This window comes from Pangasianodon hypophthalmus, chromosome 8 (assembly GCF_027358585.1).
Source record: "Pangasianodon hypophthalmus isolate fPanHyp1 chromosome 8, fPanHyp1.pri, whole genome shotgun sequence".
In the NCBI taxonomy this organism is placed as follows: domain Eukaryota; kingdom Metazoa; phylum Chordata; class Actinopteri; order Siluriformes; family Pangasiidae; genus Pangasianodon; species Pangasianodon hypophthalmus.
Window position 1 is genome coordinate 9128407 of NC_069717.1, and position 72089 is coordinate 9200495.

The window sequence follows — 72089 nt, forward strand, 5'->3', positions numbered from 1 at the left end:
ATAGGTATTCAATTTTAGCCCTGCCATCTAATATTACAACCAGCCATCACTGACAACATTTTTTTATCATGTGGTGGATAGAAATGGGACAGTTTACATTTTGCTACATCTCCATTTACTCAAACAGCAAATTTTTGCTGTTACATTTGATAGGTCTTTGATGCTGCATTTGGTCTTTGGTGCAAGTATCTGCTTAAAAATCCACCAGAATCACACAAGTGTCAGTTTACATGTCACCATGTCATATAAATTGCATACTGAAAATGACCAGCAAATACAAATTACAAAGTAGTATTTTATATTTGACATGCATGTATGAGAAATACCATCGAGAGTCCTGCCCTCTGATGATCTTTTGCAGGTCTCAGCACGTTTGGGCTAAAACGTTATTGCTAACATGCAGTGAAGCAACCAGTGAAGCTTAACTGTATAGCTGGAATCACACACACACGCACACACACATACACACACACACACACACACACACACAGGAGCATCTGCCAGTTCTTGGCTGCCATAATCATGCTCCACAGCACACACCCTACAAATGACCTGTGCTCCATTTGTGCATACACACAAATTTGCAGCCTATAAACTGAAATCCTTCTGTTTGTGTTCACTTTGAGCAGACAGCAGCGGTAACACCCGTCACAGTAAGAAGTGAAGACAGAGGGCAAGAATAACCATATGTGAAAGAATATGAGTTAGACAGAGAGGAGAAATAAGGGAAAGAATGAGCGTCACTCCTCCCTAATCCCTCGTTCTCTAAAGTAGGCTCTAGAGATGCCATTTTGGGCCAGATGACAAATGGCTCCTGTCTACCTCACTGAGGAAGAAAGGCATTCTGGGAGATAGCTCATTTCCACATAATTACTCTCCACTACAGTCCTCTATTCTCTTTTTCCACTTCTCCTTACTTCTTCTCCCTTCTCTTGTCCTGCTCTGCCACTTACTTTACCTCTCTTGTTAAGATTTGTGTTTTTCTCTCATGAATTAGCCCTCATTAGTTACATTTCAGCCTTTCTCACACATTGCTGGCCTCATTACTGTGGTTTATGAGGCCTCAGTGGATATATCCCATACTGGTAATCAGAAGGCAGTGGGTTCAGAAGGTTCTTATTAAAACAGGTATGACAGAACCAAACCTGAAGAACTCTGCTTTGGGATTTTAATCATCAGGTGCAATATGAAGGGGTGCAATATAAAGAGAACTTTAGCTAATGCTGTAGTACCACCACTTTGGTTTACTTTACTGCAGATGTTTTTGTTAGTATTATTTTTGAGCATAAGCAAATTGTTGTTTCAGTGTCTGTGACAGAAGATTAGCCTGAAAGGTTAGTAAAATAACATTCGTGTAATATTCTGAAAACATGATGTTATGATAGTTTGTCATATATGCAATCCACTTAGATAATTTTTATATATAATGGCTATGTTTATTGTCTTTAATCAGGCAGAGTCTCTTCTTAGTAATTTACTAAAACATCTGAGGTAAATATTGATATTCCTGACAATTTTGACTTGCTTCTACTGTCAGTATGCCTTTACATTGTCTATAAAAGGCTTAATATGCTAGCTATGTACTGGGTAAAACATTCATTAGCCTCATCATTCGCTAGCTTTCATGCTCAGTGTTCATGTTTCCTAGTTGCCTAGCATGACTTGAATATAACTTGAACCACTTGGACAGCAAGCATATTGAGTTTGTGCCTTCTCATATCCCCTATAATATTATAGATATGTTGCAGCAATGTGTTTAATATTTCATAAAAATTGTTCTCAGAATTCCCCAGAAACCTTGACAGATGTTGTAGAAACCAAAAGTAGCAAATGTTTAGAAAATATGAAAATATTAGCCAGGATATAAGTGTTAGTTTTAAAAAGTGTTAATTCAAATGCATTTCACACTACACATAACGTAGTGCTCAGTTTTTTCCTTTTTTTTTGTTTTTTTTTTTTTTGGGGGGGGGGGGGGGGGGGGGGGGGTGTTGTGTGGATAAATCAGAATTTTTGGAGATTATAACAGTGAATCAGGTGTTTTCACATCTATCAGCTTTGTGTGTGTGTGTGTGTGTTTGCGTGTGCATTTGTGTGTGTGCATGCGTGTTGGGGTGACACCCCAGGCGTCTGCTTGCTGCTGATAGTGCTCCTGCGTCCTGCCTTATCCAGAGGGGGCATACAACTACATTATAATCCACTCATTTTCCACCCTGATAAGGAGATTCTCTCCATCTTTCTCGCTGTCTCATTCACCCACTCATCAATCAGGGGTGCCCTCTCCCTCATTCTGTCTTTGTGTGTGTATGGTGGGGGGTGTCTGGGGAACATGAGGCCCCATGTCACAGATGCTGGGAAAAATCCAAATGTGAGGGTCGCATAGAGACAGACAGCATCGCAGTTCATCAGTAGTAATCAAAGACAAATGTGAACTTGCATCTTCAGTCACATTCTTCTGGCCAACCGCAGAAGACCACATTATACACCAAGGTCCTATTCGCAGATCTGGACTTACACTGCACATTCTCATGACTAGATATTTTCCTATTAGTTTTACTACAGATACTACATAATTCATAGCAGTGACTTAATAATATCCTTTAAGACAAATAACTAAATAGAGAGTTTATAAATGGTTAGTTGAAAAACCATAGGTTGTGGATCATAAAAAGATAATGATCCACATTGATAATGAAAACATTTTTAAGCAGTCAGTTACTTTAACCACTCCCATAAGAGAGAAATTGCATCTGAACAGGAAATAAACATTAAAGGAATACTACAGGGGGTTTTTTAACTCATTTCCATCACCATCACCATGGACGAGAATTTCAAGACATTTCCCTGTAGTGAGACAAAAAAATATTTTATTTAAAATGGAGGTTTAAGGGTGCTTGTTACTTTAAGTGAGTAAGTGTTGCAACAATGAAAGTCTTAAGATGGAAGAGAAGAGAAAATCATATCAAAGCTGCCATCTTCAGTAACCACTTTATCCTGGTCAGGGTCATTGTGGAGTTGGAGCCTATCCCAGGCACAAAGCTTGAGAATTCACCTAGGATGGTGAATGATCTCAGGGCACATACACATTCACAGCCTCATTCACACCTAGGGGCAAGTTGGAGTAGCCATCTAGTGGCATGTTTGACAGTAAACCCACACAAACAGGACGAGAACATGCAAAACTCACAGGCAGTAACCAGAGCTCAGGATTGAAACTAGGACCCTGGAGCTGTGAGGTGACAATGATAACCGCTGCACCACTATGCCACCCTAAAGCTGTTTTTATGTATACTTATCTAACCATCGAACACTGGCGCAATGAAGAAAGGGAAAGATAGCTGTATGACAAGCTTATTTATGTATTTAAATCTGTGTCATACATCACTATGTGTCTTTGTTTGCATGCATGAGTACACACTCAAGGAGTTATCTAGGTTAGGAAGAGTAAAATAGAACAAGAAAGTATAAAAGTAGTGTCATCTCAAAAATGATGAATTATACTGTACATGTGTAGACATAAATTAACACCTTAACTAAATATGTAACTCATAAAAACATTTTACAAAAATATGCTTTGCTTTAACATTTAGTAACTTCTCCAGCAACTGCCCTAAGACTTCCCTCATAAGTGTGTTTTGAGTAAAAGGTTTTTTTTTCTCACTAAATAAAATGTGCCAAAATTCTTGGCTGTTGTAATCACACATAGGCTACAGATATGGTAATTAGAGATTAAGTTGAAAACCACAGGAGTATTCCTTTAAAATGTTTGCAAAAATCACAATCACAAGCCAAATATCATGCCACAAATATACACTACCAGTCAAGTTCGAACACACCTGCTCATAGAAGAGTCTTCTTTCATTTTTACTCATTTTCATTTGTACAATTTTCTACTATTTTAGGATAATAATCATAATAATAATAATAATAATAATGATCTGGAACTATGCATTTTCTAAACCAGCTTCTTGAGAGAGTCACCCATCTTTTCTTAAAGTTCCCAAATCGTCCAAGCTCCTCAGTTCCAAATGAAATCTACTTTTCTAATTCTAAGTTTAAAACTACTTTAATTCAGAAATAACTTTTAAAACAAATTTGAACCATAAGCCTTTATCAAATTGACTCTAAGACCTTGTGTGTCCAAACTTTGGACTGGTAGTGTATATGCAAGTATCACAGGTCAAAAAATAGAAATAGTGCTTAATGCACTTTGTCTACCCCCGTCTCTCGCTCTCTCTCACAAACACACACCCACCTGCTATAACGAGACCTCTTCACTGTGAGAACATAATGGCCTTGTGCTTGTAGCTGTGAAAGCTGTCTGAGTTCGGCTGTTGTTAGGAGAGACGGCGGATGTGAATACACTAATGACAGGAAACCTCCTGAATTCACGCCAAATAACACACACTCTTCTCTATTACTTCTTGTATTTCATGTAATAGAGTATGTGACAACAAAAGCCTGTTTTTTTTTTTTTTTATTGTAAGGCAAAGTCAGTTATTTATTGATTATATGTCTTTATTATAATCTATGCATTCCTATCAGCAACAAAAATCATTGTTGTAAAGTTGTTGTTGTATCATTGTGGTCGTAGAGTTCATCGGATTATCAGTGGTAAAAAAAAAAAATAACAACACTTTATTGATGCATTTAGCTTTCCAACACAAGTTTTATAGCTTCCATTTCTTCTTCTGTTGTTAGTACAAATGTTCAAGATGGCAATAAAATGGCATAAATGTTTCAGTATTGTGTTAAATAATTGATAGTACCAGTTTTATTCCAGCCAGTTCACTCACTTCTTGATTGAGTCTCTTGAAGCGTCTTTAGAGCTTGGAGAACCCTTCAGAGTGACCCGCTCTCGGGCCAATAGCACTTAAGTACGTGCTTAATATTTTAACAGGGTACTGAAGGAGGACTGATGGAGGGGGGTCAGTACGCAGGTGTCTTTGTGTTTGACTAGAGAGGTAGAACAGAGCTCTGGATAAAGCAGCTGATGGGCCACTTGGTTAATCACTGCTCTTTTAAAGACTGAATCGTCAACGACAAATTAAATTCCTTTCAGTCATGGTCAAGGTGAAGTGTGAAGCTTGGATATTTGTCAGAGGTGTCTGCTATTGTTTCATTTTTTTGTACAAGTAGTATTTTCTCTGTGAAGAATCTAATACATTGTACACCTTCATATAAAACAAATTTATAGGTGTTTGCAGGCCATCTGCTTGCTGTAAGTGATATAAACAGCTGCTAAGGGGTCCTACAAATATGTAGGGGTTGTTTTTTTGCAAAAAGAAAATTCAGTTCATGGCTCTGATATTCAAGGAGCCCTTGAGGCCTGCGTAGAACAAAGACTGTAACTTGAAAGGTACTAACTTTAAAGATGTACCATGGGAAGATCAAGATGAAACACAGATACCCCTCTGGAGATGAGAAACAAAAATGGAAAAGAGTCAAGGGAAGATAACTGGGCCCAAGAAATGAACACTAGTATTCTTGTATCTGAAATTAAAACGTTAACAATTTAGGATCTAGCATTTATCAACAAGAGGCAGTATGTTAACTTACATTATTATTTTTTTATTTTGTTTTTTTTTATTTTAATAAATGAATCATGTCCTGCACCTCAGACATTTCACAGCTGAATGTAGAGTCTTTGAATGTAAACAGTAGACATGGTGCTGTGTTTTTATGTTAGCTAGCTACTTTGGCTTGGTTAACCTTTTCATACAATAAGGATCAAAGGCCGGAATTCCCAAGAGAGCACAATGTCAATCAATAAGTCACCCCTGAACATCAAAGCCACATTCTCCCTCTCCTCGATTATCCACTGTTCTAGAACACATTAAACATTCTAGAACATCTGGGAGTGTGCACTATTAAACACAATGTATTTACCTTGAGGTCATGTGACACTCCTTTTTTGGAAAAGAGGAAAATGTCTAGCTTAAATGTATAGGCTACAGTGAAGCATACTGATATTTCAACTCCTAAACTCATACAATAAAAAGATCAGAATAATCAATAAACATTAAACATATAGATAGATCAATAAACATATAATTTATATAAGGAATACTTTATAGGATTTAGGAATTAAAAGATATATTTCACACACACACACACACACACACTAAAACTTAATACTGTATATTCACCAGGTTATCAACACATTGGGATTATAAGGGTTATGTATCTTTTTTTTTTTTTGGCAGAAATATATATCACTTAATATTTATGATAGGCTTTAAACCAAAAATATTGCTTAAATAAATAAATAAATTCTTTAATTATCCTACACATTAAAAGTATATTGTTGTATTTTCTACATTTTACATTGTGATTTTATTTCATTTTTCACATACAATCACATGTAATCTACATTTTTATTTTTTATTCAGCACATTCAACAGACTGAATATGACTGATAATATAGCCCTATGTGTTCTTATTATTAGGCATTATTATTAAAATGATTCTAATTTTGTATGGGATGAGCCCCTTTGTCCTGTGGGCTGGATTTTTTGGGGGGTGACAGGGGCGTATGGAGATCAGAGCTCGAGGGTGTTGATGTACAGCTTGTCGATGAGCAAATTAACTTCTGTCTTCTTCATTATATTACTGCTGACCTGCTAACCTGGAGAACTACACACCAGCTGCCCAACAGGCAGTGCACACACACACACACACACACACACATACACACACACAAACACACACACACCACCTTCCACACAGATAAACCAGAATGCTCTATGCACAACAGCTGTCAAACAGACAACACCCCTATTACTGCTTTCACACCCCCACAAGAGTGCAAACACTTGTTTAAAAAAGAAACAATTATGGTGCACAGAGAGAGAGAAAAAGGGTGAGAGAAAGAGAGGGAGAGAGAACCAAATGAGAAAGAGTGAGAGAAAGGGGGAGAAAGCGAGAGAGAATGATAGGGTTAGTGTGGGAGTGGGAAAAGGGTGATGATTTTATCTGGGTGATTGGCCAGCACTTATAAAGCCTGCAGAGAGTGTGATAAGGAATCTCTCTCTGTCTCTCTCTCTGTCTCTCTCTCTCTCTCTCTCTCTCTCACTCTGTCTCTCGTATATATACGTATGTATCAAGATGAGAATGAAAACTTTTGTTCTTTACTTGCCTCTCTTAATATGTAATTTGCACAACTATCACAAATATCATCTATCTATCTATCTATTTGTGTATGTGTTTGTGTGTGTGTGTAAGTAACAGAATGTAATGTGTGTCAGTCTGGCAGTAATACTGTGCATGTTGTAGGTGTGTGTGTGTGTGTGTGTGTGTGTGTGTGTATATGTGTGTGTGGAGGGCTGGGGGTGTTAAGGGGGGGCCCACACACCCCCTTTGTTTCCAAAAATCCATCTGCTGGGACGTGACAAAGAGGAGAGAGCAAACCGAGAGGGAGAAAGCACAGAAGATGTATATATGTGTGTGTGTGTGTGTGTGTGTGTGTGTGTGTGGGAGGGGGTGCTGCCTAGACAGTGAGAGAGAGAGAGAGAAACATGAAATAAGAAGCAGAATAAAAGGGACACTGACTGACACTCATTAACCATATTTGTGCTTTGTGTGGACTTTAATGTACACGTAAGTGCTTAAACAGCACAACAGCTGAGAAGGTCTGAGAGACAATATTAGAGTTTCAGAGAATGTGTGTGTGTGTGAAGAGTATTTCTCCTGATTTTTTGCAGCTGGTAATGGTCTGGCAGGAGCCCCCTTTCCTTTTGTCTTGCTCTCTATCTCTGTCTCTCACTTAGAATAATCAGTGTGTGCCACCACCCACACACTTGATGTAAAATAAACCACTTCAGACACACACATGCACCCTCACAGACGGTAATAAATATACCACTCCAGACTAACCTAACACTCAGTGCCTCTCAATGAACTGACCACCAGATTCAGTGGTAAGAAATGAGTGAGGGATTAACAGAGAGAGAGAGAGAGAGAGAGAGAGAGAGAGAGAAAGAGATGGAGACCAGAGATTTGACCACTTGTGGCATACCAGCCTGTAGGTTTAACTATTGAATACTGATTTAGCTGCTAAATGTCTTATCAAGATCCAGATAATATTATATGAACTTAATCAATAATCACTTTTAGTAGTGTCACTTGGAGGCCAGTTTTGTTCATACAATATTCAATTTTAAATTCTTTTTCTTTGCAGAATACTTATAGGTCAAAAAAGACAAAAATAAAAAGTACATATACAGTTGTATTAATATTAGGAATATCATTGTATTACTGTATGATGTATATAAATACATTTTAAAATGTCTTTCAGTGTAACACATCAAGGAAAAAATAGTGCCGTTCTACACACAGCTCCTACTTTGTGTTCTATTTATCTGTAAGTTTATTGAAAGTACTATACTTAGTTGGTTTTCCATTTTTTCATTCTTTTTATCACAATCCTTAAAAGTATATTGTTGGTGCCAGATGGGCACCAGCAGAAAAAAACATCTCAAAATGCAAAACGTATCAAACCTTGAGGCAGACCACATCTGGACAGGTGAAGAGTGGAAAACAGACTAGGTGATGTTTCTGCAATCTTCAACTGTCCAGCTTTGGCCTCAGACTCCTGTTCTGGATGACAGGAGTAGAACCTGATGTGGTTTTCTGCTGGTATTGCTCATCTGCCTTACATTTCAGCGTGTTATGCATTCTGAGATGCTTTTCTGCTCACCACAGTTGTAAAGAGCAGTTATTTGAGTTACTATATTCTCTTCCTGTGAGCTGGAACCAGACTGGCCATTCTTCTCTGACCTCTCTCATTCCTGCCTGCAGAACTGCTGCCCAATGGATGTATTTTGTTTTTCGCACCATTCTGTGTAAACTCTAGAGACTGTTTTGCATGAAATCGAAGAGGATTTTGCAGATTCTGAAATACGCAAACCAGCCACAGTCAGAGTGGTTTCAGATCACAGTTTTCCCCAGTATGATATTTGATGTGAATATTAACTGAAGCTCTTGACCTGTATCTGCATAATTTTATGCACTGGGGTGCTGCCAGGACAGTGGGTGAGAGAAACATGGAATAAGAAGCAGAATAAAAGTGTATAATTCCTTAAATACTGTAACAATCATTTTGTTGTTTATTTGTTGATTTTTATGTTTTTATCCACTGTCAGTGTCTATAATATTTGCTCAAAGTGTAAGAATTTGAAAGAAACTGAATAGGCTACCTTCAACTGAGGGTACGGACAGAAGATCTGGCAACCCATATTTTCATTTAGAGGAGTTTTTTGAATGCCATCCAGAGCAGATATGACTAAAAGGCCAGTTATTAAGGAGACTTGCCCAATTCTGCCCCATACAATTATCCTTTTTTTTTCTCTCAGGCTCTGTTTCTCTCACAGTTTTAGGACATTAAGGTCAGTCTCTGCCTCTGTTGTCTTCATTGTAACTAGCACACTTGCATGTGTGTGTGTGTGCGTGTGTGTGTGTGTGTGTGCGCGCGCGCGTGTGTGTAGCCTTAGGCCATTATACTGCTGCAATAAGAATAGCAGACCAATTACTCAAGCCCAGATGGGCTGCCTTGGTCCTTTGAGACTTGGGCTATCCTGGTATAACCCTGCTATACACACACACAAACATCTCCACACACACACACATATGTGAATATCCCAGGACACCCACCTGAGTGCATGCACAAACAGACCTAAATATCCTATGTTTACAAGGAATTATTTCTACAAAAAGCTCCAGGTAGCCTAATGATGGAGTGACATTTAATTCTGATATGGTAACTCATGCGACTGCTTCTCACACACTCAGCCACACACACAAAAGCAAGCGTATATGAGCATAACTCATTCTGATTTCCATAGTGACAGTACAGCAATCAAACCGGCTTCTGAATAATTACAGAACATGCAATAAAATGCCAGACAGATGCACTAAACACACAGACATCCAGTCACAAACACAAACACACCCATTTACCAGTTTTCACCTTGGAGAGTCACCATTTTTATAACACTTTGCCAAAGTATGAATTACTGTAATGATCTCTGAAAGTAGCTCGGGCTGCCAAATCATTAAAGACAGTAACTGCGAGCTAAGAATGGTTTGGAAAAAAGTAAGGAAAAATGAGAGGATGAAGGTGAGATTCATTAGAAGTCAGAGGAAGTGGTGTGTGTGATTAATCAATATGAGAACAAGCGGAGCGAGGTGTGTGTTAATCTTTAAATATTATATAAAATTACATACAAGTACAGTTTTAAGAGTGGCCTTTTTCTGAATGCCAGTTATTATGTATCCTTGTTTAATAAATCATGAAGCTAATTCCCAGTTGGATTATTTTCTGCAACAGTGAACTTGTAGCTGACAGCTGCTGAGCCTCTTATTATAAAGCCTAAAATAGTCCACAGTGACAAGCTCTCAGCAAACAACAATATTGCCAAAAATAGGCTTCCTGAGATAAGCTAAGTATTAATTTGTCTTACTTGACTGTGCAAATTGGCGCTAAATAATTTCTCTTTTTAATTCAATGGTTCATGTTTTCTAATTTGGAACTCAAACTATTTAAAAACTCGTTCTACTGACTTGTCAGAGTAACTGAATAACAGCCAAATGGGAGCGGTGAGTTTTTTCTACAGGCTTTTCAGCCACCAAATGCCTCAAGCGACAAATTTCTAGATGAATAACAATAAAATAAAATGCAAATATTAAGCATCAACCCATTAATAACATCACTGTGTAATGATGATACAATTAATGCAAATGGTTAAGAAAGTAATGGAGGATGCAGTCTTCAGGCATCGGACACAAAACCTTTCCATCAAAACCCTGCAGCTGATTTAATGACGGATGGAAGAAAAAGGTAAAAGAAAAGAAAATGAGTGAGAAAATTCCATTCAGAGATCCTTAAATGCAGATGCTGAAATGTCCAAGACAGCAAGGACAAACAGGAAACACTCCCAGACACACACCAACACACCAGACATATGGTACAGTTCTAATATTCTGCACAATTATTTGCATCCATCCATCCAATCTGTCCATGCCACCCCCCCTAACCCCTCCTTCTACCAGAACACCTGTTTGATTTCCCACTGACAGATTAGCACTTTCCCTGCCTGACACACTGACAGAGAAAAAGAGATGACATGCTTTTACAGAAATCCAGCCCCAATTAAGCCCATCTCTGCCATGGAGAAGCATTAATCAGGTGGAGTTAGTGGAAGTTATCCAAACTGTGCTGAAGGAAAGCAAGAAGGGGAAATACTTTTGAAAAAAGTGCTTTAAGATCCCCTGGGACATAATAATAATAATAATAATAATAATACATCTCTTATGAGTGAACTGAATGAGCAAACGTAATAAGAACACAATAAGATTACTTTAAATGTATTTGGATCAGCTGGATAATCATTTTAATTTTAGGTTAGCAAACAATGTCTGAACAGAACAGTTCAATCTGTAAAGTTTTCTGTGTGTTTTGAGAACTCTTTTTAGTGATGTTTAAAAACATTTTCAACATTGATGCAGCAAATTAACATTCGATAATGTTAGTTTGGATCTAACTGGGAATGTTTTCTCAGTAACAGGTTAAGAACATTGTGGAGCAACATGTGACAGCGCATGTTTTCAGAACATTGCAAAGAGTTTAGTTTTGTGACATTAAAAGCTTAACCTTCATAGAAACTATACAACACTAGATTTACTGATAACATTATTTGCTAGCTGGAACGATAATCTTCAAGTGGATTTTGAGCTGCACATACACAATATGGCCAAAAGTATGTGGACACCTGCTTTCCCATATGTGTGTCTTCCACAAACTGGAAGCACACAATTGTATTGAATGTCTTTGTATGCTGTAGCATTATGATTTCCCTTCACTGGAGCTAGGGGGCCAAACTTGTTCCAGCATGACAATGCTCCTGTGCACAAAGCAAGGTCCATGAAGACATGGTTTACCAAGCCTGATGTGGAAGAACCCCAGTGGGCTGCACAGAGCCCTGACCTCAACCCCACTGAACACCTTTGGAATGAACTGGAATGCTGACTGCACCACAGACCTTCTCGCATGACATCATGACCGACTCGCTAATGCTCTTGTGGCTACATGGGAAAATCCCTATAGCCACCCTCCAAAATCTAGTGGAAAGCCTTTCCAGAAGAGTGGAGGTTATTACAACAGCAAAGAGGGGAATAAATCTGGAATGGGATGTTCAAAAAGCACATATGGGTGTGAAGGTCAGGTGTCCACAATCTTTTGGCCATATAGTGTACATACAAACAAAACATTATGACTACTAAACCCACCCCATTTTTTCTTAAATATTCTTAAATATTAAATATTATTAATCTTATGTATTCATTCCATTTAAAATGAATCAGCACTCTTTATTGCCATTTTTGTTGCTTTTTTCAGTAACCCCATATGTCAAACTGGATGAAATGTCCATGCCTGATCGCTGCAGATTCCTGCCACCATGCCTACTTATAGCAGGTGACCATCTATGAAGGACTTCGGCACAGACTCTCGTGTTTGAGTTTGTAGCAGCCTCAGGGAAATTTACACAGCAACAATTACCCTCTTTCATCAGTTAAAGCATCCTGAGTTTTTTCTTCTCTCTGATATGACATTTTGTAAATTTTAATGAACATGCACACTGTGGCTGTGAGTAAAAATGTTTAGCATATTCAGTCATGTTTATTCAGTGGCTCATTTTCTAACTGACTTCCTCGTTAAATGATTTTTTCACAAAAGGAAATTAAAACATTATGAGTGCCATGTAGCAAAATGTAAACACATTAAAGAAATAGTTCAGGCAAAAAAGAAATTTACACAACTTTCCCCTTACTCCAAATGTAGTCAATTAACCGAGACATGTTTAAGATCTGAAGTTTGCTTCAGAACTGTGAGGCTAATGTTGCTAACAAGTAAGGGAAGCTTAGCATTGTGCAAGCTTACAACCTAAATCATCACAATTGTTGGCTCAGTAATACCTTTTACACCTAAAAACTGAAAAGGTTTACATTAAAATAATAAAATATATATAAAATGGATATATATTATCATCTAAATCAATAAATCAAACTTAGAAATCTCCCGAGTCTCAAAAACCAGCCTTAAAATGGCTGCTACTACTATTTTAACTATGAGATGTATTTTTTTGTCCATTTCATAAACAATGGTGTCCAACACAGTCTGAAAGCATGTAAGTAAGTAAGTCTGTTTGAGATAGTTAATAACTCACTACAGTTTGAAGTGAGTGTGTGTTCATTTATGCAGTTTTCACAGTGCTAAAATGGAGTTTAAAAGTTTGTCATAATTGTTTGCTACATTAGTCTCACTGCAAATCTTAAGAAGCAAACTTTGGACACCAGAAATGGTTTAGCTAAACAAGTACATTTGTGATAAGTGGAAAGTTGTGCAAATTTCATTTTCTAGGAATCTAGGAATCCTTAACAGTACAAAGTATAAAGGAGATGTGTTGAGGTGGTGAATGTGGAAACTCAAGAGGAGCAAATGGAAGAGGTGAGAATTTATAGGAAATTAAGTAGGAAGGTGGAGCAGCAGACATAGACTTTCTCCCACACGTGAGTTTTTTCTTAGCTTCATTTTGTCTGAACTGTTTCTTTAACCATATTATATGTCCATTCTCTCACTTCAAACTGCAGTGAGCTATTAAGTATCTCAAACAGACTTACTTACTTACATGCTTTCAGACTGTGTTGGACACCATTGCTTATAAAATGGACAAAAAATCTCATAGTTAAATAGTAGTAGCAGCTCTCACCGCTGCGGCCCGCATTCAATTCCCAGCCAGGGAACCAACCCCACCCATTGGGGTTCTCAGTGCACTCAGTGCTGGTCCCAAGCCCGGATAAAATTGCGTCAGGAAGGGCATCCAGCGTAAAACCTGTGCCAAATCAAATACGTGGACCAATGATCCTCTGTGGCGACCTCTAACGGGCGCAGCCAAAAGAGGAACAGCAAAAACACATGTCCATATGTCTAGTCCATATATTCCTGGTTCTGCCTTCAGTAACACTCTGTAGTGTGTAGTAGTGGCATTTAATCCAGTAAAAAATGTCAGCTGGATTTTGCTGAAAGCAAGTAGCCCATTCTGTGTTGTTTAGTACATGTAGTGGTGTAGAGAACAAAGATGCAAAATAGGTAGAGAGAGAGAGAGAGAGAGAGTGAAGCTGCTAAGCTGCTCTTTGATGGCTTAAGCATATTTGTGTGGCAACCTGGGAAAACCTATTCTGTAAACTACAGGCTTTTCTGAACTGAAATACACGATCAGCCATAACCTTAAAACCACTGACAGGTGAAATGAATAACATTGATTAGCTCATTACAGTGGCACCTGTCAAGGGGTGGAATATATTAGGCAGCAAGTGAACAGTCAGTTCTCAAAGTTGATTCAAGAAAAATGGGCAAGTGTAAGGATCTGAGCGACTTTGACAAGGGCCCAATTCTGATGGCTAGACAACTGGGTCAGAGCATCTCCAAAATGGCAGGTCTTGTGGGGTGTTTCCAGAATGTAGTGGTTAGTGGTGAACTGGTGACAGGGTCGTGGGCGCCCAAGGATCACTGAAGTGCGGGGGAGCGAAGGCTAGTCCATCTTGTCCGATCCCACAGAAGAGCTACTGTAGCACAAATTGCTGAAAAAGTTAATGCTGAGTATGATAGAAAAGTGTCAGTACACACAGTGCATCTCAGCTTGCTGCATATGGGGCTGTATGTATGTATGTTTCTAGTTTGCATGTATCTCAATCATAAGTAATGTTACAGCATTTCAAAACATGGTTACTCCCAAATGTGAAAACAGAGAAAATTGCATTTAAATTCCAACTGTGGTGCAGGAACAACATGACCATTTTGACAGTCGATAACTGATTACAAATGATTTCGGTTAAATGGCATGTAGCTATCCAACAACTTGATCAAAGCCTGACATTCACTGTGTGTTAAAATACTAAGATATTGTGAACCTCAAAAAACAGAAGCAGCTTCAAAAACTCAGCTCAGAATCATACACATTTGCAGTATATAATACAGCTACATTGACAGTTTGTCTCTCCTGCCTGGTCATATAGACTTTGTGGTTGCACAGCTTCACAGACAGGCTGTGTAACAGGTGTTTATTAATCTAGACCTCACAGGAAGTCGTGTCCATGCCAGCCTCGTCGGAGCACTCAAGCAGAAGGCCAGTATGGTGGAAAAACAGTGTCTGGCGCATCACTTCCCCCACCAGTCAGGATGTTCTTTTGTCACCAATAGCAACCATGAGCTACTTCTCTTAATGGGTTTCTGACCTTGATATATAAACACTCTGTATAACTAAGATACAAAATAAGTTCAAATATTTCTTTAAGAATTTCAGTTTTTGGGCTCCCAAATGGCAGAAAAAAAATAGCATTTGACCTATTGTCAGGAGATCAAGTTCAAATCCCAGCAATGCCACAGCCATCCATGGCCAGGGGTCAAGAGAGCAAAAATGGCTGTGCTCTCGGGGTGTGAGGGATGGCATTACTGGCAATCATGGGTATCTGTGAGCTCATGTATGCAGAAGAGGGCCGAAAGCACTTTCCAAGTGTGTTATGCTACCTTGTGACACAGCATGAGTAGCAGTTCATAAAACTGCAGAGGTTGACCTTCACCCTCCTCGGTTGGTACCAGTCATGTGATAGAGGAAAGCTTGCAAAGTGCAAATTGGTAGTTCACCAAATTAGAGAAAAATGGTGGGAAATCCAAAAACAAATTTTGTTCAATCATTGTTTGGAAGCTGAGAGTTTGATTACTGATAAGATTTTACCTAACGTTATAAACTCTGTGTGCGTCTGAACTGTGAAGCATGATTTGTTCCAACTGCTAATGTTTCATCTCTAGACTTGCAATCATCACACATAACAATATCTCTGCACAACAAACCAGCCTGAAAACTATTGTTGATATCCATATAGCCCTGCTATTGTGTGTTTGTGCATGTACGTGTGTAATGCAGTCTCTGAGAGGAAGCTTTTTGCTCCCAGCATTTTTCAATTTTTCAGCTGTGTGGCTGTTGTGCATCAGTTGGTTTCAATGGGGTACAGGCTACATTATTTATACAACCCAAAGGACCAAAGACTTCCAGGCTTCCAGACTTAACACGCAACCACTTTCTCTCACTCCAGCACTGCATGGCTTTAATCCAAACCCCAATGTGCTCTGAGAAACAATATTGTCCCATATGAATAAGTTTGCCCACAATAGCACCCAAAACTGCTCTCTTTCTTTCATTTGTAGAACAACTGTCACAAATTCCACTCACTAAAATATGATCACATAATTAATAACATTACAATAAATCCATTTTAAAACTAGTGATAAATTTTATTTGACCCTGAAGCAGGTAGAAGTAAAAGAGACAAGAGTGTTTGTAATGGGTCAAATATACAGTATATCAAATATACTCTATATATAGAAACATCAGACAGTAAAGGTGACTCTGAGCATGATCTAAAACCTGTAAGGTGAGGCTGCCTCTGAAAGTCATGCTGATCATAATGATGCACTGTGTTCATCTGGTTCTGGTCCAAATGGACCCTCCCATTTAATGATTATTAAAAATCACCCAGTGTCCTTTCCAGATGCCCGGCTCTGGGAATAAATCAGAAAACACAAGAGAAGGGACAAAGGGACGAAAAGTTTGACAGAGAAATGGAGGCCAGTCTTGGCTTCCTGTCACCTTTTTGAGCTGAGTGGATTGATTTCTGGAAAGGTCAGAAAGTATGTATGGTTCGCAATGGTCACTATGGAATGCAACAAATGAGCTCCACAAAGTTAGTTTATATATAACGGGCAGATTGGCAGCAGAATGAAAACATCTCAGTAGATCTGAAATGAATAGGAAGGAAAAGAAAGCATCTAACAAATGTGTTGTATTTACTGTTATAGCTAGACAAGAGTAGAATATATACCAGAGTTATCGAATACTAGCCAGAAGAAGATCATGTTCATGTGTATTGCTTACATTCATAAATTATAGAAAACCTAGATGCTACATTAGCCACTCTAACTAGAAGTGATGGGAATTTTGGTTCTTTATAACGAATCGGAGTAGTCGATACAGCTCACTTGTAGGAGTCGACTCTTTGACTCCCAAATGGCTCTTTGACTGCCAAGTTGATGGCAATTGCCTATCTATCACTTACATTTTTCAATTAAATCTTACTCTACCTTCTAATTAACAAAATAGCATCATACTTTGCATTGCATTTGTTATAAAATCTATGCAAATAAATTAAATCTAAAACCAGCAAGGTGCTACATAGTTACATTGACAAATACAGTGAGCATTCCTGCTTTAATATTATTGTGCTGATATGTCTGAACTTAACTTTAAAATTTGAATTTAACAAAAATTCCTGTCTGTTCATCGGTACACTACTCTGCATGAATCACTCACACAGATGAGAGTTTAAAAATACATCTTCATATTCTCACTCTAAAGTGTTATGTTGTGCTGAACAACTCAGATGTTCAGAAGATTCGCTTGGGGGATTTCAGTCACGGTTGCACTATACATGATTAAGAGCATTTGAGAGTCCTGAAATTGGATGTAACTTGTTTTATATTCAACAAATTTTTATTAAAAATAGCATCATTTATTTCTTTGCAGGTGACGTAAATTTATATAACCGAAATCGATAATAATGATTACATAAAATCACAATATACAAGCTTTGTGTAAAAATACCTTTACAACAACATATTCATCATAAAGTGGTCAAGTAACATAATGTTAGTTAAAGATAACATGACAGAAGGCTCAAGCTACCTTGTCAAGCTAGTCACATCATAATAAACATATCCAGTTGCAAAACTAATCTTACTGAACTTCACACATGTTGCCAAATATTAAGAACATTAGCTAAGAACTGAAATAAGGAATTAAGAGAAGCAAAATAGTATCAAAACAGTAAACTTAGCAGTAAACCTCATTAGTCCCTCATTAAATTATTGTTACTGTGATAAAGCAAATATGAGAAAAAAATATCTAAACATTCTTTCTGATTCTCTTTTCATTTTCAATTTTGATATTGGTCTGAAGTGGCAGATATTTTTGCTTATTCATGCACTTATTAGAAGAAGCAAAATATGTGCCAATAGAACAAGGCAATTTCAAACATAAAATTATAATATCTAGAAACATCTAGAAATAGTTTTAATAATCTCATCACATCTCATAATGTGAAATATCATATATATATATATATATATATATATATATATATATATATATATATATATATATATATTTTTTTTTTTTTTTTTTTTTTTTTTTGCAGCCCTTTCTTGAAGTTCAAAGAAAGTTGATTGGGCATGGAGAACTGTGATTTTGCTGTACAATGATTGGTCATTATTGTTGTACAGTACATTCTGTTTGTCCCTCCTGTTTAGTTATCTAATCCGAAATTTCTTGTCAAAATGTCTTTAAAGAAAACTGTGTAACCAACAAGCAGCGAGCCATAAGCACAAATACAGCAAAAATCTGCTGCCCTTGCGACACACAGTAACAGTGAACTTGCAATAGGCTTCTCTGAAGGAAAAAGTGAACTGAAGCCATTTATACAGTGATGGCAATGCAAACTAACTTCAGAACCTGCTCATAATTCAGGTCAGACACACCCCTGGCCTGCTAAATGTGCCTAAGCGAGATGAAATTGATGAGAAAAGCACGATGGTCAGCAGAAAGTGAATGGGGTTATGCTACACTAATTCACTTCTCTAACGCTTCTCTAATGTAGCATTCTCCAGATGTGCATGTCCTCAAGGTTGTCGCTACCTGCTAATAAAGCATGATTAGCATTCAGGCTGCTTCAGGCTAATGGCTAAGGAGGATATTTTATGCTAGCGGAAACATGCTTGCACAATTAGGGTGCGCATTATAAAAGTGCACTGATGTGATTACAGACTAGGAAAAATGTTGGACTTGCAACAATGCATAGCATAAGTGCTTCTGTGATGATACGCATTTCTTTGTGGCGGTCAGGTAGGTTGCTGGATGTGCACTGTTCCCAACCATCTGCTTCTCCAAACACAAGCTCAAAACAAAATATCTGACTTTAATTTGTAAGGATTTATTCAGCCATTACCTCTGTACTGTTGCATATTATAGACTTTCAGAAACATTTGTGAAATATGACCACCCAGCTGCTCACTTCCTCTGTTTCCCCATCACAATTCCTCCATCCTGTCTCTAATCACCCTCACTGGGAACGCAGTCAAGCACCTACAGAAGACTGATGCTTTCTTCTATTTGTCTCATACACACACATACTCACACAGACATGAACCCAACACACAGACATAGGTCAGCAGGCTGCTGGCTACTTAAGGGACTAATTATGGAATGAGCCACACAACCGGAATGGAAGTAGTATGTTTTATTTAAGTACTGCAGTGCAAGCAGTAGGAAACAAGCTCTTACTGGACCCCACAGGTCCTGCATTCCCTGCTGATGCTAAAAGGTTAAAGGTCACTGCACCTTTGACAAGCTGTAACATTAGGTCATTACTCATTTCTTTTTTTTTAATCTCTGTAATAAATTGAGAATTGTGGTCAAGAAGTGCATCTTTAAAGCTTTAAGAACACTGCAGCACCTCATCAGGTTTGTCTATAAATGCAGAAAAAATTCCTAGTTATTTACATTGTATTTGCAATAATAGTATTCTTCTATGAAACACTTTGCATTGTGGGAAAATATAAAACATTCTGAAGGTTTAGAGTATATATCTAGGAAATGCATTTCATGCTGGGATATTTAGCAGCAAGGACACCTAGTGTTTTATTTCACTCACAAATAGTTGATCAGTGACACCAAGACAGTCTGTCTGAGACTGTGTATTTGTGTAATAGTGTTGATGCATCGACACCTCTTTGGACCACATAGTGAGAGTTCCAATGAACAGCTACCAAATGCAAATTCAACACGTGGAATCAACTCCAGACCTTTTATCTCCTTAATCTGAAATGAAACAAGGACGAAACAGGCCACACCTGGCCATTAAACTGCTTATCAGTCAATTGTCCAATTACTTTTGAGCCTGTGAAAATGGAGGGACTCTGTAAAAATGGCTCTAATTCCTAAACAGTTAATGCAATATTATTGTTAAACCCCTTGAATTAAAGCTGAAAGTCTACACTTTAATCTTATCTTGATTGTTTCATTTCATATCCATTGTGGTGGTGTACGGAGGAAATGAAGTATATATATAAATACAGTATATATATAAATACAGTATATATATATATATATATATATATATATATATATATATATATATATATATATATATATATATATATATACATATATATGTATGTGAGCTTATGACAGCTTCCTGGAATTGCACACAAGGATTAATTATAAAAGGATGCCTTCAGACAGACTGTTGAGTGTCCTGACATCCAGGTTTAAGAAATATTGCTTATTACTGAAATAATCTTATTTTACTTATAAGAGGGCAGCTGTTTAGACAGATAGTGTATATGTGTGAATAACTACTATGCAATACAGGGTAAAGATGCAATAGTTGCAGTGTATTGTGCAATACTGCATTTACTATGTGGATATACAATCATGTATGTGTAGTTGCAAGAGTTTTCCAGATTTCTATGTATTTGTGTAATCATGTTGTTGTGAGACAAGGTGTATTATGAAGAATTTTGACAAACTGTTTCAAGAGCCATTTATCAATATAAATATTAAACAATCTGAGGATGACAGTTTTTTCCAAAATGAATTGACCCAATTGAAGCGTTGATTGGCATTGTCCTGTAGTTAATTCCCAATAGGATAAAGTGCATTCTGTGGTCACTCTTCCTACATACACTGTTGTCAGTATGTCTGTAAGCTTTGTAAGGAATAAAACAAAACAAAAGGCATGTTTTTATAGGAAAATATTCAACAAAAGGGTTGTGTGATACGGCCGCTTCCATCTCGAAGTTCATTATTTTGAATTATTTCACTTTTATTCCTCTTATGGCACAGCAATTACAATTTTTATGTCATTAAAACTTTTACAAAGCACCATCTCCCAATGTATCAAATCAGTGATTAGATACGTACAGTATATGTCTTTGTTAAATAACAGCACATGTTAATCTGTTTATTATTAGGCTTGGATTATGTGAAAGATCTGCCATACACGTCCCTGTGAATGAGTAGTTACTATAGAAACAATAAAGTATTAGAATGAGTGCATTAATATAAAGCTGTGATTTGACTTGCAGCCAGGACTACTGTAAGAGCCGTGCTGTTATTAAAAAATAATCAACACCTTCTGACCAATCAGATTTGAAAAAATAAAATCACCAGTATTGTGAAAAAATTCAGGCTTTATAGACACAAATGCCTCAAAGTTGTGAGCTTCACACTCATGAAATTGTGAATGTTGTACTTTGAGCTCGCTATGATAAATTGAGAGCAATATGAACCCACATTGGATCAAACTTAATTATACAGAAAAGTGTTTATTATGGTGTTTACTTTTGTGTATTGGGCTTATTAATTCAAATGTTATGTAGGTATAGATGATGTGTATCATACTACACCTCATTAAACAGAACTCTATCCTCACTATGCTTCTCCAGAGACAATTATGCAGTAAAATTGTAAAATAGTGGGCTCTTGCTGAAAGGCTATCCTCGAGCACAGTCGGACCAATCTGGGCTTTTGACAACATGATGGAGTAATAATGAGCTCAATACAAAGACTTTAAACATTCTCTTTCCCTCCCCTTTTGTGTCGCACCATAAGCAGAGCCCATATGTGGTACTGTAAACCTTCACAGTATAAAGGTTCCCGGGGGAAAAGTGCTGACCTTTGCTGAACCTGTGCAGCACAACAGAAGGGAGAAACATTTACACATATAAACTAAACTAACTGCACTATACACACAGAGCAATGAGCAGTGTTGTCAATACCAACAATAGGATGAGCTGTTAAATCAGGAGTAACTACAGCCTACAGTATATTACAGCCTCATCATTCTTCTAGCTCAACAATCCTTACTACCACATATATTGAACACGTATTTGTGCTTACATATTTCTTTTTATTATGATATATTGCTGAAGTAGTAAAGAATGTTCAGTGTAATGACATTATATGACCAAACCATCAATATATTTGTCAGTGTTGTCCAGGAAAGCTAAGGCTCACTGTTTCTCACACTCAAACTCCGCAATGTGCAGATGCGGTTGTGATACACAATATTATAATTTCTACAGTATTCTAAATGTCAATTATCAGTCATGCAGAATAAATGCCATCATTCTACGGCTGTATGGAAGATACAGCTTGTGTGTTCAGATTGTTGGCAGCTTCTGTTTTCCTTTTATATGAAGATTAAAATCAAGTTTTTTGGGGGTTTTTGCATGGGGGGGTGGGCGGTGATGGATTTTTTTTCCACTACCATGGTGCAACCCAGAATATGACAGGAGCACAGGAGGATATACTGGTAGCATTCTGTGCAAGACATGAGCAAAATTGCAAAATGTATAAGGTCATAAATTCATAAATAGTAGTAAAATAAATGTGCAGAAACTGAACTGTGTAAAATATCACACTGTATATTGTCATAGCAACATAATAAACATCTTTGGGACATGATAGTCCAGAACACGGTGCATTACAAATTGCAGGTGCAAAACAAAGTTTGTTCAGATCAGTTCATTCTGTAATTAGTTAACAGCATCCATATTCTTCAGTATACTTTCAACTCTTATTAAGTCAAAGTTAATGAATAAAAACAGGAAAATTGCATTTATATTGACTCCGAGCTTGACTGAGCGCCATAGATTGTCTAGAAAGCGTCAGGTTGTGTTAGTGTTGTGTAGGTGTTGGATGATCGGAGCAGATGGGCCTCGCAGCAGCATTTTTCAGGGGGACCCCTCACCACTCGATAGAGCCGCTGCAGTCCCACATGAGCAGCAAGAGGGGAGCCAGGTGGCCTCGGCCCCTCGGACCAGCTGCGAGAGTGATGGGCCATCTGACATTCAGGGAGAAAATGATACACTTTCCACACCGCGCACTTTGCATGTCAATACGTCCACAGCACAATAAAACGCACACACAGAAAAAGGGAGGCCAATCAAGGAATGGAGCTAATTATCGTGACAGTCTGCTCTTTTTTTTAGCTGTTTTTCATCGGAGCACAATCGAGCACTCTAGACAGAGCACAGTGCCAAGAGGATAATGAGATAACAGACCCATAATGTAAATGAACAATATCTGCGCTAAACTGATATAGAGCAAAGGCCTGTGTACTGCAGACAGAAAAAAGCAGCAATTCATTAAAAAAATACTTACAGGTTCATACTATACAATATAACTGGTAATGAAATTTCTCCTTTAATTAATTGTATTGAAGTGATATCTGGTTTATGGTGTCCAGTACAATGGCAGTCACACTGATTGCGTTATGATGGAGTGGGGGTGTTGTGGTGTGGCAGACAGACTTAGCTTTCTTTTAGCTTGTTAGCTGCTTAGCAGCAGTGATTCCAAGAGAAGCTGCAAGTCTCGTGGGACCGTGGCTACAGTGATATTGTGGCATCTCCATGACCTTTTCACCTTTAAGATTAGCGTGGTTTTGGGGGTCTTTGTTTAAAGCCATGTATTAGGGTTAGTCAAGCATTTCCGAGTGACCAGAAGCCAGGGTCAGCAGCTGACATCACTCCCCCCATCACTCTCTCAGGGAGTCCCATCCACCTGTTATTGAGATGAATGGGTGTGGATGAACACACACTGAGGACATTTTACTTATCAGAAATTACTGGATTGGTGGAAGCTCTGCTGTCAATGAATGCTTCCAGTCTATAAGTCCAATAGCAACATGCTAATGCTTTTATACATATTAATCATCCTTTTTGTTGACTGCATCATTGCTTTTTAAATCTTTGGCTGATTTCACTACTGCTCGATTTGACTGCTTTACTACTTTTTCATAATTGCAAATCTGCCACTATACTGCCAACATTCTTTCTTGCAGTGTGTCTGTCACACCACCACCTTCACCCCCACCTCCCCTGAGTCAGTACAGTCCCATGTGCCCATGTGGATGGGAAGAGGAAACAGAGCAGCTGTGGACCGGACAGTCACAAGCAGAGAGGCAAGTTCCCATCCAGACGTCGTCTGCAGGAACAGCAGTAAGAGCTGTATCATCTTAATGCTTAATGGGGTCAACAAGTGACAGAGGCTAGGGATTAGTCCCCCAGTCTCTCTCGTTCTCTCTCTCTCTCGCTCTCTCTCACACACACACACGCACACACACACACACACACATGCAGACACACACACACATTTGTCTTACTAGCCTTGTGAGGACCTTCCACTGGCATAATTATTAAAACAGCTAATTAATGCTATGCCTACAATCTAAAAGCCCTGGTGAAATAGCTATAAAATAAATGTAAAGTCATACCTCCCCCACACACAAAGCCTGTCTGAGCATCTGTAAATCACTGCTTTTAAAGTTGGCATATCATGCACTTTTGATCACACCAACATCTTTAGCTGGAGAGAAAGAAGACCACACAAGCTTCAACACACTTATCGAGTGGTTTAGACTTTAACAGGAAGATATTTGCAGCTTCTGTGATGATATTCAGTGAGAAAAAAAAGCACTTTTCACGCAAGGGTAATACATCAGCCAAACAGAGCTATTTGAACTATAGTACCTGAACATCAGTACCTGAAATATCAGAGATTTTTTTTTTTTTTTGGTTATAACCTTCTCCTGTAAAAAGCTTTAATACAAGTCAGATGAATAGACCAAAGTGATTCTTTGTTGCCACCTAGTGGTAGATATATCTTGTATTTTTTTTTAACACAGTGAGCTGACAATTTAGAACTAGTGACTAAATATCCATCCTTCCATTTTCTGTACCTATACAGGGTCACAGCGAGCCTGGAGTCTATCCCAGGGGACTCAGGGCACAATGCGGGGGACACCCTGGACAGGGTGCCAACTCATCACAGGGCACAATCATTCACACACTATGGACAATTTAGAGATGCCAATCAGCATACAACGCATGTCTTTGGACTGGGGGAGGAAACCGAATTACCTGGAGGAAACCCCCAAACACGGAGAGAACATGCAAACTCCGGGTACACAGGGCGGAGGTGGGATTCGAACCTCCCCACCCTGTTCAACCACAGGTCTCTAATCATTCTTAGTAAAAATGTGTTTTTGAGGGTGCTTTGGATAGTTAAAGTTCTTCATGTCCTAAAGGGGCTCTGCTTGAAACCCTTTCTGATAGGCAAACACTTGTTGTATGGTTCTACATAGAACTTTAAAGGGTTTCCCCAGAGGAACAGAACAAATAACTCTTAAGGGATTTACATTTATCTTTACAAGCTTAGACGAAGTGAAGTGCAGTTTACAAAGAACTGTCAAAACAGGATGGATGGTTACTTTGCTGCCTTGGTGTGGATCTGAGCGAGGCTGAATTCAGATATCCTCTAGGTACAGCAAGGCTCTGGTGGAAGTGTTTTAGTGACATACAAAGTTAGTGTTGATGGCTGCTCTACTTTTCTGGGACAAAATATTCCCAACGCTTTATAGAATGATTTTAATTTAATACAATAGTGACATTTTTCATAGATTCAAAAGAGAGCTCTAAACACCTACTCAAACACGTCTAAAAAGATGTCTGATTCAAATCCCGTCATGCCATTCATGTCCGGGGTTAGTATGGAGCCATGCTACACATTTAAAATTCCAATCTGGAGCAATAATTATGGCAAAAGGTTTCAAATGATTCCTGGAGCCTAAGGTAAATTGCCATTTCAGGTCAGGACTACATCAAAGGCTGTGTTGAAAATGAGCTGTTGCAGCAGTGGTGTGATGATGATAATGATGATGATGATGATGATCATCATCATCATCGTGACTCCAGCACCTCTGATGAAGAATGCTTCTTTGCACACATGAGGCCTATTTCCAGTCAGGAAATTAATCAGGCACTTCCATGGCTTAGCAGCAAAGTTAATCACATGGAAATTCTGAAGTCTGTTCATAAAGCCATATTGTGGCTTTATGAATCCTTTAAAACTTTCTACAATTATTATTGAAAGTTTATCTGTATTTCATCAGAATTGTGTGAGCAGTGTTTTGTATTTTGTATTGTTGTATTCCTAAACCCTACCAATATGAAATCACAAACCTATCATACATATCATTCCCAGGACCTGGCAGTGGGTTCAGATCTTTACTATTAGTTTCACTGAAAAATATGCTTTAAGATGAATAACTGAATAATAAGCTGGGACATTAGGGTTTTTTTTTTTTCAAGAGCTAATGGATATTGGACACGATTATGTTTATTACCATAAATTTCTATAGTGACCATGTACAATTAACTGACACTTTAAAAGTTTTGTTGTGAATTAGATCTCATACAGATTCAAAGCCTCAATCAGGGGCCTTAAATTTAAATTATAAAAATGGTCAATGTAAGGGACTTTTCTCAAAAAAAGACTGTGAAGTCTCATTCAGTATAATACATTAGTGTAAAGATGCGAAGATGCTAGATGCGAATGTGTGTGTGGGGGTGTGTGTGGGTGTGTGTATGCATGGTGCCCTGTCACTGACTGCAGTTCCATCCAGGGTGTGTTCTGACTTTTGCCCATTGTTCCCAGGATTATCCTCACCAGGATTAAGCAGACACTGAAGATAAATGAATTAATATATATTTAAAAGCAAGTGCAAAATTTAAGTAGACCACCACAGATGATTCTACTTCCACTCAAGTACAGGATTTGTGTACTGTGTCAATAATGTATTACTGAGTGTACACAGTTTATTCTATCTTGTATTTATATTATTACACTGTCATTCATCATTCATCATTCATTCATAAACATCCATTTTCTATATCGCATCATGCTCCTTATGCAAACTCACAGGAAAGGATCAGAATGATGGGCACTTGTTGTTGCAGATATCCCCTGACTTAAATAGATGATAAATGCTGACCAGTGGAAACATAATGAATGATCCCACTAGAGATCCGGCCTGTACTGCAGCTCCACACCACACCAGGGCAATGTGGCTCTGGTCCCTTAGAATGACTCCCACCATCACCTTTACATAGGTCAGCAGGCCAGTGAAGAGAATCCATGACAGCACCTAGGACACACGTAAGAATATGTAGATAGCATTATAATGTTGAACGAGATGTGGGGCATTTTTAAGAGCACTAAGTACCAGATGCTGCCTTGTGCCTCCAACATAATTAGTTACCAATCACATACTATTTAGTAGATGCCACTCGTGCAAGGGAGAAGGGACTGGTGCAAGGGACAAGGGAGAATTTGTCATTTTGCTAGAATAACAAGCATGACAAGTTGCAGATTGCTTGAGATTGTTGACTCTTAATGTGTGTACAAGAAGTAAATGTAAAGAATTATAATGAATTAGCCTATCACAGGACTTTGCAGAGGTCACCTTGGTCAATGAGTAAGTGACTTACAATTAGAGCTTTTCCTGGTGGTGAGTCTTGCAGCAATGGACAGGGACTCATGACTGCCATAGCCATGTTGTATCCACCACAACCAGTACCCAGCAAGGACAGAATACCCAGCAACACAAGTGAGCTATGAAAAACAATGAGATGCAACACATGAAAACATTGCACCTACTAGTGTTTATTAGCTAATTATTATAGGCACACTGAAGAAAAGACACACTACTGAAGATCTGATGGTGTAATCGCAGTGGAGTGGAATTAGATTCTTAAAAAAAAGAGGGTTCCTTGCTTTGTCCAACTGCAAGAATTCCTTACACTTCTAGATTTACATTTATTCATTTGGCTGACACTTTCATCCAAAGCAACTTCCAACTGACAGACAGATAGTGACAGCTCTGTGAATTTGTACATACAATATTCCAATCAGTAGGTCAAATCTCTAACCACTGAACCACCACTGACCACTACGTTGAACTCTTCAATGATCCCCATGAAGAAAAGTTTGTGTTAACCTCCACAGAACCGTTGAACACCTATCTTCTAAGAGTGTACAATATCAATACAGTCAATATGGATAAATGATTATGATATAATAGCATACCGTTTGGGAGCGAACATGGCGATAAAGCAGGCCAGTGGGTTAGCAAGTGATGACAGAGAAGCTGAGAGGTGATAGACCATATTCCCATAGGGCATGCAGGAGAACGTCTGTACTGATGGCAGTAGTCCATTGGTTGCACAATTCGCCCACACCACCATGCAGTAGATGAAGGCTAGCTCATAACAGGAATAGTACGGCTTCACTATCAGAGGCTTGGGCTGGTCTCCAGTGGCACTTTCTTGGCTGTTTTTCCCTGAATTGCTTGCTGCCTGGTTTTCCAGACATCCACTGACTGTTACCACAGTTCCCGGTTCAGACACCAGATCTTCAGTGGACAGTGTAAAAGTCCGAGGGACATGGTTAAGCAAACCAAAAGCACCAAGACTTATCACCATCATAACCACCAGAAAAGAGAAGAAGATCTCTGTGGAGAAGTTAGGAGGAAGATACTGAGCTTCCAGTGTGACGTTCTCATAGGCAGGGTTTGAGAGGTTCCCTGATGGTTGGGAGGCATCAACACATTTGACCATACCAACCCCTTGTGCCAGAGCTACCAGCCCAGGAAAAAACCCACTTAATCCTTCACCAATGAAGTAGGTGGTGATGTATTTGGTCGGGAGCTGCATCATGAAAGGCAGGAAGGTGACAGAGGATGTGCAGTCCACCAGCGACAGAAAGAATGTGATAATAAAGAATGCTGTGCTTCTCTGTTGACCCAAAATCACTGTTGTCTTCTTCCAGAACACTGTCAGGAGGATGCATGCTAATACACCAATCGTCAGCACTGCATAGATCACCAGATTCTCACGAAGTCGACCCGGACACAGCTTATGCACAAGGGTAACTAGGATAGGGCCAATATTGGCCAGCTGGATGATGACTGTAAGGTACGAAGGTAAGTCCCATCCTTCTGGTAGAATGTTGACAATTAGCGGCAGCTCCACCCACATTCCATTAACGGCCACCCAAGAGCCCAGGCCAAAGGCGCAGGCCAACACATGGATATATAGAGACATGATGGGGACGTTGAATCCTAGATTTCAGGAATGTTTTTTTTATTGTAGGTATCTGTCTCTTTGCTTCCTGAAGATATCAGTCCACCCCTCCTAAGAGAAGAGCAGAACAATAAATATTAAGGCAACCCTTGAGAATTTTACTAAGAATAGAAACTATTGTAAAAGGAGGGGAAGATCCCAGAGGACATCACATAGATGCTTACACTGCTGTTCAAGGAGAGCCAAATAGACCGAAGTGGTCATAAATAACCAGGAAACTGAGACTTAGCAGGTTTCAAGCTCCACAGGCAGAAAAACATAATTCTCTTTATATATATGGTCTACTAGATTTTTCCTTCTGAAGCATCACAAGAAGTTCAGGGTGTCAGTAGTCCTACTCTACCTTTTCAATATCAGTTTGTTTCAACAGTTCCACTGTTCAGAAGGAAAAGCACTTGGTCCAAACCTTTAAAATAGTTGGAACTAAATTTCCCTCTCTCAGAAACCTACATGACCCATATTTGTAGGATCAGACTAACAAAATAAATACTGAACTCAATGTTCAGATGAATATTATAATTAGATAAAGAAGTGTAAAAATGGTTAAATAAAAACAAATATGGAAAGAAAAAACAAGTAATGAAGCATACATTTTTGTAGCTAATCAAATCAATCCCATGCTGTTTCTCCATGTTTCCTAAGAAACTAAATATAAAAATAAATTTGAACAATTTCAGCTCATTACAGAACAACTTCATTATTCTTACAGGAATATTTACATTATATATGCAAATAGAAAATTAACAAAATATCCACTATTTAATAACCATTCGCTTTAATAGACTGCAATAAAGTATGCCATTTAACACATAATCCACTAAATGTTCATTTGATTCTTTTCACTTTTGAAAAAAATGCAGTCTGTTGCCCATTGGAATTAATAATAAGCTTTTTTTTTATTATTATTATTAAATTCAGAAAAAGGGTTCAGTAAGTTTAAAAAATCCTCCTGCTGCTGTAATGTACATAGTGTTAATATACAGTCACTGGCCACTTTAATAGGAACAGCTGTAATCTTGCTGAAATTATTGAATCAGCCAATCATATGGCAGAAGTGCAGATACAAGTCAAGAGACTCAGTTAATGTTCACATCAAACATCAGAATGGGGAAAAAATGTGATCTGAGTGACTTTGACCGTGGCATGGTTGTTGGTGCCAGGTGGGCTGGGTTAAATATTTCAGTAACTGCTGATTTTCTGGGATTTGCACATACCACAGTCTCTTTAAAAAATCACATTTTTGCTAATCTTCAACTGTCCATTTTCAGTCAGCCTGTGCCCACTGTAACCTCATATTCCTGTTGGTAGCTGACAGGAGTGGAAACCGATGTGATCTTCTGCTGTTGTAGCTCATCTACCTCAAGGTTCGACATGTGCCTTCTTGAGACGCTTTTCTGCTCACCACAGTTGCAAAGAGTGGTTATTTGAGTTACTTTAGCCTCCCTGTCAGCTCAAACTATTCTCTCCATTCTCCTTTCACACCATTCTGTGTAAACTCTATAGCTTATTGTGTGTGAAAATCCCAGGAGATGAGCAGTTTCTGAAATACTCAAAACAGCCTGTCTCAACAACCATTGAGATGACTTTTTTCACCATTCTGATGCTTGATGTGAACATTACTGATTTGAGTGTATATAGAAGGTGAATTTAGCCTCTGAATCACTGTCCCAAAAGTAGGTGAAAGGGCATCAGCAGTGTTTATTACTTTTACAGAGGTTAGCGGTAGTTAAAGTCTCCTTTCTGATTCTCCTGTCTCCTCATTACTTATTAACCACATTCTGCAATAAGGGCTTGTGCGTGACGTTGTCATGCTTTTTCTCCCCTATCTCCAGAGATACTAATAGATCCCAGTAAATCTGAAGATAAAGTTTATCAATTTCACTGATGTTAGTCTCCTCGTTACTGAGTAACCACATTCTGCAATAAGGGGGCGTGAGTAATGTAAAATGAGATGACTATAAAATAACTATTTTCAAATATGCATGTGTTATCTTTAGACAGTAACCTAAGTTTAGGATTAAACCTATGACCCTGGAGCTGTGAGGCACCAATGCCACCCACTGCACCACTATACTATTCATTTAGCACTCTCAAACAAGTGACAAATTAAAGCAGAAACCAGTGGCTCTGTTACGCTGTAGCATTTTGCTGGCTGTCCTTCAAGGATATATCTTTTGGAGAAATGGCGTTTGTCCCGCAGTACAATTGCAGAGACTCAGAGATGCATTGAAGTTCTGGTGGCTCAAGGTGACCCAACACCTTACTTACACACTTTTTTTTCCCTTTAATTTGTCACCCACTGTTACTTTGTGTAACCCAGCTAAGAGAACTAGATCTCATATCAGTGTCAAACTGTACAAGCACTGTGTTGGCTAGATTCATTCATTCAGGGGACTAAAATATTTAAATCAACCAGGTGAACATATGGATTTGCTTGCTAAATAATTTGCTGGCTACAAATGTGATCTATGCTAAGTCAAACAGGAACAATTTCACTTGTATTACCTCCAAGAACAGCATCAGCTTACTTTCAAAGTAAAATATAATAGCCTTTATATTGTTTATATTGTTTATATTGTTCAGGATTCATTTGTATAAACTGTGTAACAAAAGTAAGGATATCTGGATGGAGGTAAAAATACTGAAAGTAAATGTTTGCGCAGAACCCAATATCAAATGCAACAATATATCTGGCCTGTACACATACTGATTACGAGCCATGCATTCTTCTTGTGACTTAGACATGTATAAAATATTTTCCGATATTAAACTATCAAAATCTCAATAATCCACTATATAATTCCTATTTTCCCCACCTTTTTCACTTCACTACTCTTAGCTCATAAATTTATTACTCACAGTTTGAGATAGTGGAAGGAACCAAGTCCAGAGGTCCTGTGTGTGGTCACACAAATTCACAGCATTGTTGACTTTTAACAGCAGCAAAAATGAGAAAATTCTCCAACACACTTTCAGGACCACAATAACGCAGCACCACCATCCTGCCCTCACATATTCACTTAGGATTCTGGAGCACTGCAGGAGGAGTGTAAGTGACTGCTTCTTACTTTACTACTAGTGTAGCATTCAATTCAATATTAACCATCTTTTTATGACTACATTTATAGCAGTGTTGCTTTTTTTTTTTTTTTGCTTAAAAGATTAGACATATAAAAGTGCTTTTACATTTATGACTAAAGTAAACATGCCAATCCAGCCTTTTACACGTGTCTACAGTAAACATTTTCTTTACTTTTGTGTTCTAATTATAATAGTAGGAAGATCCTACATACAGGTATGCAGATTTATGAGAGATCCAGTAGTTCAGTTCCAAAGAGTTTGAAAAGTGTACATGTAGTTCTGTCCAAATGCTTTTTTTTTTTTTTTTTTTTTTTTTTTTTTTGCTGTGCAGTGAAACTTCTCAACAAAACTCATATTGAAAAGGTGAGTATGGAGTGTGAGTATTGAGATTGAGAGTATTGAGCTTGTTACTATGCACATTGTCTAATTTCTTTAGAGGCCAGTTTTCATTTAGTAAGGGAAGACATATGTATGAATGTATGCTGAGAAAGAACTGACACTTAATAGTTCTTCAGAAAGAACTATTAAAGGTTCTGTAAAGAACCTACCATAGAGGGTTTCCTTTTAGAAATGATGAGACAAGTGAACTGGAACTGCTTCAGTGCATCAGATCTGTCCCCTAGTGGACATTTTTGAAATTGTTATGACATACCTGAGCTGTCTTTTTGCTTATCACTGGATTTAGAACAAGCACAAACTGGAAAGCTGCTTAACTAACTTGTTTCATGTTTGACTGGGTTGTCAGTCTTAGCTGAACATATTTCACTAATTATTAAATAAGCCTGACAGTTATAGTTCAGTGAACAAAGTCCTAGGAACACAGCTCTACCATAAAATAGGTCTGCCAAAAAATGCTAACTGTTATGATGGCATCAAGCTCTGCACTTGGTCTAAGAGTATAAACCATGCTACCAGTAAACTGTTTTAAATGCTTTTTCTGCATGTCATGATTTATTCATTCATCTTCAGTAAACCCTTTATCCTAGTCAGGGTTGTGGTGCATCCAGAGCTTATCCCATGGGCATGAGACAGGAATAACTATCACAGGGCACCATGCATACACACATATATACATCGCTAATTCACATATCAGCATGTTTTTGGGAAAACCAGAGAACCTGGAGAAAACCTGTGTAGACACAGCTCTGATGTCATGATGGCAATCCATACAGCAGTCCCATTTGAAATGTGAGTGCAAACAAGCCTACAATACACCTTCTAAAAATAATGTTTTTCAATGGTTTTCGCAATCATGTTTTGTTTCTTAGGCACTTTTTATTAAACTTTTTTTATTTATTTCTTTATCAAGTTTCTTCTGCCTGCAATATGTGCACATTTGCAAATGACATTAAGACTAGCCATAACGTGTATGGACTTCTGAGGTTGAGAGAGAACATATTTTATATTTACCCAGTTTTAAATATCATTTGACAACTGCACAATGCAAATACCAAGAATTTACTACTGAACATCTACAACGACATTACAATGCATAAAGCTGAGCTGAATTGCACTCAAGCAAAAGATATGAAATTTTCGATATGAAAATGACAAAAATACAACCACAAGTCACACTCAATAAGATTATTTATGATATTATACAATCTGAATTTATAACAAACAATAACAAAAACAAAGATTAGTAAGATGCACAGTATTCAAATGATTTGTCCAAGACAACCAAAGAACTGATCACTCATCTTTCTTTCAGAAAAATGAGAAAAGGGAGGGACCATAAGGGATGTGTGCGAGTTGAGGCATGAATTCTTTCCAGATGAGGTTTGTATATGTGCATGATAGACAGAACAAGTCTAAGAGACAGACAGAGCAAGAAAGAGTTTGCACATTTATGAATTCAAGGATGACTGATTGGAAAGAGGAATGAAAATGAATACAAATGAGAAGAAAACAAAATGCTAAAGGCAGACTGTGTGTGTGTATTTGCAGTATAGTACAGTCTCAGTTGGTGTAAATCTGTCCCTCAGGCGGTTGTGGGAGCTTCATGTTCTCTTTGCACATCATGAGTCGTCTAAGCTCCTGCAGCACCACTCGGATACTGTAGGAGTCCTGCCACTTTGCCAAAGATGACACTGCCCTCGGTTCCACCTAAACACACAGACAAACATGATTTTTAATCATAAACAAACACACACTGCATTCACAGAACTTACTGCAGAACTATGTGGGAAGATGTGCAGTCTGCTAAACAGCGTCACTACAGTGTCCGTGTCATGTGTCAGCAGGATGTTATGGCAGCAATAAATAAATAAATAAATAAATCGGGCGGTTGCTAAACGACAAGCTCTCGTTGAGAGGTTTTGATCTTTTATCTGGTACTCAGTAACTGTGGCAGGTTTGCACAAATAAAGTCATTTTGTTCTCATAACACTATAGCATGTCACTACACCACTGCTGCACTTAGTGGGCATTGTGTGGTTTGGGACATGGCCTTAAATTCTATCCAAACGCATGTACTCGCAGCTGTAAGATTACTGCGTGCAGTGGAGGAAGAGCACAAGCCACATTATTAAATCTAATGGAAAAAGAGGATGGAAAAATTCTAATTCACAGAGACAGTGAATATTTCTAAAACTTGCAAGAGAGAGAAAAATTCTAAAATCCAAAATGAAGGCTGAAATTCCAAAATCTGCATTATAATGGTAAAATTGTAAAATCTGAAATAAAGGCTGAAATTCTAAAATCTGCATTATAATGGAAAAATGTAAATCTACAATTAAGGGTACTGCACTGTATTTATTATTATTATTATTATTTCTTATTGACACATCCTAATGACATTCACATTATGGTCATCACCTCCACTACACTACAACCACTTTACTTACTTTTGTTGCTACTCAATATTTTATTTTTATCTTATTTTATTCGTAATTATTTAGTTTACTGCCGTATGGGTACTGTAATCTGTGTTCTCTGTACATTGTCCGTGTCCTTGTAATTTGTTGTTTATTGTACTGCTGCAACAAAACAATTTCCCTCAGAGATCAATAAATAATCTATCAAAGTGTAATTCTAAAATCTGCAGCTATGAGGGTGAAATTCTAAAAACTGCAAAGAGAGAGAAATTCTAAAATCTAAAAGAAAAATAAAATTCTTAAATGTGCAGTGAAGCATGAAATTCTAACATCTGTAATAAATTACAAAATTCCTTTATTACACTGAAATTCCAAAATATATTGCACAGTCTGCCATAAAGGTTGAAATTCTAAAATCAGCAATAAAGGAGCTGAAATTCTAAGATCAGCAATAAAGGAGGTGAAATTCTAAAATCAGCAATAAAGGAGGTGAAATTCTAAAATCTACAATAGAGTGAAATTCCAAAATCTGCCATACAGAGTGAAATATATGAAGTGATTTTTTTTTATCTGCAAAATAGAGGATAAAATTTTAAAATGTGCACTAGTGAGTGAAATTCTAAAATCTGCAACTAAGAGTGAGATTCTAAATTGTACAATAGAGAGTAAAATTGTGCAGTAGAGGGTGAGATTCTAAAATGGGCAATAAAGCAGGAAATTCTCAAATCTATATAATACATGGCAAAATTCTAAAATCTGCAACTAGGAGGGTGAAATTCTAAAATGTGCAGCAGAGGGGAAATGATTGACATTTGCAATAGAGGGCAACATTCTAAAATGTGCACTAGTGTGTGAAATTGTAAAATGTGCAATAAAAGGTGAAATTTTAAGATCTACAACAGAACATAAAATTCTAAAATCTGTCAGTGGAACCACAACTAATCATCCCCGGACAGACGCACCACTCAAGATTTCACAACCTGCTCTCAGACTAAATATAAGGAACGTAAGAGAAGCCAGCAGTCACTCGACAAGAGCTGCAGGATGACCTGAAAGCAGCAGGAACAACAGCTGCACAGAGAACAATAAGTAATGAACTGCACCACAATCATCTCCACTGCACACCTCACATAAATCTCCTCTGCTGAAAAATAGGAAGATGAATGTTTCAACAAGACAATGACCCCAAACATACAACCTAAATAACTCAAGAATGCCTTGCATGGCCTAGCCAATCTCTGGACTTTGAATCCCACTGAAAATTTATGGAGGAGTTTGAAATTACCAGGCCATCAGAGGGACCCTCATAACCTAATAGAAGACGATTTGGCAAGAGGATACTGCAAAAAGCTAATCACTTCTTACCATAACTCAATATTCTTTTGCTATTCTTCCATTTTACAATTAAAATGATAATATCTACAATAACTGTAGTTATTTGCCCGATATGTGATGATGACACAAAGGGAACCACACAAAAAGCTCTGAAACACCTATTTCATGGGCACTTTATAAATGTTTAGAAACTTTTTTCTAGGTAAACTTTAAAAGCTCAATCAGTAACCAGTGCAACAAATTTTGGCACCATGGAAGTGTACAAATAATTCAGCTTGTTCCTAAAGGGAAAAAAGAACAAAACTCACCACACCACTGGAGTTGTGTACTCCGTTTAAGTTGATCTTTGTCACAAATCGCACAAACGGAGGTGTTTCTGGATATCTGGGTCCACACTCCACTCGCAGACTGTACATCCTGTTCTCATAGATAGTCTAAGAAGAAAAGTAGAAAAAGTTAGCGCTTTAATCAGAGAGCCACACAAGAAAAGGCCATGGTGATGTTTTACACCAAGCAATTTTTTGTTGTATGCAAACAGTAAAGGTCACAATCATCAAACAAAACAAAAAAAAAAATGGAGCGTTCATATGCTATAAGTTAGTAATCTGTTTTTAACCTTAACCAAAAGTAAAATTAGATATGCTAGATTTGCCTACTCCAAGTTACTGTTTCACACAACCTGGTACCTTGGTCTTGGTACATAGCAGAAATGTCAGACTGACACAGAGAATGTGACTCATCATTCTTTATAAAGCAAGCGACAAGTGTTCCACATGACTGGCAGATCAGTATGAGAAGTCAAGGGTCTGGGAGAGCAATGGAGGAGCTAAGAAAAGTGAATTCCTAGTTTACAAACAGAGCAGTGGGAAGATCTCACAAGTACCTGTAATGACAGTAGGGCCTTTCGCACCGCTTTAGTTCCAGAACTAAATTTACAGTACTAAAGTACTGGGCAATTTTGCGAGAACTATTTCCCAGTATCGTTTAAAGGGTTGCATTCGCACAGACAGCGGGCACTAGGAACTGACGTAAGCCAGTCGACAGCAACGTCATTTGTGCACGGCATTCAAACGGAAACAATGAAGAACAACGTAAACAACCGAAGGATGGAGGACGTTGTGATCGGAGCTGTGTTTTTGTTGTCTTGCGTCCATCTATCGCTGTTCTCCATACTTGCGAAATAAGTTGACACTACAGTATGTTTACACGGCGTTTTAAATCATGGCGGGTGAGGGCGTTTTCGTACGCGTTTGGCCAATCAACGTCTACTTACGTCACGGATAGTACCAGTTGTGCTGGTTAGACCCTGCTCCGGAGTAGGAGCTAATTTGGTTCTCGAAAAAGGCAGTCCGGTACTAAAATCGCACCCAGTTCCGGAGGTGCGAAAACGCCAAAAAGTGGGTAGTTCCACAATTAGTTCGCGTACTATGAAAAGGTTCCCACTGTGCGAAAGGCCCTAATGTCAAACTCTGAATAACTTGAGAGTATGAGTATGCTTCTTGAGAATATGCATTTTGTATTAAACGCAGAAGCAGGAAACTTTTCTTTGTGGTTAGATATGTGCATAGATTGCCCAAAAGGAAGCCAAACTAATTCCACCAAACTGAAATGCTAGTTGATGTGAAACGTTTAGATGTTGTTGGTACTGCAACATCCACACTATCAATAATCATGTCATGAAACACATTTAAGTGGAAGTAAAATGACATTAATACAACTATGCAGATTTCAAAATAACTCCTTTGTAGTTGCTTCAGTGCAAATGAAAGTGGGGGCTACTTAGTTTATTAGGATATCTATTCATCCATATTAAACTGGTCTTTCTGAATGGGTTGTCAGAAAAGCAGATATCCCTTTTGGACAGAAAATTTTTCAAAGTACCTGAAGAGTATTTTAGTCGCAAGTGTAGATGTAAATGTAACTTCTGCTTTAGAATCTACTACAGCATAATACATAAAGTTTCCAGAAAAACAATATGTTCACGTTAATCAGGACATGTCACTTCCTACAGCTTTATAAGCACATTCAGCACTGCAGAACTGAACCCATTTGACCCTGTCACTGTGTCTAAGTCATATAGTACAGAACTAATCAGACCAATGCTAGTGAAGGAGAAATATAATTTAGCATTTTACTGGTCTATTTCATAAATAATCCTATAAATCCTGCCTCAACCTTATGGTCAAGGGAAATTCCACCTGTAAGTTGTACTTATCATATGCAGGCCTGGGATGACACTGCTGCTGTGAGAACGTGGTGTATAATGGGTTCTACTGCAGTGAACGTTTAAGTAAAGCACACTAATTCATATAAGTGCAGCAAAGCCAAACTACAGCTATTTGCAATAATACAGAGGAAAAAAAAGAGAAGTCAAAGAGAGGCAGGAGAGGAATTACACATGCATGTTTCCTACTGTGACCTGATCATTTTCATATTTGCTGTGAGCTAATACTGACTTATTGGTGGTTGTTTTTTTTGTGTGTGTGTGTGTGCATTAACCAGCAAAACTGTGTATGTATACATAAGTGTGTAACCCATAGGAGGCTGATTATGACACCAGCGTGTTACCCGTGGTGGGCCGATGATCATGCCTCTCCAGCGTGTGAGGGTCATGTCATCATCGTCCTCCAGCCCCCAGCTCACGGTTCCGTCCCCCACTCCTTTCTGACCTTCCTCCAGCTCCTCCAGCAGACGGAAGTTGCGTGGCACCTTCACGCCTGACCACAGAAACACAAGTCACAACATTTTGGAAACACAAGCTTAAAACAGTAGCTAGAAATGCCACAGCTATCTAATAACAAATACAGACTTTAAAGCATCTTAGGTGCTTTATTAAATCCAGTTAAGTGCATGTATAAATGCAGCTAATATCACTGCATTTCTCTGAAAAATCCAACTGCTCCTGCAATGCAACATGCTTCACGTGTTCATCAGCCAAACACTGCTGATGACCATGTTCTAGCTGAAAGCAGAATGCAGCCAGGCAAGGTTAAGTTGTAGCAGACACAGCTCAGTGGCAGTGTTTTCATTCTTGTTGTTGCAGGCTTGAGGGACCTTCACTATTTCTTTCAAGGACATCTGTCCCAGGAGGCCTAAACCTGTGAAATTCTTGCTTAAACATTAGCCAGATGCATTTGTCATGGTGCACTTCATTCATCTCTTTCTCCCCCTGCAAGTTTGCACAAGCATCACTGGAAAGCTCGGATGCCATCTGCATTACCTCATCTGTCTTTCACACACACACAGTTCCACTGCAGTCCCTCGAGTTTGTCAAGCCAGCAGCGTACACGTCCATTTTAAATTGTGCACCCCACAGTCGAAGCTACCACGTTAGGGTATGTGCATTTCACTTATACACTTCAGCGCACCAGAGTACAGTTTTATGCAAACGCAGACAAAGTTTAAAAAAAAATACATTTAAAAAATAAAAAAAAACTTCAATGCGAAGTCTCTCCTGAGTAATTCAGCTCACACCTAGGCTGGCAAGAACTTTTTCACCAAGTCACTCCACAAATTTCAGTGGCACATGCAGCTGCTGACTTTGGTTTCTGCTCCATATTGATTTTTATTCCAGTGATGAAATATGTAATGATCATGCATCAAAGATTTCTAAAATCCAGAAAATCCAAGACAAGACAAGACAAGACCAAAAAAAACAAGATAAGACAAACAAGGACATGGCCAGAAATGCTGAGTAAGATGCACGGGCCTGTAAGATATTGCTGAATCATACTAATTTTTTTTTTTTTTTTGGTAAATGGAGCATTATTATGACGAATGCTTTACAGCAGTGTTATATAATGAAACCTTTAATTATATGTAAGATATCAGATGATTTCAGATGAGGCTTTTGGGTAGTGCCTTTGCAGTAAATGACACTCACATGTGAATCAGCTGTGTGAATACTGCCAAACCACTGGCACTGACTCTTCTGCTTAAAGAACAAATGCTTATAATGCATGCCTCTGGTAAAAGATCAAATTAAGGTTAATAGGATTAATAGGATAAAACCCTGCACTTCACTTCACAGGCTTACATCATTCACAATGTATGAATGGTGCTGCAGTGCTGTTGCAATTAATCTGATATGCTGTTTTTTTTTAATAAATGCTTATTTACAAGCTTAAGAGCAAACGATAATCAAGAAAGTATCAAATCCAACGCCCAGTATTATTCCCTGAGTAACTGGTCAAGATTTTCATCTGAGCATCAACAAAGCTTAAGGGACAAAGCAGCTGAATAAATAAACCTAGCACAACATATACCTGACAATGAGCTGACGCTTAATTTACAAACTCATTCCTCGAATTATCTGTCAAGCAGTGTTAGAGTTGAGGTCAACTCACATTTAAACTATTAAAAACCTGTCTCTACAAGACGCCAGCTGAAGAAGCTCAGAAATAAGAACGCTAACATGCATTTATCCGCTTGTTAGCCGGTAGCCTTGCTAACCCCAGCCAAGTGCGCTACTGCTCAGCGGAACTGACGCGCATTTACACTTCTATGAATGTATTTATTGTAAACATGCCTAAACTAACACACGGCTTTAATCTCCGGGTTATCGGTAGCTCTTTAACATTGCCATGCTACGTATTAAAGCAGACCTGAAAAATGAGGGAAATGATTTACCTGATCCGGCGGCGACCGCCATTTTGGAAATAAACAGTTAACGAGTGCGCGCACGCACACGTGGGCGCGCTCAAAACGTGCGGAATGCGCATGCACGCTCAAAATGCACATTTTCAGTGAGAGTAAATGCAAAACTAATTTTACATATCTGGATTTTTTTTTCTCCAATGGCGTAGCTACATATATGGCTATCTAATAGGTCTATTACTCCACTGCAGGTCATTCAACTTCATTAAAAAGGTACTTTCTGATACACTTCAGGGGTGTTTGAGTTGTTGCCTCTGGAGAGGATGTGTTTAGAGAACCATACAGAAGAAGGTTTCCCTTTCAGAGAGGGTTCAAAGTAAAACCTCCATGAAATATAGGACCCCTTATCTAACCAAAGAGGCTGCTCGTGTAGATGGAAATCATCACTGTAATGTTGTATGACCTTGAATCACTTTTCTAATAGGTTTATTACATCAGGTGATGTTGCAGCTTCACAGCTCCAGGACACCCTGGCTTCCTGTCTCTGTGGAGTTTCACATTTACATTTATGGCATTTGGCAGATGCCCTTATCCAAGGCAACTTACAATTATCTCATTTATGCAACTGAGCAGGCTTAAGGGCCTTGCTCAAAGACCCAGTAGTGGCAGCTTGATGGTGCCGGGATTTGAACTCTCAACCGTCTGATCAGGAGTCCAACATCTTAACCACCAAGCTACCACTTCCCCTGTTTTCCCTGTGTTCGCATGGGTTTCCTCCAGGTTCTCCAGTTTCCTCCAACCCTGAAATACATGCAAGTAGGTCGATTGGCTACGCTAAACTGCCTCGAAGTGCGAGTGTGTGAACATGCTGCGATGGACTGGCATCCCATCCTGGGTGAATTCTCCCACCTTGTGCCCAGTGCTCCATGGAAAGGCTCCAGATCTACTGCAACCCTGACAGGATAAATTGCTTATTCAGCCCTCTTAGGAAAAAGAAAAGGTTCTATCCTAAAGCTTTCTTCCATATGTCTTTCTGGGGAATATGTATACAATTCTACATAGGAAAGAAGCTTTCCCTTTCAGAGAAGTAGAATCTTTCTGAATCTAAGAACCCTCAACTAACCAAAGAACCCTGAGGAACCACTTTTTCTGTGTGCAGCTCATATAGATGTTACTAATCATTGTAGTGTTGTATGTATTTTGACTAAATCCCTTCAGTAATGAGAGCATTAGAGCAAATATGAAGGCATTACATCAGTGGCATTATGTGATTGTTCATTTTGCACAAGGAAACAAGTAAGTCTGCAAATGATGTACATACTTAGTTGAACACCATCAACCTCACGTTTTGCTACCACATGCCTAAAACATGGACACCCCACTGTTTGTTTTGCCTTTAACTTACACAGATCGTCAGCTGATTTTTTAAAAATTCATGTACTACCAATCACCAATGTCAAAAATTAATATTAAAAAAACTACACAATGATTATATCTGATAGTTTATTAATTTCATTATAAATATAATATATACATGTAACATTAAAGTCTTCCTATTGGGAGACAACAGAAAGGCATCAAGGCATTATTTTTGATATTTAAGTTGACCGTCACAAAACCCACTTCAACCAAATCCACATGAAACTGTCGCAGAACAAAACTTGAATCGTGTTAACTAATCTGAGACCTTGAGGCGTGTGACATCAAATACGAAAGTGCTACAGACATACTAGTTACCTACTTTGAACTGCTGCCTTCTGTTACATAATCTTCAAGCCAAATACATCAAGACAGGACATGTACAATCAAATAAAATTAAAAATAATAATAATAATAATAATAATAATGACATCCAATTATTTTTACCCCTATGCTTGTGAAAGTGAATAAATGGACACTGACATTAAAATTTTGCTTTTGTTCGTTTTAGTGTTTGTCTGAGCACCATCATAAGATCGTCCAACATACCTAAAGTGATAAAAGTAGCCAGTTTAGTACACCTCAATAATAATATTAACATAATAATAACTTCAGACAACAACAGGCAAACGTTTTGACACTTCATGGGCAAGTTAATAAAATTCCTGCAGGTTATAAATCCAATGCAACAGCTATACAGTCGTAACATGGAACCTCAAAGACTGTAACACGCACAGTCACAAGTCACTTACACACCATTACTACTGACAGACTGTTCCAACCAAGGCATTTAAACAGTTTTTTCTACATTTTCATACTGTTGACCTATTGGGAGATTATGACCCAAAGATTATCAAATTCATATGGATTTTTACATGGGATCCAACATGAATGTATGACTAGATTATTCACAAAATAAAAACACAGCTCCAGTTCACGGAATTTCTGTGCGAATATTCCTTTCTACTGCCGTAGCTAGAAGTGCTTTACTGAGAAAAATTGTGCATTTACCCCTTTCAGTTTTCCATGGCTTAAAATAACACCAGTCTAAACACACTACAACATGCCAATCAAGTTAAATAATCTCAAATCAGTATCAAATGATGAAAACACCACACTTAAAGTTTAATTTACAAACCCATACTTGAAAAAAATACTACAGAAAAACAATGTAAAAAAAATGTCTGAAAATGTGCACATTTCACAAATCATTTTTGAAAATAAAAAAAAAAAACATCCTGGCAGTTGTTCTTATGCTCCATATAATTTGACACCTTTATACTTAATGACCTTTTAAAGTGTTGACCCATCACATATCCAACAGTACTAATTAAATACTTCTGTATACTGCCCCATAACAAAAAAAAAAAAAAAAAGATTATTCAAAGACTAGAGCTTTAAAAATTTGGCATACTGGCATATGATTGAACATTTCATACATAGGAAGCACCCTATTACCATATTACACATTTGTTTGTTAGATTTTTTTTTCCATTTGACCAGACAAAGTTTAATATTTGACTCTCACGGACAGATTGGAAAAGGTCTAAACGGAGGACTACACTCAATTAATCACAATTTGTTAAAGTACAGGAGGACAAAATCAAGAGCTGACAAAGACTAAAAATTAAAAAATGGCTCAAATAAAACACCTTTGGACAAAAAAAAAAAAATCAAGCGTTCGTAATTTTTTTAATATAATACCTTGTTTATACAAGAAAGCTATTCCTTCTAGACACATCACTCATTATATCATTATAAATTCATATAATTTCAAGTAATAATCTTAAAGAGCGTGGTTGTAAGGAGGAATTCTGACCAGCACTAGCTAATTCATATATATACTTCTCCAGAAAAAAACAACTATATTTATCCTATTTTTTCCCTAAATCAAGCAAAGCTGGGTAGTCTGTTCATGGCAAGTAGTAAACTATTACAAAACATAATTTTGTGCAGAGAATATACACATAGCTTACAGTCTCAATACATACTGAGAACAAACCAGTGGAATAAGGCGAGTGACTAGGTTAGTAACTCAGTGTTAAGCGTTGCTTGATATTGACGTTATTCAAAAACTACAATATGATAATGATTAATATTCTTTTGGTCAATTTGTACACATTCTCCAGTTAGAGAGCCATTATAAATGGCTTTATAACTAGCTGTTGGAAGTGTTATAATATTCTTGAGGGCAGCTTAACATGCTGAAACTGATCTAAAACCTTCTGTCTCTCACACGAGCGACGGGCATGTAACGACTGTGTAAAGACACAGTATCATCCAACTAAGCAGCCATGCTGAACTATGTTTAATTGATCGTTTAAGACAAGAAAAATAAGATTATATAAATAAGTCTACACAAGTCTTTCCTATGCATCTAAATTGTAATTAGATTTAGGATCTGCTTAGCTCTTAAAACTCCCAACGATAATTCAGTTTAGAACACAAGTAACCATTACAAATAGGTCGTTTTTATGTGTTTGGTAGAGCCATAGGTAGAGCCAGAACATTAACTGGAGAGAAAGAAAGTGGTTGTGCAAAAAAAAAAAAAAAAAAAAAAAAAAAAACTTTCATTATCAATGTGTAACAATGTGGAGAAACATACTGTAACAAAAGCTTGTATGATTCACAAGCCAAAGATTTTGTATGGAGTACATGTGGAGTGTAAAGTGTAAATTGAGGAGTGAAAAGTGTAAATTATGGAGTGTGTGTGTGAATGTGTGTGTGTGAGAGTCCAGAGTGAACTGTCTCTGCTGCATGTACTGCATAAGTAAGGCGGACTGAGGAAAGACTGCATATTCAACGGCTTTGTCTGTTCAGACATCAGCAACAGGTGAAGACACCGGTTCCAGCCCTCCATTATAACGAGCCACGATGTCAGTAAAAAGAGATGGGCCAGGAAAGAGGTGGTTTCCTCACTGCAGACTGAAATGTTGAGAGACGAGCAGTCCTAGAGTTAATCAGAGTAGTCAGTTTGCAAAAATCTGTGAGCAGGGTTTTTTTTTGTCGTTTTTTAAAGGCATCTGTTTGAACTGCAGCTCACTGTTCAAGTATTTAAAAAATGTGGATTTTTCATTTTGCTTCAGGTTTCAAGTTTTTCAACAGGGCATTTTTGGATGCTTAGTTCCCCTATGACAGAGGTAAAATGGCTTCTTTGTGCAGGAAAAAGGGAGAAAACCAGTGAGTATAAAAACAGATTTGAGAGCTGTTGCTGGATGAGAAGTGCAGAGAAGTATTGCTTGCAAACACACTCTCCACTTCTCTCCTCCTTTCTTCTCTCTGTGGGCTGGAAGCTTTTGCATTATCAGCATTATTCAGTTCTTATCATGCCCATTGGCTGGGTCAGTGCTGTGGAGCTGAATGAGGAGGAGATGGAGGCTGGACCTCTGTGCAGAGGTATGAGGTAGGAGAGGGACGCTGGCACCAGAGGAACATTACTGGGTTTTCTGGGCCCATTTCAAGTCATCTGATCTGGGCTTCTCTCCTGTCAGGCTCTGGATGATGTCCTCCAGATTCCTCCAGAAGCCAATCTTCTCCAGTGGGTAGTTCAACCAGCCTGTATATATATACACACACACACACACACACACACACACACACACACACACACACACACACGACACAACTCAATAAGTTATAGTGTTATAGTACATTACATAGCGTGCATGTTAACCATGTGCAAAAAATCTCTCACATTTTATACAGGAAATAAACAGTACAATATGTTCATTGTTTAAAGGAATGTAATTATGTAATTTTGGAGATAAAGTTGTGTGTGTGTGTGTGTGTATGTGTACCTGTAGTAATGCAGAAATAGGTCTCGTGAGGCGCTACATGATGAACTCTGTGGTGTTTGCGAGGGAGGATGATGTGGCAGTCCTGCAACAAAGTGACCCAGCGTGGCAGCCCAAAATAGGTGTGAGACCACTTATGGATCTGATTGGTCAGTGTCACAAAGATGGCCAAAGAATATAGGTAGCAGTACCAGGGGAAGATATGATAAATCTCCACTGAAAAAAAAAAGAGAGCAAGAAAGGAGCTGAGACATTATGGCTGTGGTGCTTGTATGGCAGAATAAATTCATGGAGTCTGTGGGTTTTATTTTTGTACTGGTGCACCTGTAACTTTATGGTGTAAGGCTGACATTTTGCTTATTTGTTTGGGCCTGAGCCATTTCCCCCCCTTGCCCAGCTGCTATTTTTGAATGTGCTAAAGTGGGTAGAGACATGCAATAGGGAGTGTGACTTTCTAAATCTGCCAGCACAGTGGTATTTTCAAACCCACTTTGGTCCAAAATTGTGCTTGTTCACATGCACTTGTATGGCGGATGCTCCAGATAATCTAAGTCTAATAATAATAAATAAATAATAAAAGGTGTTGTTATTTAACATAGAAAAAAATATAATTGTTGGTATGGTGGTGTTTTGTGTAAGTAGACCTAGAATTTTGTAAGGAGTCTCCAGTGTCAGTGCTTTGGAACAGTCAGAGGTAAAGCTGTTCCTTTAAGTTTACCACAATGGGAAAGTCTTTAACAGAGAGGATGTGGCACTTTTTAGGTTTCTTGGTAACAAGCTTTAATTAAAAACATCATTGCTCAATTAAAATGGATTTTTATTTGGATATTATGTAATGGACCTAAGAAAATTGCCCAAATTGTTGAAGTGAAATGAAAAAATACCTTGTTTAAAAAAAAAAAAAGAAAAATTAAAAACTGAAAAGTTGTGAATGCATATGTATTCACACCCTTTGATATGAAACCCCTAAATAAGATCTGGTCCAAACAATCAACTTCAGAAGTCACATAATGATGTCAGCATAAATACACCTGTTCTGAAAGCCTCCTGAGTCTGCAACACCACTAAGCAAGCAACATGAAGACCAAGGAGCTCTCAAAACAGGTCAGAGACAAAACTATGGGGAAGTATGGAGCAGGGTTAGGTTATAAAAAAACAATCCCAAACTTTGAACATCCCATGGAGCAAAAAACTATTGCGAAAAGAAAAAAAATAAGAAAACAGGTTTGAAGTTTGCCAAACAGCATGTGGTGGACATAAACACGTGGAAGAAGGCTCTCTGGTCAGATGAGACTTTTTGGCCATTGTGGGAAATGCTATATGTGGCGCAAACCCAGCATTTCCCATCACCCCGAGAACACCATTCCCACAGTGAAGCATGCTGGTGGCAGCATCATGCTCTAGGGATGCTTTTCATCAGCAGGAACTGGAAAACTGGTCAGGATTGAAGGAAAGATGGATGGTATTAAATGCAGGGCAATTCTTGTGGAAAACCTGTTTCAGTCTGCCAGAGATTTGAGACTGGGACAGAGGTTCACCTTCCAGCAGGACAATGACCCTAAACATACTGCTAAAGCTACAGTGGAATGGTTTAAATACAAACATTTAAATTTCTTGGAATGGCCTAGTCAAAGCCCAGACCTCAATCCAATTGAGAACTGACTTGAAGATTGCTGTAACCAACACAACCCATCTAACTTGAAGGAGCTGGAGCAGTTTTGCCTTGAAGAATGGCCAAAAAAATCCAAGTGGCTAGATGTGCTAAACTTATAGAAACATACCCTAAGAGACTTGCCAATGTAATTGCAGCAAAAAGTGGCTCCAGAAAGTATTGACTTTGAATACTTATGCACACTCAAGATTTCTGTTTTTTTGTCTTAATTATTGTTGGTTTCACAATCAAAAAATATTTTGCACCTTCAAAGTGGTAGGAATGTGGTGTAAATCAAAGGGTACAAACCCCCCCAAAAAAAATTTTATTCCAGGTTGTAATGCAACAAAACAGGAAAACACCAAGGGGGTGAGTACTTTCGCAAGGTACTGTATATCATTACTTATGGAACATCATATAATTAACATAATCAGTAGAGGTTATGAGGACTAAACATTATTATAACTACATCTGTGGGCATTGTTTTGCCTTATATTTGCATTTTAAGTTCATTAAAATTGGTTACTATGAGCAAAATGTGTAACAGTGTTCCCAATGTATAGTCGTTATCTGCCTTACCTGGTGTCAGAGTGTGGAAGTTGTAGGCCATATTAGCCAGGGGAATGATTGTCAGCATGCAGTTATCACCGTTCGTCTCTATGAAATCATGCCGTGTGATGGCTGTGGGATCAATATGATGTTCCCGAAATGGACGGATGAATGCCTGCGGGAGGAGAGAGCGAGAAACTGTGAATCCTGGTAACCTGCTCCACCGAGACAGAACACAGCACACTGTTCATAAAAACAAAATTCTCACTCTGCACTCTCCTGAAATGAAAACAGAGCTCATCAAAGATCAACTGTATCTTTCTGACAGTGTTAAAAATTTTATGTCCCCTCAACACCTGAATGATTTAAAAGACGGAGAAGCAGGGCACACCTTGCTGTTGTTCTCTGCAGCTACACAGAACATTAAGTATATTAATGAGAACTGTGTTCCTTTCAAATGGCCAGTTCACAGCTCTTGGCACTTTTCTGTCCCTGTTAATGTAGATTTATTTTTAAGTACATTTATAGTAGAGTAGAAAAGTGAAGTCCTGTCTGTCCATCTCCATACCTTTCCAAAGATGGGCAGATCCACAGACCCCCACGTGTCAGCCCCCCAGTGGACCAGCCCAGAGGCAAAGTCTGCAGTAAGGATTCCTGCCACTGTACACACACACACACACACACACAAGTATAATAAGAGTCTGTATGGTAAAGGTCTCTTATATGCTAGCTTCAATGACCCAGCATCTCCATGACAACAGGCCCTATATTTAAAATAACTAGAAATAGTACAAGATAAATCAGATTCTGTCACTGTTCAAGTTATTGCCATTGTGAATTTAGTCATTTTAGTCCTATTGTGTCTTTGCACAAATGTTGCTGAACATGGGCTACACAGTTAAATGCATATTAATGGGATTACGACTGATTTAATTAGACATAATCAAACATTATCAACTATATTTGATAAGGACGGGGGGAAAAGATGCAGGATTCTGTAATGCAGATTCTCTCCTGAACATTTCCGCAACAACCTATTCGGATTTTTACACAGGAGGAGGCACACTGGAAATTATACAGCTACACATGTTATTTGAGATTCAGTGTGGCTCATAATACATGTAGCTTAATATCGTGTTTAGAATTTTATATTTAATTAATAAATTGCTCCATGACTAGAGATCTGATGTAATTACATATGCAACTGAGGTCATGCAGTTATTCAGAGCCGATTTTGTAAAACAATGCATATTTTGAAAAACAGAAAGACATTTGTTCTGTCAGCCTAATGGGAATATTTTACACCGTAAAAAATATACTGTAGATTTTACATTATTTTACTGGCAACCTGGGTTGCCAATAAAGTATTGTAAATTTTACAGTTAACAACTGCAAAACATATTTACAGTAAAGTACTGTAAGCACAACTAGCTTGCAATGATTCATTGCAATCTTTTAATGGTGTTAATTCAGTGGTAGAAGTAGTTGATCAAAATCTTTTTATACTGGGGAAGAAAAAAATTAATGTGGTAGCGGTACACTACGAGTCATAAAGAATCCATTTCTAATAGCTGAAGATACTTACTCATAAAACTGTTAAGTTTGGCTAATCTTATCTGAATTTAGCCAAATACAGTAGCTATTTTTTTTTTTTTACTTAATGAGCTTCCAGTTCAAATAGTTTAACTGGCTGTTTGACTGTGTACTATGGGGTCTAACTATGTTTATAGGTCCAGTCTTGTTTCCAGATTTGTAGATTTTAAGAAAGGTTTTTACCAGCTTACAATGTATAACATAAAAGAAAAGGCTGTTTTATTTTCATTTTGAATGATGAAATGACAAACTTTCTGTTCTTAAATTAGCTGAACATTTCTGATAAATAACTATAAATATCATAATTATTATTTTAGCTAGTAATATGCAACCCTAGGGCACACATTACGTTTTACACTTCATGTAACTGTGTTACAGGTTGCATCATGGAAACTACATTTTGATATTATGTCAAAAATACAACCTGCCTCCTCCTGCAAAAATCTGTCACTGTATGAGGACACTGGAGACTCTGACAATGTTCTAAATATACATGCCTACCCAATTCAAGTCTAGAGTTTCAGTCTAGCTGCTTACATGGACACAATTGTGTGTGCTGAGTCATACTGGGTGATTAGTACAGCACAGGCATGTTTGTTAGTCCATTGTGTGATCTTGCATGTGTGTGCGCGTGTGCGAGTGTGTGCGTAACTCACCAATTCCCAGAAGGATGTGCCAGACGTGGCCCAGGTGGAAGTGGGCGAGGAGGTAAAAGAAATTAAAGGCCATGAGCGTGAAACAGAGAATAACACTGATCCATTCCTGACACCTCTTACCTAATTAGAGAGAAAGAGGGAGAGAGAGAGAGAGAGACAGAGTGACTCACACATAATATACCTCAAATGTCCTCCCTTTATTTGTGTCAGCATGTTTCTCTAATATGGTTACACATAAACACACCCTGTGTTTCTATAACCAGTTGTATATGGGTGTGTGTGAGTGTGTATGTGAGCTTCTAATGGGTTAATATCTCTGCCCTTTTCCCTGTAACTCAATTTCTGCATCCCCTTTCCTCTTTCTCACTCAGATCACTGAGCAAGAGAATTGTTTGACTATAATCACTATACAAAGAGCCATTCATACCCACGAAGGAAAAACACTACGAGGTCACTGCGCATCTCCCACTGGTTCTCTTTGTGAGGGTCAAATCTGTCACTCTACTACAGTCACAGAAATAATCAAACCCAAGCGTTTTGCTCTTTTGTTCATTTTCAGTGAGTGCCGCTCCTCGCTCCTTTCAGGCCTACACTCCTGCATGTAATTCAGCTCTTCAGCATCAGGACACCTGGCAACCTGCTGCACAACAACAAAACAAAGATCTAATCCTTTAGAGGATTTCAACAAGTTAGCTCAGACTATCTATTTCCTTCTCAGTAGCTTAAAAGATCCACGAGACAATCATCAGGTTCTGCAGGAGAGTAGGATCCAGGTTTGGTACGGCTCAGCTAGATTAATTACACATGATCCCACATGAGATTGAGCTGGAATTAGTTCAGATCATTGATTTGTTTAAACCACTGGTCTCAGAATCTTACTAGCGGGAGATGGTTCTCAGCTAACACACAAATCATCAGTAGTGGCTAAGTTTCTGGCGCATTTAAAAGCAATACCACTGAAATTAAATGTTTCAGGTTTTTTTTTTCTTTACCCACAATCAGTTTTATGATCATTAATTAGCTGGAATTTACCTTAAATTAGGTAGCCCTATATAGCCATGGTTCTCACAGTAGGGTCCATGAAGCATGGCTAGGGGGACTATGTTTTTTTTGTTTGTTTGTTTGTTTGTTTTTTTTTAAACAGTGTGGGAAATTATAACCCACCATTATCAAAGTTATTTTGATTATAAAAAATGTCAACTGCAAGCTAATGATCTGGTTCCATGGGTGGGATGTTCAGGAATAAAATATACTCTCTCGCTATAATAAGTAACCAAAATATTATTCAAATAATGTGCCTAATTTTTTAATAGTTTGTTTGAAAACCAAATTGTACTCAGGGGGTCTGTGAAGTCAAAGTGGTCCCTGAGTGTAAAAAGTATGAGAACCTTTAATATATAGAGTATAATATAATAGTATAACACACACTTGTGTTTGTGCTGTACATTACTGCCACTCATAATTCTGTGTATTTTCACTAAAGCTTGGCACACTCTGCTGTGTTGAGATGTGAGCTTCTATTAAAACATTACTATTGCATCATACGAAATAGTTTATCCTGTGAGATATGCCTACTTTAATTTCCAAATCATTACTTTTTTTTTTTTTTTTTTAACATCTCATATAGAATTTTACTAATCAGCCCTCCATAACCTCCAGAGGAACTTTCATTCCCACTTTCATGGGTAGTGGTATGTGATGCAGACCCACATATTTGTATAGGGACATGCCTGCTCTTCATTCCAGGAGCATTCGCAGTGCCTGAATACTAAAACTTAGGGTTTTTTTTAAAGGACAAGCATACCCTAAATTGACATTTTACTCTCAAAACTTTTAATTAGACAAGTGAGTGACAACTCCCTGTACAGCAAAGAGAGCTTTGCTTTGAGACAGACAAATATTTTTTTACCGTGATAATAGCTGGAAATACATGCTCAGGTAACAGGATGTACCTGCGTGTTACCGATACGTGACTGTCAGCATGGCTCATCATTCCAGCTTTTCAACCGTGCACTAATAAACATCATCCAATGATTTCCAATGAACACATTTATTGTTAAAAAAAAAAAGGGGGGGGGGGTATTGTTGTACGGGTAAATCTTTGCACTTTGGACACAATTACTGTGGGGGAAAAAAAACAAGTGGACTATTGTAACATGACATGTTCGTTCAGCTAGTATTTCATTAGCTTGTGTGTGTGTGTGTGTGTGTGTGTGTGTGTGTGTGTGTGTGTGTGTGTGTGAGTGTGCGCGGTTGGGGTGGGTTGTGACTAGCAACTGTGCCCCCTATTTGACTGGAATGAAAGCCTGCAGCCACACCGTCCCTTTGTGGACAAGATTGAAGACCACAACTCTAGAGGGTGTCAGGCATTTTGCATCATATTTTAACCACTGTTATGTTTTTCATATTTATAGTCATTGGTTTCATATTTATAGTCACCTTTTTTGATGGATAACCTGCAAAAAGCTACTATTCTGAAAAATCAATCTTTAGAGTCTTCAGAACTTTATCTCAAATGGTTCTTAGAAATGTTCCTGTTGAAGCAAAAACAAGGTTTTATTTCCCTACGCTCTGTTGCTCGTTTCCATTTGTCACACGGCTAGGACAGAGACATCTATGTGCATTCACTGTGCACATTTGTTTTAAATCATTTTCTTCATCATGTGTGATATGGCTGCAGGGGAAAAGGACCTGGGATGAGCGCCAACAAGAGAGCATAATAATAATACACACGCTGGTCAGACAAGTTTTTTGTTCCACACCAACATGGCTGAATGCTGAAAAGTACAATGTTGGTAGTGACCGCTAATCACAATACAGGTCACTTCTCACTTATTCTGTATGTTGCATTTCAGAGCGCATATGTTTGTGAAGAACATACACACACACACACACACACACGGCTATTAAACATATCAAAATCCAGGTTCTGAAACTCTACAACCTCAGGGTTGCAGATATCATCAATGTGTCAGGTTTGTGGCTGAACTTTGGTTGGGGGAAAAAAAAAAAAAGAGCCATTTCAGCATTTGCATGTGTACTGTGCTCTGTGATGGAAAAGACACACAGCACGTTATTTCTCTCTCTCTCTCACTCACACGCCTCATGACTTCGTCCATTCCATAATGAATTTAGTAGGTACATATCTAAAATTCTTCAGATGAAGCACCATCCTAGTAGTACTGAAAAAAAAGGTTGAAAGTTTATTACAAAGAATTCAACACTCTAACTTATAATAATTTCTAAATTTTATTTAACTAGCAATATACTAGCATACATCTTGTAACGCTCATACAATACACAAGCATATAAACACAAAACATATATTTGGCACACTAATTGTCCAAAAACTCTCAGTTGACTACTCTCAATAAAGACTGTCACATGTTCTGGTCTTGGCCTTTGTTTTTTTTTTTTTTGTTTGTTTGTTTTTGAGTTCAATGAGATTCTCACTTTCTATCACATGCTACAGAAAGCTGAACTGCTGTGTGCGCTACTCTGTTTATAACAGAACAGCCCATGAACAGTTGAAGGCAAAAGAAAGTATTGCCCACATAATGCATTTGAATGAAAGAAAAGGAAATGCACCTCTAATTTACAATCTCCTGACAAAAATTTAAATCTCCTGACAAGACAACAATCCAATCTATTTTCAAAAGACGTTTTGTTATGACCCTCCCACTTTCAAGAGCTTACTTGAAGGAGACCATTCATAGGATTTAGAGTTATAGCAGAGATATCACAAAAATGCAAACCTTTTTACAACTGAGAGGAGGCAAAATAAGTGGGAGGCCCACAGCAACTTGCCAACAATTCCATTTTTTTCTTAATTAAGTAACAATGAGTGAGACTTTTTATCCATTTATTGTTACATTTAATGTTGTGGAAAAGTAAATGGGCATCTCTTTTTCTCTCTTTTGAAATGAATAACACAAAAACACAGCTTGTCATAGTAGCAGTAGCAGCAGCAGCAGTAGTAATTAGTAGTAGCAATTATTATTAGTAGTAGTAGCTGCAGTAGTAGGAGGAGGAGGAGTAATTATTATTAGTAGTAGTAGTAGTAGGAGGAGGAGGACGAGTAGGAGTAGTAATTATTATTTTTAGTAGTAATTATATTATTAGTAGTAGTAGTAATAGTAGTATGAGTAGTATTTATCATTAGTAGTAGTTGCTGTAGTAGCAGCTGTAGTAGCAGGAGTAGAAGCAGTACTAATAATTATTAGTGGGAGTAGTAGCAGTAGTAATCATTATTAGTAGGAGTAGTAGCAGTAGTAATAATTATTAGTGGGAGTAGTAGCTGTAGTAATCATTATTAGTAGGAGTAGTAGCAGTAGTAATAATTATTAGTAGGAGTAGTAGCAGTAGTAATCATTATTAGTAGGAGTAGTAGCTGTAGTAATCATTATTAGTAGGAGTAGTAGCAGTAGTAATCATTATTAGTAGGAGTAGTAGCAGTAGTAATCATTTATTAGTAGGAGTAGTAGCAGTAGTAATCATTATTAGTAGGAGTAGTAGCAGTAGTAATCATTATTAGTAGGAGTAGTAGCAGTAGTTATCATTATTAGTAGGAGTAGTAGCAGTAGTTATCATTATTAGTAGGAGTAGTAGCAGTAGTTATCATTATTAGTAGGAGTAGTAGCAGTAGTTATCATTATTAGTAGGAGTAGTAGCAGTAGTAATCATTATTAGTAGGAGTAGTAGCAGTAGTAATCATTATTAGTAGGAGTAGTAGCAGTAGTAATCATTTATTAGTAGGAGTAGTAGCAGTAGTAATCATTATTAGTAGGAGTAGTAGCAGTAGTAATCATTATTAGTAGGAGTAGTAGCAGTAGTTATCATTATTAGTAGGAGTAGTAGCTGTAGTACTAAAACTACCTCCACATTCTTGCACATTTACACAACATCTAAGTGCACTGTTTACAGAGATTGTTTATAATTTTTTTTGTACAGAGATAAGCTCCCTCTGCGCATTAATACATTTCGTTTTTTGTTTTTTTTTTTTTGTTTTTTGTTTGTTTGTTTTTGCACTGTGCTTCTTTATTTTATTAATGTTTACCTATAAATGTTTGTTTTCACCGCTACTGTAACGCTGCAATTTCCCTCGGGATCTATTAAGTTTCCATCCATCTATTTATCCATCTATCCATCTAACAATTTGAATACAACTACCTTTAAGAAAACACAAGCTGAGCACTGCAAGAGAGCACAACACTGAAAGATATTTACGCCCTCGAAAAAAAATCTGGAAGTGACACATTCTCTCCATGGCCTGAGTAATGGAGATGCTGAGCAAACACACACACACCGTCACATACACACATACACACACACACGCACGCACGCACGCACGCGCGCCCCTCCCAGCAGATCATATGGAAGTGACATGGAAGTGGAGCAGTTAACTGGGTTATGGCTACAGATGACTCAGTGTAATATTATACACAAACACAACAGCATCTCACAATATTATTAACTTATCTACAATTCAGGAAGTCACTTCACATCGCATCGTCACTTCACATTTGCTAATCATTCACCGAGTAGCTACTAACTTACAACACCACATATTTACACACACTACGAGTCTGAGTATGAAGCAGAAAGTTGTGCACATTTCAGAGCAGGTGAAACTCGTCACTCGTCCTCATTCTGTAGCACCAACACCCGAGTAGCCTCATTAGCAGAAAAACTGTCACAGGCTAGGCTATCGAGCTAAGCACAACCCTGCGCGCTCACCTGGAGAGTATAAATTTGCGAGCTCCCGAGCGCCTGCGTGTTGAGGACCCCATCTGGCTGAAGCCCGGGCCGGAGAGTTCAGCTCGCCCTCCTGACTTTCTGCCTCCGCAGCCCCGTGCTCTCTCGGGTTGCTGGTCATGTTAGCTCCGGGTTTAGTTCACTCTCCCCCGGTGAGGAAGCCAACCCAGCTGGATCAGTTCCTCAAACTACAAACCACGCCCTAGTCCTCACGGTCACGTGTAGCGTCATCCAATCACCAATCGACTTCCCGTTAATAATCTTGGCCAATGAGCTTACACCAAGCTCTAGACGTGTTTCATGACCCCACCCGAATTCCACCAATCAGAACGCAGCTTTCGGTTAAAAGACACTCCAAAAACCACACCCTATTCACTATTCACTGTATCGTGTGTCAGCTCATTAGTGCCATGGTTCTCAAACTGGGGCGCGTGACGCACAGCGCCTTACTATCAAAGTTATTATATTTATTATTGAGGTCTTATAGTTATTAACGTAATTGACAGGTCACTTATATTTGAATCCAAACCTCACCAACTCCAAAATGAGTAGGCCAATAAATCTTCAACTTGAATGTAATGATAATTTTGATAAAAATGTGCTGTGAGTGGAAGGTTCATAAATTAAAAATCACTGTCTCTAATAAGTAGTCAAAATATTACTGTACACATATAATATGCCCAATATTTGAAGAGTAGAATTATACATATATATATATATATATATATATATATATATATATATATATATATATATATATATACATGTATATGTGTATGTGTGTGTGTGTGTGTGTGTGTGTGTGTCGTTAGAGAATTAGATATTCTCACTAAGCTCTGAGTGAGACTAAGAAATGTCAAAAATACCACAATACAATACAAACAATATATATATATTCAATTCAATTTTCAATTCAATTTTATTTGTATAGCACTTTTAACAATGGACATTGTCACAAAGCAGCTTTACAGAAATAAATGGATTCACAAAAAATATATTGTAATTATGTGAATTTATCCCTATGAATTTATCTCTCTATATATGGTACATTAGTGAATGGGGTGCAGTTTCGGATGTACCCATTTGTACAAGTGTATTTTGGTTATTCTGTATTGCCTAATGCACAACTGACACTAACTAATTACAGTGCATTATGGGAGCCATGGATAGCCTCCAAAATATTGTACTGTAGTGAACATTTTAATGCTGGCTCACTTGTAGCCTTTAGTGCACACTGCGCCGGTATATCCTGTATCCTACACACTATACAGTGTACACTAGGCAGTACACTATGCAATATGTATCACAGTGTACTCCATGTGACTATCTGTCAGTCCAGTTTCCTTGTAAACCCTTACTTTCAGAATTTGACTGTTTCACTGTTGTGCACAGGATTTTCACAGTTACTGCAGCCCAAACTGTTTGACCCTTGGGTGTTTAAAAAAAAAATAAAATGAGGCAGCAGAGAAAGGCTTTAAGGCAGGCAAAACCGTCTGACCTTTTAGAACAGGAGCGCAATGCAAATAATACCATGACTGTAATAAATCATGTTTTCTATTCTGTATCAAATAAGCCATTATAACCTTCGTGGAGAAATCCAGCTTAGTCTGACCAGCTGCCAAACACAGGCCGAGCTGGTAGACCATCTTTATCAAATGCCAAGTTATTTTTCAGCTTCATTATTACTAGACTAGTCTGATGTTGGAGATTTTCTAATTGGCCCACTGTTGTGTTATTTTCTTAAAAACAACTCATTTTAGCATTAGTAGCATACAGTTTATACCAGTGCAGTGTGCAGTATAGGCTACAAGTGAGCCAGCATTAAAATGTTCACTACAGCACACTATTTTGGAGGCTATCCATGGCTCCCATAATGCACTGTAATAAGTTAGTGTCCAGTGTGCATTAGGCAATACAGAATAACCATAATACACTTGTACAAATGGGTATGTCCAAAACTGCACCCTATTCACTAATGTACTATTTTTTATATTTTTAACATTTCTTAGTCTCACTCAGAGGGGTTCTTTCCAGCAGCCAAGGGCCCAGTTAAAAAAAAAAATCAACTGACTTCCTTAGTCCCTTGTTTTGGTAGTCACCGTACTGTCTTGTGCTGTTTACACATGTTTGTGTAATTGTCTTGTGCTGTTTACACGTTTGCACGTGCACTTTATGTAAAATGTGTGGTCTCTTGTAGTTCTGTGTTGTTTTATGTAGCACCATGGTCCTGGATGAATGATGTTTCGTTTCACTGTGCACTAACTAGCTGTATATGGTTGAAATGACAATAAAGCCACTTGACTTGACTTGATTAGTACCAGCATTTACCTCCTGCTAAGGATGCTCTACCAGTTTGCCCACATTGCCCAGTAGTTGCCCAGTAGCAGGTTAGACTAATCCAGATCTTTCAGCAGGGAAGAACAGTTGAAAAGTCATCCAGGTGTATTTAATGTACTGGAAACATCCAAGGTCTTTACATACTATGTATTAGATACTGCATTGCGACAGGTTCAGTAGCATAGGCATAGTAGTACAATAGTATGCCATTTCAAAATAAATTGTGTTGTTTATTGTCACGTCCAATAGAGCAAATAAATATATACAATACATCATAACAAATAAGAGCATAACAAATAAAACTTAAATTTGCAAGGAGTTTGCATATAATTTGCAACGTGATGGTACAAGCTAGATATTTCTGCAGGGAATTTAGATGTTTTCCTGCAGTAAGGCAAAGTCTCCGCCAGGTGTCAGTGTAGCAACTGTCTTTTAGACAATGACAAACGCTGACCACCTCTTTGGAGTTCACGGACACTTTCGGATTTACTGACTATGTAAACAGCAAAGTTCCCAGTGTTGAATGATTTTTTATATTTTTACGATGTTGAATCAACCCTTAAAGTGTCTGTTTGTGTCCAGCTGTAGGCATTGTGTGTTTTGGAAATGTGTAGTGTAGCAGATCTATTCAGATTATAATGCAAGTCCATGTTTAACATCAACTATACAGTGTATCTCTATAGGTTACATTCACTGCCTAGGATCATTAATGTTAAGTACAGAACTAAACAGAGACTTCCTTCCTGAGTACACAAAACTACCAAAACACAGGCTTGAGCTGGTCAAGCTGGTAGACCATCTTTGCCAGCCAGCTTCCTTATTTCTTGAATAAACTGATCAACTCTTGTGTTATTCTCCAGAAAATAACTTGTCCACAAGGAAGCATTAGTAACAGTAATTCAGAAACTTATGCAGCACTTACCAGCTTACATTTACAGCAATTTGGCAGATGCCCTTATCCAGAGCAACTTGCATTTATCTCACTTACACAACTGAGCAGTTGACGGTTAAGGGCTCAAGGGCCCTGCAGTGGCAGCCTGGTAGAGCTGGGGTTTGAACTCATGACCTTCTGATCAGTAGTCCAACATCTTAACCACTGAACTCAGACTAAGATGGGTCTTTCAGTAGGGTTGACCTATTTCATTAAGTTAGGAAAAGCTTGTACCAGGGGCTCTGTAAGTTGGGGAAGCCATAAATGGTGGCCTGAGCAAGACATGGACCTTGGAATTAGTGCCATAAGCCAGAGACTGTTGGTGATGGGCTGCCCAGTGTCAGTTTTTCTCAAGAGGTTCACGATTTCTACCCATGCCCATCCATAATTGATTATAATGGGCTCTAGGGGGTCGTATCAAGTTGATATATAGTTGATATGTTTGTTTGGTGTACTTTGAGGTAAGGGGAAAATGACATCCCACCTCCGTTAGCACACACTAGCAGGTTTAGGCCGGTTTGCACTAGGAGAAGGTTTTTTTTTCTTCTTCTTCTGCTTCTTACGACAGTGAAGGGAACGCCCACTTCCTCAAGCCTGTATAAATCCACCTACGAAATATGGGATTTGACAGCGCGTTCACACACGAGCACACGGCGAATATCTAGATTAGATCAGATCAGATTAGACACATTTGTCAACTTTCCTAACTGGTGTTTCAGGAAGATTTGTACTGAAACGTTAGTGCTTGTTGCTGTTTGTGTTTTTTTTTTTTTTTTTTTTTGCGAGTTCGTGGGTGTAAACTTTTGTCAGGGCAATCAGCCCCTGCTTTAGCGTCATGCCGCAATCCAGTGGGTGTTAAGATCCATGGAAGCCATAATTGATCAGTTAATCCACACTATGGATCAGCTATGCAGTACTATGGTAAAATGCCATGCTGTGGCCCTGCGGGACTGTAGTGTGACTCGCCTGATCTAGTGTGAGGTGACTGAAATGTCACTGGTAATATAATAGACAGGAATATGAGCATATTCTCAGGTTCACATGGAGAATGGGAACACCCTGTTGTCCTCCTTTTCCTTGTGGTTCTGAAGTTACTTTTCTATAATGGGACACATTTTCTATTGAAGCAGGATCTTTAGTAAAAATAGAGTGGAATTCCATCAGGATTTTGTATGACTGTGAAATGTTGGTGTCCCAAAGCTAACCGATTCAGACTCGAACACAAATCACAAAGCAAACATCAATGACTGTTTTTATTGATTGATTTTTTTCCCCCCTGCCTCCATATGCAAGGTCATAATCAAGAATCTAAATTTGTTTTAAAGCATTTTCTTGTGTCATAGTCTTATCATCAGACAATCTTTACTGTATAATCTGGTGTGCATGATATCACAAAGTCTGCGACAGAAGATTTTGGCCAAGATTTTATTGCCCGCATCTCATATAGTGTGATATGATAAGCCTGCTTTTATTGTACAATGTGCAGAGGACTTAAGCTGGCTGTTTCTGTCTTTGGACAGTATTTACACTGTCTCTGCATATACTGTGTTTAAACAAAAACATGTTCTAATGGTAACTGGTATAATGGTTCCCCACTATTTTTGCACTGTATCTGATTATTTTAATGGTTCATGAAAAATTCTGTCAGGCCAATTCAATTTTTTCAGCAGAGTAGGTGTAGAGCACTATAGCCTACCCATCCACCTAGCTAAAGTCTACCCATCCACCTATCTAAAGTCTACCCATCCACCTATCTAAAGTCTACCCATCCACCTATCTAAAGCCTACCTATCTACCTATCTATAGTCTACGTACCTCGATTGATGTTTTAACAAATATGATCCAACAGATCTGTTTCTGATGTGTAATGAAGGACGGATAAATGTAGCAAAGCAGTTTTACAATCCAGATTTAAACCATATCTAATCTGGTGTTATGTTACTGTACCATTCTGTTTTGTTTAACAGCCTGAAATGTGTAGACCTATTATCTGCCAAAGGAGCTGATCAGATTTGCTGATTTGAACCATATTGTGTTTGTGTCAGAATAGCTTGAATTTTTCCAGTTCTTGATTACTCACTGGGCTATTTTAGGCTCTAGGGGGTCGTATCAAGTTGATATATAGTTGATATGTTTGTTTGGTGTACTTTGTAGTAAGGGGAAAATGACATCCCACCTCCGTTAGCACACACTAGCAGGTTTAGGCCGGTTTGCACTAGGAGCAGGTTTTTTTTTCTTCTTCTGCTTCTTACGACAGAGAAGGGAACGCCCACTTCCTCAAGCCTGTATAAATCCTCCTCCGAAACATGGGATTTGACAGCGCGTTCACACACGAGCACACGGCGAATATCTAGATTAGATCAGATCAGATCAGACACATTTGTCAACTTTCCTAACTGGTGTTTCAGGAAGATTTGTACTGAAACGTTAATAGTGCTTGTTGCTGTTTGTGTGTGAGTGTGTGGTTTTGGTTTTTTTTTTTTTTTTTTTGCGAGTTCGTGGGTGTAAACTTTTGTCAGGGCAATCAGCCCCTGCTTTAGCGTCCTGCCGCAATCCGGCGGGTGTTAAGATCCATGGAAGTGGTCGGTATTTACGAAAGGGACTGCCTTGCATTCCACAGCGGCCACAGTCTGGGTCCCGTCCACGGCGGCGTGTACAAACCCTCCACTGACGGCTCGATGACGAAACTCGGCATCTCCGAGCACGAGAAGGCGATCGACTTCAGCATCTACTTGGACTCTGCTCTCCACTACCAGCAGCCGGCAATCCACGGCGAGGAGGTCTTCACCCCGGACTACCCTATCAGCGAGGACGCCAAGAGCAAGCGAGCCGCCGCGGAGGCGCCCGGGTACAAGAGCTACGCGCCGCTGACCGAGCGCGACGCCAACCGGAGCCAGCTCGGCTACCCAGAGCTTCAGGAGACGCGCCTCGACACCGTTTTCAGCCCGGACTTCCTGGGCGCCTACGGCAAAAGTCAGTGGCGAGGCGACGTGAACGAAGACCCGCGGATGGACGGATCGGGGGGCTTCGACATGCGCTCCTACCTGCAGTACCAGACGGCGCCCAGTGGAAGCCTGGGAAACATCTCCAACGCTTCCTCGTCGTGCTCTAGCCCGCCTGGCACGCCCGCTCCGCCCAGCAAAGCCAGATCGCCTCAACCTGGCGGTAAAATCCCGTCTACAGGTAAAGGCAAGAAGCGGCTGGACAAGGACAGCGATGAGTACCGGCAGCGGCGTGAGCGCAACAACCTGGCCGTGCGCAAGAGCAGGGACAAAGCGAAAATGCGCAATCTGGAGACGCAGCACAAAGTGCTGGAGCTGGCGGCTGAAAACGAGCGGCTGCAGAAACGTGTAGAGCAGCTGTCCCGAGAGCTGGCCACCCTGCGCAACCTGCTCTCCGCCACCGGCCAGTGCTAACGCTTACTTCAGCAACCTTTCTCCATAAGACTGTAAAACATCGGTTCCAAAGAGTATGCATTTTTTTTGTTTGTTTGTTTGGTTGTTTTGTTTTGTTTTGTTTTGTTTTTTACAAATGAGTCATTTTTGCGTGAAAATGACGAACAATGCTTTAAAAAAATGTTTACAAGAGCAAAAGAGCCTGAAAAGGGGACTGGCGCCTGGATTGCGCAACACTTTCTCCCATGCGCGATGACTGTGTCACTCTGGTGGTGTTGTGGAAGCCCGCTCATGTACTTTGGTCTGTACAGTATTTTTGTACGGGTGAAATGTCTACTGTTTTAATAATACTCTGTTATTTAAATACCTTTTCCCCCCATAATCTGGGGCAGTGGCTGTCGAGGGAAGAGTTGTACTGCAGAGGTATGATGCAACGCATTGTAACAGTATTGGCCATGCAATGAAGTAGTCTGCTAACACAGAATAACGGTAGATATCTTGTATTGTTATATAATATTTTATTGAATTAAATGATTTTTATTTCTTTTTGACCATGGTTGTCTGCCTATTTTTGTCTAATTGCACTGGCTCAAGTCACACTCACCTTTTCTGCGTAGAAAGACTTGTCATATTTTGACACTTCAGTTAGACAATGAAAAAAGCATTCCATATAAAATCAGATCATTCAGTTGTTGAGTTGCAGGAATGTAGTTTGATATTTTTTTTTCTTTTTATTTAATCACTATTTTAGGATCAAACCACACACACAGTAATGTAGAAGGGAAGGTATTGCAACAAAGTCCTCCATAGTCTTGAGTCACTTTGTGTCACACAATGTGTAAATAGTTCATCAATGTTAAGCACTGCAATATCCATTACACTTTGATGTAAAACCTACTGTAGCTATATATAATGTAAATATCTGTTAATAACACTGTAATATCGGTTAAGAAAATGAACATTTTCATGAGATACATATATGAGGAATTGGAAGAAACATTTTTTACAGGTTTGTCCTTTGTCCAGGTCGGCCAGCAGTAAAGCAGAATTATCTAAAGCACACACACATTGTCAATAGTCTACCAGGTTCAGTGATCTCTCAGAGTTGGGGTCAAGGCTAGACCAGCAACGCCCCAAAACGACCAAGCTGTAGCTGGTTCTTCTCTAAATTCACACACACACACACACACGCATGAACACGCAATTTTAATATGGATATAATACTACAGCAAATCTAAAAGTCTAAACCAGCCTAATTCTGGAAAACACAAGAAAAAAAGGATGGAAAACGGAGCTTGTATTCCAGTATAAAGATTAGGATCCACAAGAGAAAAAATAAAGGTCTTAATGGTCATAATATGGGCATTAAAACTTTTACTAGGTGTTAAGATATATTTGGGCAATTTAAAATATCTCAACAGTCCAGAAATAAACATCATAATATTAAATCATCCAAATTAATGCTTTCATCATATTATAGACATAAAAAAACAGTAATACAAGAGTATTATGCCCAGAATTAAAACAGACCTAGGCTGTAATTAACCACACTGCTTGAGCCAGTGCTCTGGGCCTTAATAATCTTCTCCATTATGACCCAATAAACCTATTCTCTGGCACTTGATTGTTTAGAGTGTTATGCTGGCCACATATTTCCATTCACAGTATCAGATAAACAAACCTGCACTGAGCTTTTCAGAAGCACTAATATTATAACGGCATGATCAAATCTTAAAAGGTGTTGCATCACAGCACAAAAGATAGCTTACATGGGAAACTTGGCCTTGAGATAATATTGTTGATTGTGTTTTTTTGGATAGAAAGGTAGTTAAACTCGTTTATTTTATGGGGTTGCCAGTGGCGTGTGGCGTATCTGACCCTGCAGGTAGGGGACTTGTCAGGGCTGCTGTGTGAGAGTGAGGGCAAGACAGGCAGGTGCTCAGTGGTATGTGCAGATGAAGAAGAGAACCCCCCCCCCTCCCCCCCCCCCCCCCCCCCAAAATCCCCACCCCTTCATCAGAGGTCATCACCATGACAATAAAGGGTGGGAGAGTGAGAGAGGTAGGGAAAGGGAGGAGGTGAATCAAAGGTATCTGTGCCACTTATAGCAATTTTATTAAATATAATGTATGTAACGTAAACTACAATCTTATCTTCTAAATCTTATATCAACTAACGTCATTTTTTTGTCTAAACATTCTCCTCACGCCTGGAGCAAAGGAGGTTACCCGCTTCTAAAACACAGTTAACATTATACAGAATATTAATGATAGAAGTTCATATATAATTGATAATGGATATTTCATCACTGTACTACATTTAGACACAAGGCACCGGGCCGAAATGCCTTAAAAAATAAACGTTTCAAATAGCTTTTAAAAAGTCAGTGCAATTCAGAATTATGCTACAAAAAGAATTGCAGAAATTGTTAAATTCTTTAGGTATATTAAGCTAAACTTCTGAGAATCTTTTTGTTTTTTTATTTGATGAGCTTCAGTAGGCAGCACAGTGGTGACATGGCTGCCTCACAGCTCCAGGGTCCCTGGTTCGATCCTGGTTAATGTCAGTGTGGTGTTTTGCATGTTGTCAGTGTGTGTTTATGCTGGTTTCCTCCCACCTCCCCAAAACCAGTAGGTGGATTAACAAATGTAAATTGCACTTAGGTGTGAGTATTTGTGTGCATGGTGCCCTGCGATGGACTGCCAATCCCATTCAGGGTGTATTCCTGCCTCATTCTCTGTGTTCCTGGGACAGGCTTGGGATCCACCGAGATGATACAGTGATTGCTGAAGATGAGCTGAATTTCAGGATTATAGTTCTGTGCCAGCTAGGCCTATGTTTAGCTCCTTTGTAAATTTAGCTAATGATGTCCTACCATAAGAAAATGATGCTATATGTTATTGATTTTTGTTTGACAAAAATTTGGTGGAAGAAAACTAAAAGGCCTGGTGACCTGTCATTGTTTTGCATGAGGTACATTTCACAACACTTCCCATTCTGAAGGAGAAAAGCATGGTAGCTGTGTGTTGCTCAATGTCACTTCCTTCTCCTTCAAAGTGACTTTTTCTGTTTCCCAACCATCACAAGCACTATTTGAGTACAGCTACTACGCTGTTGCAAAAATTAGACACAGACCAAAAGAACAATAGTTAGAGACAGATATGTTACAGTTTTCCAAGCAATAAATGTGAATGCACATTTTAACAAACCTCATTTGAGATTCTATTTGTAGACTTACATGATTTTTCAAAAAATTAAGAATGTTTCCTAACAGTGTTAAGAACCATTTTGCCTAAATATCAATGCTTTCTATTGTAGTATGTTTTCAAAACCACAAAAGACACAAAAAAAAACCATATAAAATTGCTTACATTAGTATTGTTTAAGCCACACACAGTGCTTATAGTCCTATTAAAGTTATTAGTGTCATTATTTTCATTTTTATATCTAAGAATGAAGTGACAGAAGCAATATTCATCAGGAACAAAAAAAAATGTTATTGAGATAGTCGAATGTACAAAATACTTTACATAAATACTTCATGTCTTCACAGTGATGTCTTTATACCATGTTCTGGAGTTTTAATTTGCACAGGGATGTCGCCATTCATGTATATCAGCTTCTTATAGAATTTTATATATTTTTTCCTTGTTGGTTTCTTATTTAACCAGCTGAAAAAGGTAAAATTACTAGGTATGCCCCAATCTGATACCGTATCATTAGTGAGACTGAGTGGCCTAAATGCTGGTAGGTATTGGATCAGATTTGACATGTTTTCTCATGTACATCAGGCTTTGATAGAAAGATATCACTTTTCTTTGTTGGTTTCCTGGTTTACCCAGCTTCAAAAACCACTAGGGATATATTGATGTAATATCAGCATCGAGGTGAATGCTGGCCTAAAATTCTGGATAAGTATTGGATCAGATTTGAGGTACTGTCTGAGCCACTTATGTATTTTGTGTTTATGAAGGTATATCATGAGTGTGAACATAGGACCCAGAGACGATACCCAAAAGCATCAATGATATGATCCTAGTGATAAGATGCTAGAAAGTCAATTTCCACCTCTTTTCTATCTTTATTCCCCATAGGTTGCAAATCCAAAAACACTGCAGAGGTCTTTCAGAGTAGTGAAAGAGAGTAGTAAAACCAGCTGCGAATGAAATTATGCTTTATTATTATTATTATTATTTTGTGTAGACTTTTGTAAATGCCTTTTTGTTTAATTAGGCTTGTGATCAGTGTCTTTCTTTAAGATATACTAGTAGGCCAAGTACATGTGTCTGATTAGATGATCTGAATGTGATCAGCCATGCTATTTGAGGTCAACAACTAATCTCCTTTTAATTCAATAAAGCTAGATCTCATTTTTTAAAAAAAAAAAAAAAATAGTAATAATCTATCCCATAGCTGTCCTGTAGTTAACTCCATTTTCGCTTTTTTAAAAAATGGGAAGCTGGGAAACTTGTCTTCTGAATCAGCGAGTCATTCTCACAGAGAACTGAGCATAACTCTTTTTTTTTTTCCATTTTTAATTACATTTCTAACTTCTCTTCTACCATACAAAAATGCTGATTTTTACACTACACTACAAGTCTTAATAAGACCTTTGTATCCTGTGAACACATGGGTACACGGTGTACACGACATTTTGGACTTTCCGACCCTCTGGCACACTGTGGGTCAATCACCGGAAACGGTGGATTAAACCCCGCCCCCTGGAGTCATGCTCGTGTCTGTGTCTCCGGGTCGCGCGCACTGGGTTTTCCCACATGATCATTCCTGCTTGAGCGTCTCGTCCTGGAGGGAAAGCCACGCCCACTTTTGTTCCCGACCGGAGTTTACCGGCAGTGTGGTCATAAATGGCTGTTGCGTAATTCCTCCTGCAAAACAAACCAAGCTCTCCTGCATCCCACGCGCTGAAACGAGCTCCAGATCTGTTACACTGCAATGTTATTTATTTATTTTTTATTTTTTAATTTTTTTTTTTAGGAGAAACGCATTCCATCTCCAGCTCCTGACTTGTGTGAGCTCTATTCCAGGAAGTTATCTCTCTAGGAATGGCGGGCTTGAGTTAGGAGTGATTAATCTGGGTGAAATTCAAACGTTTTAAAGTGAACACCGCAGAACAGTTCCGCCAGAGCTCCTCCTGTAACAGAATTTTAGTGGGTGGTTAGACTCGCTTCTCTATTTTAAGACATTTTTTATGTTGTTGAGATGTTTCACTATTGAAAGCCACGTTTATTTCCTTTTTTCCCCCTACAGGAAAGCTATAATACAACCTTTTAGAAAGCAATTTGCTAGACAGTTGAATGATGACGTTTTAATAGATGCTGTGCACTGTGTGAACATGCTGAATGCTTTATTAAGCTAATTAGTCTCACAGTGTTAAACAAAATGAACCTTCATGTTCTTCATATGATTCATTTGCTGCAAGTATTTCAGATTATGGTCAGATTATCAGACTGGTCAAAATATCAGATTATCAGTATTATCACATGGTCAGATTATCAGTATTATCACACTGGTCAGATTATCATATTATCAGTATTATCACACTGGTCAGATTATCAGTATTATCACACTGGTCAGATTATCAGATTGCCAGTATTATCACACTGGTCAGATTATCAGATTGTCAGTATTATCACACTGGTCAGATTATCATATTATCAGTTGCTCAGATTATCATATTATCAGTATTATCACACTGGTCAGATTGTCAGTATTATCACACTGGTCAGATTATCAGTATTATCAGTTGCTCAGATTATCATATTATCAGTATTATCACACTGGTCAGATTATCAGTGTTATCAGACTGGTCAGATTATCATATTATCACACTGGTCAGATTATCAGACTGGTCGGATTATCAGATTGTCAGTATTATCACACTGTTATCAGATTGTCAGTATTATCAGATGGTCAGGTTTGTATTCTTGAACACTTTAATCAGCTTGTAAATGATACATTATATTTAGGTCAGCTTCTCCCCTCTCTGATGCCCAGGTGTGTGATTTAGTAAACTATGATCTGACACTTGCTTTTATAATGTAATGTATGCAATTACATTACAAAAGCAAGTGTCAGACCATAGTTCACTAAATCACAGCTGGCAGCTGTCATATATTTAAGCACCTCTCTCTCTCTCTCTCTCACACACACACACACACACACACACACACACACACACACACACAAAGAGGCCCTAGGCTGTAACCAGGATCAACATTTGTTTGGTCCAAAATGCAGAAATGTATCATAGTCAACATATCAAATTGCCAAATGTTTACTACTGTGTTTACTAGGAAACAGTGGGGCGTGTCTCATTTATTCTGGCACCATGCCATTTCTTTTACCAACAAAAACTTGACTTACATTTATTTGCAGCTTCTGAGCAGGTATGCATTAACAAAATGACATGAGCCCTAAAACATGTATAAGAAAAAGTATCTGTGGATGATGAATTCCAAATAGCAAAAGGTTTTCTCCTTTATGCGGGAATATCCACACACAAACACACCTGTGCTTCAAAACAAAAGCTGAATTTGTATAGATATAGGCTGTGTGTCTGCGTAAGTAAATGTTCTGTCCAAATGCACACACCATAGAATTTTGGGAAGAGAGAACATGTTTGAAATGAGATATAAATAGCTGGTATTCATTATCTTATGCAGTCAAACTTGCTCTACTTAGCCCCAGTGAAATCCTAAATCATTACAGAACTCATGACAGGCCCAGTCAGCTTTCTGCATCATGTCTCATGAGGTCTCCAGCTATGATTCATATTTACCATTCAATCATCTATTCACATTTCCCTTCGATACAAAAGACAAAATGGCAACAATAAAAAGGAGGAAACCCGAACTGACAGAAAAATAAAATTCTGCCAGAAAGGTTGTTAAAGGCCAGCAACATAGCCACCGGGTTGCTATAAACAGTCAACAGTCAACTCAGAATTATTAGCACCCTTCAAGAGAATGTGCAAAAATGATTGTGTAAAATAAATATTGAATAAAATGGATAAAATATTCCACTAAAACAGCTAGAGCTAATTTTTATCTTTTCTGTGACAAAAATCATTCTTATATGATCTTCATTTAATAGTATTTTCTCTCAACCATATATATGGCAAAATTATTGACAGCCATAAAGAAATTGTCATCTTTGAAAATATTTCATTTTTAAAAATTGCTCTCAGCCTCCAGAAGCTCAACTGTTGACCGTATGTCAAATACGTTTGTCATCTATCACCACAAGGAAAAGAAAAAAAAGAAGTGGATGGATTGATAAGCAGTTAAACAAAACATTAAGCACATTCAGGATCACAGTAAAAGTGCTTCAATAGTATGGAACAGGAGCATTTTCAGGAATAAATCAAACATACTGTATATCTTAAAATTCTCTGCATGGAACTTTGTAAGACATTACAGGCAGAGGCTCAGTGGTGTTGCTTTAAAGAGCAATGTAAAATTGAATAAAACCTTTATGAGTTATGAAAAAAATTAGTAGTAATAATACTATACAGCCCCCTCCATTTATTATTAGTTTTATCTTAATCTTTGCTCAGTTTCATGAAGGGTGTGAATGGTTTTGAATTTGAGTGTATTTCAATTTATGAACGTTTACAGCCAAAGTTTTTTATACAGGTAATCTGCATGAAATCAACATGAAAATGGCTTCTGTCAAAACAGCAATGCACATTATTAAAATGGGTGCAAACTCATTGGCCATGCACTTGTATCACAATAACATTGCATGGTTTAATTCCTGAAAGTGCTCAAAAACCTTAGTCATGCAATACAGAGATAACGGCAGTGTTGCCAAATACACAGCAGTCATGCCATGCAAAATGGAGATCGTTATACAGATATTTCACCAACTGACTCCTAGTTTGAAAGAGAAGCACTAGCAGAACATAGAAGGAGTAAACCAGGGGCAGTGTATCCCATATTTCTGTGCTCTGTGCAGAGCAATTATTATCAGTTATTGGGTTTTAGCAATCTTCATACATACATAAGAAGATATCATGGAGTGGATGGAGTGTTTAGAAAGCTGGTTGGACAGGATCTTGGCACTCTAAAAGTCAAGACACATAAAAAAAGTCCTGCTAAGGGTTCAAAGTGCCCTCAGCGCAATAAAATAAAGACGATTTCTGCACTTTATCATGATAACACACTACAGCAGAGATTTATCCGATATGTGTGGGCTAATTTTGTGGTTTCTGTCACTAAGCTGGTGGAAAATCTACTACCTTTCACCTCTTGCTGCAATATTAAATAAATGTGTAGCTCTTACTACATTATACATTACCATAATTTTTGGTCTAAATGTCAAAATTCAGTTAGGTCAGAAGTCAGATCTGACAGCGCAATGCATCAGGGAAGATTTGCCTAGAAAGTGACCTCTAGCAATATTCTTCCCTGTTTCTTTCTAACTTTTGGCCTGTGTGGTCCTATCAAGCAGAACTAAGTGATCAATGGACCTTCGAGTAAGCTTGTTCAGATGATTTTAAGAAAAACCGCAGCACGTCCACGACAGGCGGAAGTCCGGTTTTTGGCGGTACCATTGTCGGGAACTCAGGCGTCTGCACTGTCCGTAAGAGGAGGAGCTCTGACCCTCCCTCATGCAGGCCCAGATTTCAACACACACTGTACTTCTCTTATTCTGGCCATAGTGGCCACGTAGCGCCAGCGTCCGCTTGACGTGTCGTGAGGCCGCAAGGTTCACATCATAAGGCCCAGGGTTGAGCAACAGCATGCTTTCCTGTTCTTACAACACTGGGGAGCAGAGATGCAACCCTGAGGAGCACTGACAGAGTGTGTCATGTCTGTAGATTAGGGGTCTTCAATCGTATCCGCAAAGGGCCGGTGTGGCTACAGGCTTTCATTCCAGCCAAATAGAAGGCACACTTGATAGTTGATTGGAGCCCAAGAGAACTGATTAAACAAATGGAAACAGGTGTGACTCCTGCCTGGTTGGAATGAAAGCCTGTAGTCACACTGGCCCTTTGTGGACAAGACTGAA

At 38.4% G+C, this 72089-nt stretch overlaps 4 protein-coding genes across 5 annotated transcripts; 1 reads left to right on the top strand and 3 right to left on the bottom strand.

Annotated features, from left to right (window-relative positions):
* Positions 1-22575: 22575 nt before the first annotated feature.
* Positions 22576-32892, bottom strand: slc52a3 (solute carrier family 52 member 3). Of its 2 annotated transcripts, XM_026930388.3 has the most exons (5): positions 32009-32892; positions 28095-29200; positions 27497-27620; positions 26929-27153; positions 22576-26691 (listed from the first exon to the last, which is right to left on the bottom strand). In XM_026930388.3, the coding sequence occupies exons 2-4, from the start codon at positions 29108-29110 to the stop codon at positions 26938-26940; spliced, it is 1356 nt and encodes a 451-aa protein (XP_026786189.3). In that variant the 5' UTR covers positions 29111-29200; positions 32009-32892; the 3' UTR covers positions 22576-26691; positions 26929-26937. The 2 variants fall into 2 exon arrangements, with proteins under 2 accessions (XP_026786189.3, XP_034162346.2); XM_034306455.2 differs by lacking the exon at positions 22576-26691 and having other exon boundaries at positions 26699-27153.
* Positions 32893-33669: 777 nt separating this feature from the next.
* LOC113528142 (ubiquitin-conjugating enzyme E2 variant 1) lies at positions 33670-41092 on the bottom strand. Its single transcript, XM_026916536.2, has 4 exons — positions 41011-41092; positions 38950-39098; positions 36690-36815; positions 33670-34336 (listed from the first exon to the last, which is right to left on the bottom strand). The coding sequence occupies exons 1-4, from the start codon at positions 41030-41032 to the stop codon at positions 34190-34192; spliced, it is 444 nt and encodes a 147-aa protein (XP_026772337.1). The 5' UTR covers positions 41033-41092; the 3' UTR covers positions 33670-34189.
* Positions 41093-42466: 1374 nt separating this feature from the next.
* On the bottom strand, positions 42467-56591 carry peds1 (plasmanylethanolamine desaturase 1). Its single transcript, XM_053236160.1, has 6 exons — positions 56376-56591; positions 50640-50759; positions 48959-49050; positions 48421-48565; positions 46194-46406; positions 42467-45952 (listed from the first exon to the last, which is right to left on the bottom strand). Exons 1-6 carry the CDS (start codon positions 56512-56514, stop codon positions 45831-45833), a joined length of 831 nt encoding a protein of 276 aa, XP_053092135.1. The 5' UTR covers positions 56515-56591; the 3' UTR covers positions 42467-45830.
* Positions 56592-61963: 5372 nt separating this feature from the next.
* Positions 61964-63607, top strand: cebpb (CCAAT enhancer binding protein beta). The gene has a single exon (XM_026929048.3). The coding sequence runs from the start codon at positions 62235-62237 to the stop codon at positions 63075-63077; it is 843 nt and encodes a 280-aa protein (XP_026784849.1). The 5' UTR covers positions 61964-62234; the 3' UTR covers positions 63078-63607.
* Positions 63608-72089: the final 8482 nt, after the last annotated feature.

Bases quoted from the DNA above. Each gene is read 5' to 3' on its own strand.
- peds1 (XM_053236160.1), bottom strand. From the start codon at position 56,514: ATGACCAGCAACCCGAGAGAGCACGGGGCTGCGGAGGCAGAAAGTCAG. The intron at 50,760-56,375 runs GTGAGCGCGCAG...CTCTCTAATTAG, and splicing joins CGCAAATTTATACTCTCCAG to GTAAGAGGTGTCAGGAATGG. The intron at 46,407-48,420 runs GTAAGGCAGATA...TTTTTTTTTCAG, and splicing joins CTTCCACACTCTGACACCAG to TGGAGATTTATCATATCTTC.
- slc52a3 (XM_026930388.3), bottom strand. From the start codon at position 29,110: ATGTCTCTATATATCCATGTGTTGGCCTGCGCCTTTGGCCTGGGCTCT. The intron at 27,621-28,094 runs GTATGCTATTAT...TGTTTTTCATAG, and splicing joins GCCATGTTCGCTCCCAAACG to CTCACTTGTGTTGCTGGGTA. The intron at 27,154-27,496 runs GTAAGTCACTTA...CGTGTGTCCTAG, and splicing joins CACCAGGAAAAGCTCTAATT to GTGCTGTCATGGATTCTCTT.
- LOC113528142 (XM_026916536.2), bottom strand. From the start codon at position 41,032: ATGGCGGTCGCCGCCGGATCAG. The intron at 36,816-38,949 runs GTAACACGCTGG...TTTTCTTCTTAG, and splicing joins TGATCATCGGCCCACCACGG to ACTATCTATGAGAACAGGAT. The intron at 34,337-36,689 runs GTGAGTTTTGTT...CTGTGTGTTTAG, and splicing joins TACACAACTCCAGTGGTGTG to GTGGAACCGAGGGCAGTGTC.
- cebpb (XM_026929048.3), top strand. From the start codon at position 62,235: ATGGAAGTGGTCGGTATTTACGAAAGGGACTGCCTTGCATTCCACAGC.